Below are 71,384 nucleotides of genomic sequence, written 5' to 3'. Positions count from 1 at the left end.
TGATTTTTAGCTGGAGAGGATTGCAAACAGCATCCCTGTGGTTACTCTGATGTGCTGGAGGAGCCTATAACACTTGTCTGGTGTTTGGGGTGGAAGGGGTTTGCCATACAGGGTCACCTGTGGTGTGTGTGAGTGAAAGCCATGCCTCACACCTCCTTTTCTCAGTTTCGTGTCTCTGGGGTCAGCCCAAAGGCAGCTTTCTCTCTGCCCTGCAGTGCTAACACAGCCCAGCTCCGCAGCACTGCCTGGAAATCCCGTCCTGCCCTCCCTGCTCTTCCCGCCCGCCGGGGTCGGTGCTGTAATGTGGTGAAACTCCCTTGTGTGCTCCACTAGACACTGAAACAAGCAAACAATAAATCTCTTATAAACCAACGAGTAACTTGTTTTGGTTACCAGGGAGATTGCCAAGTGCAAATTCAACCTGAAATAGCGATGAGCTCATCCTTGGAGCAGCGTCGGTGCCTGAGCCGGAGCAGCCGGATGGAAAGGGAGCCAGCGCCAGGAATGCTGTCTGCTCCACCGGCATTTGGATGCTCTGTGAGCTGTTTTGCCAAACAGCTTTTGCCTTGTAAATGAGGTCGTGCAGGGGATGGTGCGTGAGGCTGGCTGCTGAGCCAGGGCTTTTACAATTCCTGGAAGTATGGCAATGACGTTCCTTGTGGGACAGTGGGCTGGAGAGCCCTGGTGATGGGTTAAAATGCTGCAAAGGTGGCCTCTGCCATCTCCCTCATCCTGGAAACCTCTCCCTGTGAAAGGACTGTAGGGAAAACTGAAATGCTTGACTTGTAGATAAGGGCTGGGTCTGAACAGCTGGTTATGCAGGTGTAGTGACAGGCAGAGCCTCTGCTCTGCTGCTGCTCCAGGTGCTGGAACAAGGACTTGGAAAACCTCACCCTCTTCTGCAACATACCTGGGGTAGGAGCTTGTGAATTCATCTCTGCCATTATTTCACCTTTAAGTGTCCCCAGTTTATGTAGATCAGGACTGGACTTTGGGAGTCACCTCCTGCCCAAGCACAGCAGGCACTGTGGGAGCAGCTGCTGCAAGCAGAGATGTCTTTCCTGCTCTCTCCTGCAGAGCTGAGACCGGGGTGATTGAGGTTGGGATTGGAGGGGGCTCTTGCTGTGCCAATGGGAAAGGCAGGACAAGGAGGCTGTGCTGCACTTGATCTCTTTGGCAGCCCAGGCAGGGCTCCCATAGCATCCTGCACCTTTCTCTGCTAAGGCAGAGATGTTTCCAGATGTACTTGCATGCAATTTTCTGAACTAATACAATTTTTAACTAAAAAGATCTGTCTGTAGGAGGAAGCACTGCCTGTCTCTCTATACTAGGGTGCTGCAATGGGGAGCTGACAAAGGGGTGGCAGTGGTCTCTGCTGCTCCTTTTTCTTGGGTGTTGTTCCCCATTGCTGAATTATCAATACTTGAGATTATGTAGAAATACATCAGAACATCACCTGGCAGCTGTCTTGATGAAGCAATGCACGAGCCCCTTACCAGGGGCCCACTGATGGATTTCACCAAATCTTTTAAGATGTAGTTACCGGTGACTGAAACAGGTATCAATTACCAACAGCACAGATGCAAACAAGAGCTGAGCCCCTGAAATGTAATCCGTGAACCTCGTCACATGATGCAAAAACATAATCCTTTTTTAAATTAATCTCGTGGCTTTCTGGACCAAGGGAAGAAGGTTGCATCTATAAAAGAGATCAGTTTCAGCAGGAGTATTTTGGAAGTCTTTTATTATAATTTTACAAGCATGGAGTGATCTGTAAAATTATGTCTTTTTGCAAGTCCCTGTCAGGATTGTGGGTGGATTTTTTCCAACTCTTTTCTGGAGCTATGTGGGAAATGCTTTGTGGCATGTCCAAGTCCCTCAGCATCATGGGCAGCTCTGTCAGAGCCACCACTGCATTCAGCCATCAGCTTTAGGGAAAGGTTTCATGAAAGTATAGAGGCCTTTTATAGCTGGCAGAGTGGGCAGTGCTCTCAGTGGTGTGCCTGGGTTTGACTCTGTGTGACTCTGCTGCGTAGCACAGACTTGTGCCCTGGTCACTGTGCCCTCTAAACAACCCATCACTGAGCTGGACATGATGCTAAACAACTAACAAACCTACAAATGCCACTGCAGCATTTTATCTTCTGCTTTCAGCAGCTCCTTGAAGACAAGACATCATTTGTCTAAATGTGAATTGTTTGCATGAAGTGTTTGATGCTCCTTTGTGTCACCTCTTTCCTGGGGGTGCAGCAGTGAACATTAACATCTGGGAGCAGGACAGGCATCCCTGCAGGTCTGCAGGTCTTCCCCATGTCCTCTCCCCGTGTTTCACCTCCTTGGTATTGAGGAGTGTTTGCTTTTTGACTGTCTGTGGACAAGTAAACATATTGCTGTGCTTTGCAGATGCTGGACTTGGCCAGGACTGAGCCTAACCTTGCTCAACACTGGCACAAAGCAGGCAAGGCTTGCTACCAGGCTTGCTCTAGCACAGCTGAGAAGAGAATTTGGCTCAAGAGGTGTAACTTTATCAGAGGGACAGCAGAGTCCTTGCTATTGCAGGAAAAGTCCTTGATGATTTGGAAACCTCACCCTTCCCCCATTGTTCTGCCATGTTCCCAGAGGGACATGGGTGCTTGTGGGCTCTCATGCAATGTAGTTGCACAAGCTGGTTTTAAAAGAAAGCAAACCACTGTTTCACATCTGCTTTAGCTTTTTGACAGTTTTGTTTGGCATTTGTGTGCAATTAGCACTGCTTTTCTGTCACACAGAGTCCATCCTCTAATAGCTGGATTTGGACAGCAGTTGGACAGCTTGCAGTGGTTGTACAGAGAAGGGCTGTTTCTCTTTGCAGACTGTGTTACTTGTTGTCTCTGAATTTATTGTCTCATTGCTACTTGAAAAAGAAAGCAAAATCATTTTTTAGGCTTGGATCCAGCCACAGAGCAGGGGAAGGCTTAATCAAACACATAAGTGCTTCCACCAACTCCAGTTGGTTTATTTCTGTGTTTAAAAGCAAGCACTCTTCTAAGTATCCCACTTTTCTTATTCCAAAGTTTGTGTTCAATGACTGTACCAACCCAGAGATTTTGCCCATCCTTCCAGGAGTCAGCACTGATAGAAATGTTGTAACGTGCAGTGCTGCTATGAGAGCCTTGGAGGAGCACAGGAGAGGAGAGAAAACCTTCTCTTGCCTCTGAATGCCTTGGCCTGGCCCTGGGGAGGTGGGGGATGAAGGATTTTGCTGTTTCAGCAAATGAGAGGCAAATTGAATTTAGCAGTTTAAGTAACCTCTCCTCTCCACCCTGCTTTGCCCCTGACTGTCTTACTAAGTATTAGTCTACTGAACTTAACATTTCCAAGACATTAAAGGAACTCAAATTTTGCCAGATTACCCCAAAACTAGAATGGGAGTGTGCTGGGGAAGGAGAATCCGCCTGCCTCCCTCTCTAAAACAGTCTCCATCCTGCAGATAATGACAACAGGGATGCCACAAACCAGGGCAGGGCTCTGAAAGCCATTCTGGGCTGGGACTCTGGTTTTGGCTGAAGTTGAACCCTAACCCTGATGAGAGACTTTAAGATATTTGTTCCTTTTTTTACATTTGAAGATCTGTTTTCTAAGCGGCCCCACAGAGAATGCTTTCCAGGGTAGTCCTTACCCAGCTCTGATCTGACATGATTTCCAGGGAGACTCGGGATCCTTATCACTTTATGAAATTTACATTGCCTTACAGGCACTTTGAAAATATTATCCTTGACTCCAGAGAACTGGCTCATACATTTTAATGCCGTTATTAGAAATTGAATTGACAACACTTATCCTCAGTAGAAATTGCTGTGCAGCTCAGGGGGAAAAATGTACAGAAGGCATTGTTAGAGACTTTGGAGAGCTCTTGTCATCCTGAGATGTGTGTGCTTCTGGTGCAGTGTATCTGCTGAATGAGAAAATCAGGGGTTGATATACACCAGAGGAAGGGAAAAGAAGAAGTGTGTGGGTCAGCAGCATGGGATGAGACAACAGTGGGACTCAAAGCATCCTAAACAGCTTCTGGACTGAAAGGGAGAGCACAGTGGTGGGGAAACATGGGCTGCTCTGGCTTCTGTGTCCCGGGATGCTGTGGAGGTGCTGCACACCAAAGATGAGACTGAGGGGTCACTGCATTGCAGTCTACAACTTCTTCAGGAGGGGAAGAGAAGGGACAGGTACTGATCTCTTCTCTCTAGTGACCAGTGACAGGACCCAAGAGAGTGACCTGAAGCTGTGCCAGGGTGATTCAGATATTAGGAAAATATTTTCCACCGAGAGGGTGATTTGGCACTGGAACAGGATCCCCAGGGCAGTGGTCACAACACCAAGCCTGAAAGAGCTCGAGGAGCTTTTGGATGACACTCTCAGGCACAGGGTGTGGTTCTTGGGGCTGTCCTGTTCAGAGATAGACTTGGACTTGATGATCTTGTGAGTCCCTTCCAACTCAGGATATTCTATGATTCTTTATTTGCTGTTTTAGTACTGTAGAGAAAATGAGCTGGGTGAGTGCTGGCTTAAACTGGCATGTGAGTGGAGTGCTGCTGAGGTGCTCAGATTGGTGAAAGGTGCCCTTCACAGGAGAAGCAGCAAGGTACTGCAACAAAGAAACACACTGAAAACAGGTTGCTTTTAGTATAAATTCTTCTCTTTTTGGTGTAAATGAACTTATAAGAACCAGCTGACCATGGTATGTGGTCTCTGAGGAGCACTTCACACTGGGCTGCAGGGCATTGAGGCTCTGGAGCTGCTGAGCTGGAAGTTCTTGCTATTGAATGTGGAGGGAGGAAGAGGAACACAGCTGGTAAAATACTCCCTTATCAGGGCTTCAGGCTTTTCCGGATGTCTGGCTGACTTCTCTGGTTTTGCCTGAGTCTCTTGGAGGTCAGTTTGGGAAAGACCAGCCATGGCAAGTTCAGTAGGATCAGTGCAAGTGGTCTCCCAGTCTGTCATGGGCTCCAGCTTCCCTGTGGAAGGAGAGAGGCAAAGAGCCTGGCTGAGCAGTGTGATGCGTGGCCACTGAATGAACAGGGCTGTAACAGGAGGCTTGATGAGCTGATCTGCAAGATGTTAATGTGAATGAATGGACGTTAAAATCAACCAGCTAAGTCTGGGCAAAGGGGAAAGTTAAACGGCATTGGTTTTGGAAGAGGAAAAGTGTGAAAACGCAGGACCCGAGTGAGGTGACTTAGAAGGTGTGCCAGGCTCCATCTTACAAGTGAGCAGGTGCCTCCTCACCTGCCCTACTGGGTGACTTGGAGCACGTCCCCAGACTGTCCTGAGCATGTCCCTGGATCGTCCTGGAGCATGTGCTCTGGCATGGCCAGCGAAGTCCCCGTGTGATGTGGTGCCAAAGAAGCAGTTGTGAATCTGAAGCCACTCCAAGGTGAAGGGTTTCCACTTCTCCTGCCCATGTTGGTGCAGGGCTGGACATGGCCCAGCCTGCCAGCCTGGCTGAGCCCTCATTGTGAGTGTTGGGGTACAAGGATGTTGACTCCTCTCATTTTAAAACACACTTATCTGAAGCTGGAAATTAAATCAAACATTCTCAAAGCAGAGGTTTATGAAAATAGCTCTTGTGACTAATCTGGCCCCTTAGGCCTCACTGGAGGAGACCTTGCAGCTTTGTTTTTCCTTGTAAAGAATGCTCAGCATATGTCCTGACAATTAGTCAGACTGCCCAAAAATACCCGTCAGCCCTGCAAGCTGATCTCCTTCAGCTCTTGGAGCTGAGACAGACACAGGGTTATGCACTGTGGGGATTTGGGAAAGGTTATTTTTAAAATGGCCACATAACAAGGGGGATTTGGTCCTTTCAGCCACTGGTTCTGGCTAATAACTGAAGGTGCAGGCAGCCAAATGCTAATCTTGCTCGAGTTGACTGCCCAGGCTAATGGGCTGGTTCTCCTGCTAAACCTATGGGCAGGGCTGGCTCTGTCAGCTCTAAATCAGTGCTGAGGGCATGGCCTAGGGCCTGTGCCAAGTTCGGGCAGTGCTTTGATGGTGTGCTGGATGCCAGGGTGTCTTCCCAACTGACATGCCAATGCTTGGAAAGGCACGTCCTCACTGAAGCGATGGCCTTTCCTCACCTTTAGCCAGGAAATGTGCTTCTGCCCAGCCCTTTTCTGAGGGCTTTGCTTTAGCCTTCTCTGAACACCTGAGCTGAAGTTTTCTATCCTCAGTGTCTCACGTGCTGAATTTCTGGAGGATGTTTTGCCAGCATCACAGTCCATCCACAAACAGCCCTGTTTTCTCCCCTGACAGTCAAGCTCTGAAACAGGTGACACCAAGGCTCCTCAGTTCTGCAGAGCCCTGCTGGTGTGGCGTTTTGGCTTGGCCACTGTCCTGTGGGGGCAGAGGACGGAGGTCTGCAGAACTATCTGCCCAGCAGCTTCCCGGGAACATGATGTTGTGCTAGGACACATCACGCAGAAAGCATTCCTAGCCTTCAGAGGCAGAGTTTGGGCATTGCCTGCAGAACTATCCTTGCAAGTTTTCCTTGCTGCCAGGTTCTGTTGACCAAGGTGTCTGGGGAGGGTGTCAGAGCTACTGCAAACCCATGGGGGGATGCTGGAGAGCATGTGTGTTGTAACTGATGTCTGGGTAGCTGCTAATTTCTGACTCCTAGTGGGTAGGTTTCCAGGGAATGACCCAGCTTTCAAGGAGTGATGCAAACTAACAGCTGAACTTCCTTCCACAGTGAGCTGTTTAACTTCACTGGAGCAGAGCATCGCTCAGCCAGGCTGCCCATGAGAAGTAATTGAGAGCAATTAGAAGTGCAGAGAACAGAATGGAGGCTGTGAAATATTATTTCAGTGATGGCCCAGTAACTGCTCAGTGAAGTCCTGACATGAGCACTTATTGTGTGGGTATGGTAGGATTATATTGCTGTGCCTGTTCATCACACCTCATCTGTCCTGGAAAGACTGCCATGCTGCCTGGCTGAGATCAGTGTGGTATTTATTTGATGGGGACTTAAGTTACTTTTCTCTGCTCTGAAGCCAGGGCTAAGCCATGAGGGGAAAGCTGAGACTGGCAAATGTTTGCCTCACTTTTGACTCCACTGGTCGTTCCTCCTGCATGTGAGCGTGTCTAAATGTGAAAAAAGACAGACCCAAAGTTGGCCAAGATTGCCCTAAGGAGCTTCTCTGTCCTAAGTGTGAAGTTTTGGGGCAATAAATTAGGGAATAACCAAGTTGTGGTGCAGCCTGTTTGCCCCAGGGCTCTTCCCAGGACCACATCACCTGGTGGAAGTGCTGTTGGTGATAAAGAAGCATCACAGCCTGGGCACAGCACTGCTGGGTGGGTCTGTGCAGGAGCCAGCTCCAGGGTTGCTGGGGGGGAAGATGCAAATGCAGTATTTGAAACTTTTTAGCTTAGTTTTGGGCTTGATACTCTTAAAGGCAGATGAATCAGACCAGTCTTGGCAGTATATGTGGATCTTTCTCCTGAGAGGAACGAAGGAAATCGTGTCCCCTTAGGGTTGGCTGATATTCATGGGCACATTCAGACCTGCTGTTTTCACCTTGCAGTTCGTCAAGGGGGCTGTGGGCAGCCTGCTGAGCCTCCCAGTCTGCTGTCTGCACACTCACAGCTCCCCTCTGCAGCGTGAGTTGAGGCAGAAAGACATGGGAGACAGAGCCGGGAAGAGAAACACAGCTCAGGTTTAACTGAGTGCATTTAAGACTAATACATTTAGCTTTCTAAGAGATTTTAAAAAAATCTTCAGCCTTTTGGGACTATCCCTTTCTGAGCTTGTACTGAATGTCTAAATCCTAACTGTTGGGACTACATCAGGCACTCAGCGTCCTTGCTGCTGGAAGATACAGTCTTGGCATTTTATCTGTAACATATGAAAGAGGCTCAGGGAGGAGGGAGCAGGGACAGGGGAAATGAACTTTCTTGTGCAGCCAATTCAAAGCCAGCCCTGCACAGCACCTAAAACTTCTGTAGCCTCTCCTCACCCCAATCCTCTCTGGAGCCTGTGTGTCCTGGTGCTGCTGCCATGGGGTTGTTTGGTACCTGAGTCCCACTGCACTGTGGCTTCTGTTCTCCAATCCTGCAATAGCCAGGACAGGGAACAGGAGCTGAACAAAGCTTCGGGACTACAAAGCAGCTCCTGATTTATGTGCAGACACTCCCCCCAGGCCTCAGTCACTTGGCTTTCAGCAGCACTGAGAGGTCTGCCATGTCAGCAACAGGTGATGGGAAGAAGTGCCAGTCAGGAGCATGTGTGTAGGGGAGCCACAGAGCAGATGGCAGCAGAGAAATAAATTTGGAGCTGCCACGGGAATAGTCCTGGAAACAGTCCAGCCTGTGGATGGAGGCAGATGGAAAAAAACTTGGTTTATATCTCCTCCTGGTTTTGCTTTTTTTTCAGATGCTTTTATTTCTAGTTCCATTATCTCTTAAGCATTATTTCCTGTCTGTTGCTTCACTCTCGTTCCTATTTTTTTATCTCATCTTGTCTTCTTTTCCCCCTTTTGTTTCTACCCTCACTATATCTGAGTTCATTAAGGGTTGCCCAGCCTGTGTCCGCTTCCTTATAAATCTATTCCCAGATCCTCTATGCCTGCCTCCAGAGCTGATCCTAAAAGCTTCCCTTGGCACTGAAAGGCTCAGCACACTGGTCTGACCCAGCTGTGAGCTGGAGTTCAGCATGAAAGAATGAAAACCACTCTGTGTTCCTTTGCCACGTGTTGCCCCTTTTCCTTCTCTACTGTCCCCTCTGGAGCTGGTTCCCTGAGGGCACAGGGCTCACCTGGTGGCTGGTGTGTTCATCCCTTCTGTCACTGCAGTGATTTCCTTGCTGGTTTAGCTCTGGATGTGGGTACAGCCTGTGTGGACCCGGGTGTCTCTGCCTTGTGTTCCTGTGAGTGCCTGTGGGAAGCTTCAGGGGTGCGGAGGCACATCCTTGTACATGGAACAGGGGAACTGAGCTGTGTTTGAGAGTTCTGTATTTTTGTGATACTTCTAAGAAAAACTGCCCAGTTTTGATCTGGACTGGCTGTTTGAAAGGAAACTAGGTGGAAACTCCTCATTTTGTTTCAGGTGTAATCCTGGTTGGGGCAGACCAGGGGCCATCCCCTGACTGCTCTGCAATGCCTTCTGCCAGTGCTGGGAGAAGAAAGCATGTTGGATACTGAGTGCTTGGAGAGCTGGATCAGTCCCAGGTGGCAGTCCTGGTCCCAAACTTGCCCAGAATTTCTGTGGTACTGAGGGCTGCTGCCTGTTCTGTGAGAGAACACATGCATGCAATCTGAGAGATTTAAAATGGAAAAAAAAAAATCTGCTGTGCTGTTACTTGCAAAGAAAGAAGTGTTTGTACAAACCTGGATGTGGGGTGCCAACCCTCATCTGCCTGGTGCAGTCCTGGCTGATGGGACTGTGCTGGTCCTGTGCTATTCCTGCACAGCCTCCAGCTGGAGAGAGTCCAGGGTAAGGGTAGGGACAGGAAGGGTAAGGAGCAATGTGGGACTCTCATTTTATGGGGAGCCTGGTGAAGGGCCAGTGTGCTTTTCTGTGCAGGTGTGCTGTGCACTGCTAGCAGCGTGTGTGGAAGGAGAAGGTACAGCATTATCTTAAGGGGTGGACAGGTGCTCTGCTGCTGGTATTTACTGCTGCTTTCTTTGATGATGGTGACTAAATAGTTCACCAATGCCTGGGTTATAACGGCTCTATTTAGGACTTTCTGCCTGTTGAGTGACAGCAGGATGTGTGTGAGCAAGCTGAGAGGCTCAGACCTTTTCTGGCAGGATTCTTAGGGCAAGAAAATACTCTGGAAATCACAATGTGAATCATTTGTTTATCTGAGTGGATGACATTATGCCCCAGCCATGCTGCTTTGCAGTCGGACCCATGTGGTGGGATCAGGGTATCCAGGGCAGCTCCCTGGAAAGCCTACAGAACAGTTTTAATGTTAAAAACATGACATCCCAAGCCTACATGCCCTGCTGTGTACTCACTGATGTATTTGTACCACTCTTCTCTCAGGGTGGGTGCATGTGCCTGGCTCACAGAGAAGGGCTCAGACAGGGCTGGCACACCTTGTTCTGAGACACCCTCTCCTTCCTGGAGATATCTGCTCTCTGTCATGTTTCAGAGGACAACAATGTCCCTCCTTGGCACCTCTGCTATACACTGCACCACTGGTGTGTTTATTCACTTGTGGAGGAAGAGGGGCCTGGGAGGAGCTGGGAATTGTCCAAGGTCATATGGCTTAGACCAGCCAAGAAACCAAGAGCAGCTGTAGGAGTTGATCCCCAGTCTATTCCTGCTGTGTTGGACCAGGAGGCCACAAATTCAAACAAAGTGGCCTTTTTGTCATAGACTGCTCTGAAGAACCACCAGAGGCTTGGCAGAGTGAGCTGTGCCAGACAGTTTCATGGTGAAGCTTCATGGGCATCAGCAGGGCTGTGTCTTCCTCCTGTTTTCTGGCCAAGCTTTCTCCATCCCACCTCCTCTAGCCCAAACCTGTTGTGGTACTGCAAACTCACGTGTGTTTGTGCACATGAAACACTGTGATCGCCAAGTGTCCACCCCTGTCCTCCACACCCCTCTGCAGTGCTGCCAAACCACTGCTGATTGCAGCTGCCTCTGGGTGGGTGTGGCAGCTGCTGGCATCACACAGCAATGCTGTTCCATCTTTTAGGATGGAGAGCAAAGGTTTCTAATTGAAATGCCAGGGTATTCTGGGGGAAGTAGGAAATGACTGCCTGGTGAGAGGGTGCCAGAGCTTTGTGTAGGGAACTAGAAAGGAATGAGAATAGTTAATGGAGTAAACTCTACGTGCATTGCCAAAAATGAACTCATGTCTGTAAATATTACACTGCACGCAGCAAGATTAGCACAGGAAAATACCAGTTGTTAGGGTTCCTGTTACCATCTGAATTATGCAAACAATTTGCTGGAGTTTATAGATGAGCTGGGGCAGAATAACATTGGGTTTTTCTCTGCCAAAGTGTTTCAGTACATTAGTATCTTAGTGTGTTTCCCAGCCTCAATCTGCTACATGAGTGGATCCATGCTGTGCTCTTTTGGGATGGCAGGCTGTCAAGTGTGGCCTTTTCCAGGCCATGTTGGAAACTTGGAGATGTTGGGATGCTGGTGAGGTGCTGACCTTGTGCATGTGCTACATGGGGGCCCTAAGATGGGTGTGAAGGCCCAGGTGACATGCACGGCTGAGGAGCTCTTGGGACCTCTGCAAGTGGGAAGCAGAGATGCTCCTGGCTGTAGCAGGGTTGCTGTTCAGAGGCCAGACACCACCACGATGGGCTCCCTGGAAGGAATGATAAACACTGGCTTTTCCCAGTGGCTGTCAGGGAGGTTGACTGACTTTCCCACGGCCATGCAGTGCGTCAGGGGCGAGGCAGGATTAGCAGCTGGGCGGCCCTGGCCCCCGGCCCTGAGCGTGCGCCGACATCAATTGCATAACCCGGAGTGAGTTAGGGGCTGTGGAGCTGCTGCTGCCTGGGTGTCCCCATGGGAGTGAACCCCGAGCCAGAGCTGCCTCCACCCTGCCATTACTTGGGTGGAAATAGGTTGGTTGGAGCCATGGAGCTGGGATTTTCTAGGGAGCTTTGTGGGCACCTAATGGAGAGGACAGAGACATGAACCGGTGCCCTCTAAAGTCACGTTAGATGCTAGAGAAGCCCCACATCATGAAAGCCAGCTTTCTAAGTGCTGCTGTTCAGGGACTCACTCACTTTGAAGAGTTAATGCCTTGAGCTTCCTCAGGGTGAAAGCTGGGGAGGACCAAGCACGGTAGTTTTACTGGCAGTAAAACTTCATCATGATCTTCATGTTGAAAGCAAGTCCAACCCACCATGAATTTATCTGCTGGTACTTCTGTGGGCTGTCAGCTCAGTTCCCAGGGCTACAACCCACATCCTTCCATGGTCCTACATCCAAAGGACAGTCTCTTGCTGGTTCCTGGGACTGCAGCCCCTTCAGCCCCCACGGGACTGAAATCCACCTCTTCCCTTCAGCAATGGCACAGCAGCATTAACATTGGGTCTGTAATTTAGCTTGGGACTGTTGAGACACAATCTCACTCTAAAGCCAAGGCCAAATAGTACTAGCATGGGGTCAAGTTCCTGAGGCACACTCTGCCTTTGGGACTAATTTGGGTGCTGAGTAGCTGGGCAGGTATTTGAATGTTGCCTACAGAGACCTAGAGGTCTCAGGATCCTATTCTTCTCCCTCGGATCACCTAAAATGGTAAGAATTTTCCAGGGGGATTAAGGTTGTGATCTCTGGGGAGGGGAGTGGACATCTGGTAGGAGTCCCGTCCGTATTAATAGCCTCCGTTTAAATGTATGTTATCAAATGGGGCAGCTCCTTATCAGCCAAGAGACTGTGAACTCCATTACCTGAGGGGCTGCTGCTGACTTTGGGCTGCTTAGTCATGGCTTTCCACAGGCACACAGGTAAAGTGGACGTGCTGCCAGGTGTTGTGGGAATATACCTGGCAGATGGGGAGGAAGGTTTTGCTGACAGTCTCCTGCACCAGAGAAATAACTCTTTTGAATTCAGTCTGAAGCCTCAGCAATCTGCAGCTGTAACTCCTGATGGCGAATAGGCTGATAACTAGCGTGGGGGGACTGGTCCTGGGAGCAGGGGGGTGATGGTGACCTCATTTATTTTGTAAAATGCATTGGATGGTAAGTGGTATTGTATTTGCTCCTGGTAAGTGCTGCTTTGGGAAGGCTGGGGCTCAGTTGCTATTTGAATAAGACTTGGTGACAATGGGAACAGTGCTCCTTCCTACAGCAAGCTTATTGAGGTGAGCAGGGAACCCAGAGCTGAGGGGACCCCATGTGTAAACCCCAGAGGGTTTGCTCTGCTCTGGTGCTTTTGTGGTTACTCCCCCTTCTCTGTGTTTGTCTTGTACATCAGATGGACTGACTCGCCAGTGATAGGAAAATGTGAACTTCTCCTTCCCATTAACACTGACAGGAACCCTGAGATCATGTTTTGCATGTCCCCATGACATGCAGATGTGTGGTGTCTTCCCATCCCAACTAATCTCCTCTAGCCCTCCAGTTGAAGACAATCGGAAGCTCTTTGGGATTTTTAAAAGTCTATCTGACTCTTAGAAGCTGTTTTTGTGTGTGTCCAACATGCATTTACAGCCCTACACTGTAATGACGATGGCAGTGCCATTGCATCTCTTGATGAGATCAAAGGGTGGACGTGCTTGGGGAGAGATTTGGGGTGCAGCTGCCATGGGCACCAAAGTGAACTCCTGCCCACCGGGGGCCAGGAGTGCTTGTGAGACTTGGGAACATAGAGCCTCCTCAGAACTGGGGAGGAAAGGCACAGCACTGCTCAACTTTGTGCTCAGCCTCCCAGGACAGGGCATAAGCACGAGGCTGCTTGCACAGCCTGTAACTGCTTCGGATTTGCTTGTGTGATGAAGGTGTACATTATGCAAGGTGCCTTTCTGAGTAAAATTTGACTTCTGTGTTATAATTTGATGTAAGACAACACTTATTTTTTAACTTCAGTCCACAAGACTGTCTAATGTAGCATCCTTTCAATATCTTCCCAGCTAGACCTTTGTTTTCTTTCTCACCTTCCTCGGGGTGTTCCCTTGGGCAAGGACTTGTATTACAGCACAACAGACTTGATGTTGTGCTGTAATACAAAATGCTGAAGTGTCTTCTGAGCAGAAGCTGTGGTTGGAGGACAGCGACCACTCTGGCACTCCAGAGGGAGCCCCAGTCCTGGGGACAGTTGCAGGGGTACCATAGTACCTGCTCTGGGGGTGAGGTGACTCCTCCATAGCAGGAGGAAGCTCACATTTGGCTCCCAAGGGCACCTGGGCATGAGAAGGGCATCCAGCTGCTGAGGTGGGGGCAGATCTCTGCATAGCTGGGAACACAGTTGAAGAATCTCAAAGGCTTAGTGCAGCCACAGAGTTAGTTACTGAACAGGATTCTTGTGTTAGCTGATTTGGTTACTTTTGAAAGGTTTGGACTTCGCTGCTTAAACTCTGCCTAAGTACTCAGCCTTACTTGAGGCAGCTGTTCCTTGTTAGCCTCAGCTGAGCCCTGTATTGAGTGCCAAAGCAATCCCTGGGGGAAGTGTTTGCAGGGCTGGAGCAGTGGTTTTTAATAAATGGCACATCCTTACTTCCCTGGGGAACTGTGAAGATTTAATAATGATTGGGATGTGCTCAGACATGGTGGCAATAGGACCGTAGGGAATGTTTTTGGCCACCGCCTGAGGAACTTGGAGCTGTTCTTGTTCTAAATAAAGAAGCTTCCATTTTATCAGCGGGTTAATTTTTGAATTATAGAGTACGAGAGTCGCACGTGCCCCAGCCTGGCAGTGGGAGAGCAGAGTTCTCCACTCAGTGCTGCCAGCCCTCCCAGCAAAAATAACCTGCAAGAGTTTTCTTTCCTTCTTTCTTTCCTTTGGCTTTGCAAACGCTTGCTGTCCAAGGCAGTGTGCCAGTCCTGAGTGTCACTTTGCATTTCGGATTAACAGGACCCTTTCTTTAAGGGTTTCCCTGGTATTTATAGCAAACCATGCAACATTGCACAGAGGAATGCTGAGAATGGTAACTCAGGTGACAGAGCAGGGGATGCCAGGACTGAGCTGGAACAGGCGGGTGTAGCCAATCCTGGCAGTGTGGGGGCTGTGTACTCAATCTGCTGAGAAAAATAAAACTAATGGAGAGTCAAAAAGCAATTGCTCTTTTTCTTCTGTATGCAGCTGTGGGTAGGGCACAGGGTTAACAACTTCAACCTCATCTTCTTCCTTAAGAGGAATACAGAATAATCTGTAAAGTATAAGTACAGTTTATATTGTTGTTTTTAGAGACCACACTTCAAGTTCTTCCTGAGTAGTTTATCACATTTAAACATACTCCCCAGAGACATTAACACATATCCTGTGCTAAGTGCTTTGCTTATCAGCTGCGCTTCAGCTCCCTTTGCTGAATGCTTTGGTTTTGTTAGCTGTGCAAACCGCTGCAATGTTGCTCTGGGTATATAATGAACTGGGATGAACCGACGGGAGACAAACCCAGGGAGAGGCAGGGGGTTGTATGAATGCAGTAGCTTTTGTAGCATGGCACTTCTTGGGTCTGTACCCTCTCCATCCCAACCTCACCATGTTGCAGAGTGCAGACAGCCCTGACACTGAGCCTGACACAGCCCTGAGAGAGCTCCACCGCACAGTGTCAGGATGACTTGAGGTGTGTGGCAGCCAACGGGCCCCAGATGTTTGAGATCTCTGGAGGGTGGAAGTCATGGTTGTCCAAGGGCTGAGGAGCTGCTTTTGAAAAGCAGAAGATACTCCCAGGGGACAAGTGGCTAACTGGCACCTCTGTGGTCAGGTAAATGTTAGGGTTGTGTTCCAGTGGATCTTTGTGCCAAATACCCTGATACTCGAGAAGGCCACTGGCCTGGCCATCTGCCCTCGAACTGTAGCCAAATCCATCAGGGAGCTACATTTAGACAGCACTCTGCCAGAGCTGGTAGGACAGGGACACCTTGCTTAGAGGGGGATTAGTTTCTGGAAGTATTGCTATGTTTTTCTTTATCTCTTATTCTTAATGGGGGTCCTCTAGGCTATTTAAGGATGGGCATGTACCCCTCTCCCCTGCCACCTGTGCTGTCTCTTTTCACCTGTTCCTCTCCAGCAGAACATTCTCCAGTCTGTCCACACTTTTCTTATGTTTTCTAAATCCCATTCTGTGGCCTCAGTGACAAGCTGAAATGGGGTTTGGATTAGTAGATGTCCTCAGGGTACATTATTCTCCTGGAACCAAACAAGAGACACTTGACCAGGCTGTCAGCTTGGAGTTGCTGTAATTTGGTGTAAAAGTACGGACAAAGAAACTGCATTCCAATAACTCCCAAGCTCAACCAGCTGCATTTACTGATCTTACTTGAAGCACAGCACTGTGAAAAGAAGCACAAGGGTTCAGTGCTTTGGGGTCTAGTGGTTAGTTCGATGACTGCTTACGCTGAGCCCTGAATTTTGTGTTGCTGTAGCATAGTTGTTAATCCACAGTTGTGAATCTCCACTGTGTGCTCAACAGCTGCTGCACCACTTACATGGGGAAGCAAGACAGTGGGCACTAACATAAAGGCTCCAAGGAAGTAATGATTTTTCCATATACCCAGCGTGTCCTTAGTTTCATGACTTGCCTATTTTTCAGACAGTGAAGACAGGCCAGGGTTAATATACCTGGAAACTCTGGAAAGTTAAGGCTGTGGGGACCGGGTGCGGTTGGAGGGTGAACAGGTTATTAAGTAGATAAACAACTCCAAAAGCATGACTTGCTGCCAACGAGGCTTTAGAAGATGTAATTATTTTTATACAGAGCACAAGAAATATCTGTTCTGTTTACCTTCTGTGAGAGGGGATAAGAGGTCTGAGGGGAGCAGCTGTAGGATACGAAATGAAGCTGAGCTCTGAAGAATCCACTAATGTTTGCTCCACTTTGGGAGAACGACCTGGTGGTCCCAGCACATCTGAACTTGCCTGGGGCCCTGTTCTGCCACACACTGGTGGCTTTTGGGGCTCTTGTGCACCAGCCCCTGGATGGGCTGCTCCTGTGGGAGGGTTGTAGGAGGTGGTCTGGCTGACATGGGCTCTGGACATAAGCCCGGGTGAGCAGAGCCCATGAGCAGGCAGCATGTTTGCTGTGGGAATGTGCTCAGTGCATCCTCACTGCAGGCAAGGGGACAGAGGTGCCTTTCCTGGGTCTAGATCAGGAATGATACTGCTCAGGGCAGAAAGCTCCTGGAAAAACTGGAAGTAAATGCCTGTGTATGAGTGGGGCTTTCTGGTCGGTGAGGTGGCACGAGGCAGGCAGATGCTGGTCTGGCTGTATGCACAGCCCAGCTCCAGGAGCCAGGCCAGGCCCAGTGTGAATTTGTCTGTAACTCCAAAGCTGCTGTGATAAATGTGCCTCACATTAGCGCGTGATGCATTACATGGGAGCACAGGATTACGTTACTCCCTGAGCCATACTTTTAAGATTATGTCTTCTGGTAGAAAGCAACCCTAAACCTGAGATGGGGAATGTTTGCTGTGGACTCCATGCAGTTGCATTTCTTCCGAGTTAAACCCACCTGCTTGCTAAAGCTCTGCAGAGCTGGCAGTGGCTCACATAGTTTCCATATTTCCCAGCTGTTTATTTGTTTCATTTGCTTGAACTATCTTGGGGTAGTTGTCAGCAGGACATGGACATCCCCTGGCCTTGGCAAGGCGGCATTTCCAGACCTTGGTTCCCCCACAGAGTGCAGTTCCTACCAGCTCAGCCTCCAGCCTGCCTCTGTAAGTTTTAGGGGAAGGAAAAGGGTGTGAACTCAGCCTTTAGCTCTGCTGCAGCCTCCCCATGTCTCCAGGACTCATGGGCCAGGCTGGGCCCTGGTTGGGACCTGGTGGGTTGGATATGTGCCCAGTCGGTGAGGTTGGGCCCTGCAGTCGGTGGTGAATCTGGAATTACTGGAGTAGGCAAGTGTCCATGAAAATCTGTGTGAACAGGTCCTGAAGGCGTAACAGGGCAGACCCAACAGCATCCTGGGCTGAGGATGAGCCCGACAGGGTCCCGCTGACCCTTCCTTGCTGTGAGGGCACAGCTAGGAGTGACACACCCTCTCTATGCCCCAAAACCCCCAAACCCTATTTCAGTTTACAGACTGCTGAGGCTTGGAGTAGCATGGCTGAAATGAGCACCAGTTATATCAATGAGCTCTGTAGGAACAGGCACCAAAGCAGCCCCCAAAACTCCAGGGCTGAGTGGATGTTCTGAGGTGAGGCCACGCAATGGAGGCAGCAGCAGTTTGTATGGCCCGAACATGTTCTCTCCTTCCTTGCTCTGTGCTGGCACTGCTGCTCCATCAGGAAAAGAGGACGTTTCCTCTTGGCAGCCCCCGTTGCCAGACCATGGCCATAACTCCCATCTGGTTGCTGATGGTGCAGAAAGTTCAGGGCTGTGTCCCAGGGTGTTGGCCATGAAGGGAAACAGGGCTCTGCAGGGCTGGGGCTGTGGGAGAACAAGCCACAGTGCCTTTCCTGCTGCTCCACAGGCTTGTGTAACCCTTACGCCCCACCCATGGAATTGTTCCAGGCCAGCTTGGATGGGGCTTTGAGCAACCTGACCTAGTGAGTGGCATTCCCGCCCATGGAAATTGGTGATCTTTAAGGTCCCTTCAAACCCAAACCACTCCAGGATTCTCTGAACCCTGCCAGAGCCCTTGCAGTCCCCTCATACAAGTGATGATGACTTCTGCTGAGGAAGAGTGTATGGAAATGGAGGGAGCTTTTAGCAGGAGTGGTTTGGGAGGCTGAGGCTGGGCGTGCAGGATGAAATGGGTGTCTGGGGAGGAAGCATGAGTATGCACCTCTGGCCAAAGTGGAAAATCCTCTGGTCGAGAGCCCCCACACCCGTGGATGTGCTGGATCTCTGGCCATGGGCCTTGGCAGAGGCCCATGAACTGAAGAAGCATCTTTCCATGCAGGGAGATATTTTTCTGTTTGTTTTTTTTCCCTTATGCTTTTATATCTGAAAGCCTGGTGAAAAGAGGCAGCTGGAAGCTGCACAACTATCCAGCACAAAAGGCCTTGGAGGGCTGCAGCTGGCTGAGGGTTCAGGCTGGAAACATGGAAACTATTCCGCTCTGCTCGTTTGGTGGTGATTTCTGCACACAACTGATGTAGTGCCTCAGCCAGGACCTCGCTGAGGCCTGCAGTAATGAACTAAGGGACTCTTGGGGAGTGATTAGGTGCCATTACCCTTGCTTGATGTGAAATATGTAAATACAACAGTCTAGCATCCTTCCTGTTAAGAATGTGATGGGGAAAGGCTGGTGTGGGACTCAACAGCAGCTGTGCTCCCTGAGTGAGCAGCCTGTTTCTGAAGGACTGCACCCTGTGGAAGGGACACATGCTGGAGCAGTTTGTGAGGAACTGCAGCCCATGGGAATGATTCATGTTGGAGAAGTTCATGGAAAATTGTCTCCTGCTGGAGGGACTCCACGCAGGAGCAGGGAGAGTGAGGAGGAAGGAGGGGCAGACAAACTGTGATGAACTGATCATTGTCCCCCTTCCCCATCCCTCTGAGCTGCTGGAGGGAGATAGTAGAGGAATCAGGATTTAAGTTGAGCTTGGGAAGAAGGGAAGTGGCAGGGGGAAGGTGTTTTGAAGATTGATTAAGCTGCTTTCCCCAACTCAATTCTGTTTTGCCCATGACAGTAATTGCTGCGTGATCTCTCCCTCTCCTTATCCCGACCCAGGAGCCTTTTGTATTTTCTCTCTCCTGCCCAGCTGAGGAAGGCACTCAGCCTCCCTGAGAATGATGGTTCATTAGCCTAACCTAGACCCTGGAGACACTGGGAAAATGCCAGCGCAGGTGGTAGAGAGGTGTCGTGTTTTCTAACTGCCTGAGCTGCATCATAGAAAAATTGCCTTAACAGTGCTGCCACTGGGGCTGCTTTCTCTACCAGCAAGCCCTCAAGGAGTGTGACACCACCACATGCTCATTGCTGAGCCATCCTCCTCCTGATTTGCACAGCCCCAAGAAGCTGGAGCAGTTCCATTCCCTCACCCCGTGTCCCCTTGCAGGGCCTGGCAGCAGTTACACCGTGGGCACCATGTCGGAGCGCTTTGACTGCCACTACTGCCGGGACCCCCTGCACGGGAAGAAGTATGTGCAGAAGGAGGGCAGGCACTGCTGTGTCAAGTGCTTCGAGAAGTTCTGTGCCAACACCTGCACTGAGTGCAAGAAACCCATTGGAGCTGACTCCAAGGTGAGTGCTGATGGATGATGAGAACAGGCAGATGCTGATGAACCCTCCTGCTTGTCTTGCTGGCTCTGGTCTTGTTTGTGAGCTACCGTGTGAAAACAAGTTCTTTGTGGGTCCTGTGGCTGGTGGGCCATGTGCTCCTTGGGCAAAGAGCAAGTGACACTGGGAAGTGCAGAGGGGATGCTCATGGTGGGCTGCTGTGGCACAGCAGCTAATTTCAGGTTCTAGATGCAACATGGACTGCTGCAAATGCTGAGTTGCCCTGAAGAGAGAACTGCAGGTAACCTGCACAGGACCTACAAAAACTAATCTGGGCAAAGCACTGGGGAACTCAGGGTCTGATGTTGTCAGTTTGTCAGATGTTTATTACTTCGTGTTTATGGCAGTAATTATGTACACCTGGACTAGAGGGAGTGTGACAACCTGAGAAGCACACACTTGCAGAACTTCAAATCTCAAAGCTGTTGGTTTGAAGCAACCTCTGCCACCCTCAAAAGTGATTGCGATTGTGTCAGTGAGTCTGATTAAATGTCCTTCCCTTGACTGCTTGCAGAGGAGCTGCAGCTCCACCCACGGAATCAGACAGCGTTTAGGAACAAGGAATCTATCCTTGACTGCCCAGGCTGATGAGCCAGATGCTTGGCTTTAGGGCTGCTCAGTGACAAAGAAAAGCTTATCGCTCCCTTTCTGTTTGTTCCAGGAGCTGCATTTCAAGAACCGTTACTGGCACGATAATTGCTTCCGCTGCTTCAAGTGCTACACGTCCCTGGTCAACGAGCCCTTCATGCTCCGGGAGAACAACAAGGTCTGGTGCAGCAACTGCACTGCTACTGAGGATGCACCCAGGTGTAAGGGCTGCTTTAAGCCCATTATTGCAGGTACTGGTGCCAGTGAGAGGGGTACAAGGGCCACATTCTGCTCCAGGGCATAACCAGGGGGGGTTATGAAGCTGTGAGGCTGCAGTTGTGGGTATGGGCATCACAGTGGAAGACAGAATCACAACAAGTTTTGACTGTTGCTCTCACCTGTCCATTTTATTCAAGTACTGAAAGGCTTCTTTGCAGTTAACCCTCATGTGATAATTAATAGTTAGTCTTAAACCATTTCTACCAAAAGCTTTGCTCTCTAAATCAAGCTATTCAGAGGCTCGGGCACCTCTGAAAATATTTTAAGAAAATCTAGCAGCCCCTGGCTAAAATCAGATACAGAAATTAACAGCTTTTCTCTTGCTTACATTCCAACTGAATCGTGAGTGTAAGTATGGACAGTTCTTGCCCACAGATAAGTTACACTGCACAGGGTGAGGGTTTGCCACAGGCCCGAAATCCCACATAACAAGTTATTTCTATCTGTTGCAGGAGACCAAAATGTTGAGTACAAGAAGATGGTCTGGCATAAGGACTGCTTCACCTGCAGCCAGTGCAGGCAAGTGATTGGATCCGGGAGCTTCTTCCCCAAGGGTGATGAATTCTACTGTGTCTCCTGCCATGAGCACAAGTTTGCCAAGACCTGCGCTAAATGCAAGAACGTAAGTCCTTCCCCTTTGCAAAGGGAGCTGCCACAACCAGCTCTTGTGTGTCTTTTGGAAGCTGGGAGAGTAAGCCAGAGACAGACCATGCTGAAGCTATACCAAGGCTCATGTTATGTCCTTCAGATACTGGTGCCAGCAGCTGGTGGAATAACAGAAGAGCTGATGGTTCCTGCACAATATGGGACCTGGGCAGGGTCTGCCGGGTTATCTGACAGCAACAGTGCAGAAACCAAGTGGCCACCAGTCTTGCACTTGCTTTGAGGATAATTTAAGCTCTCTAGTAGATCCTGTGTATTCAAGAAGTGAATGTTTTACAACTTTTGCAACTGGTCAGTGTAGAATTGCAGTTACTGCAGGTAAAAGAAACTATTGTGAAAGTGCCAGGTACACAGGACTTCAGGCTAGAGAAACTCAAGTGAGCTGCACAATTTAATTTTGATGCAAACTTCTGATGAGTTCCTCTCCATGACAAAGGCTTCCTTCCCTCCACCCCCTGTCTGTGTCGCCTCTCTTTTTCCCTACTGCTTCTAAACCACACCTCTGCTCTTTGCCTCCCAGCCCATCACTTCTGGAGGCCTCACTTACCAGGAAAAACCTTGGCATTCCGAGTGTTTCATTTGCTCCAACTGCAAGAAGCCACTGGGCGGGAAGCGCTTCACACCTGTGGAGGATGACTTTTACTGCGTTGAATGCTACAAGGAGTGCGTGGCCAAGAAGTGTGCTGGCTGCAAGAATCCTATTACAGGTATGTTGGGTTAAATGCAGCTCGAGGGCAGTGGGTGCTTAAGGTCAGAACAGTGATCCCCCCGAGGCGGGTAACATCAGAGCAGGTCTAGTAACCCAAGCTCAACTCCAGCAATTTACAAGTGATCTGACTCCAAGACACATGTTCTTGCTGGATGGAGTTCGAGCCAGTAACTGAGCTCTTCACCCTTTGCATGCCTCAAATTTACCTCCTTCAAAACTCCCCCAGCTACAAGTGTTCCCACCTGTATCCTAGTTTGGGACCCTTAAGTCTAAAACATTCTACTGTCTCAAAGTGACATTTGCTTCGCTTCTGACGTATTTTACATTTAATAGTTACTGGATCACAGAGCTCAGCCTTGAAAAGTGGACACTGTCCTGCCAGTCCTATGAGACTCATATTCCATTCTGCATTTTAGAGCCAGGATCTGAGACCATAAGTCCTGTCCTTGCTCTACATCTTTCCTTCAGCTTGACTGCTTCTTGGAGCAAGGATCCAAGGGAAAAAGCTTATTGCAGAGACAAGCCATGCAAGCCTTATGCTAAGCTACCTGTTTCTACAAGAAACATCAAAAGATGCATCAAAAAACGTGCTTCATTTGCTACTTTGACTAGTATTTGAGGCACACCCTGTGGCCTGCTAGCCTAGAGAAGCACAGGAGGGAATAAGAAGGGAATCTGCTGCTTGGTGGGCTGACCCAGCCAAGGCAAAGCTACTATCGCCGTCCTATAATTGTGTTCTCTCCTAGCAGGATTTGGAAGAGGAACCAGTGTGGTTAACTACGAGGATGAATCCTGGCACGATTATTGTTTCAAATGCACAAAGTGTGCCCGTGGTCTGGCCAACAAGCGCTTTGTTTGCCATAATGGAAAAATTTACTGTGCTGAGTGTCCCAAACGACTGTAATGAGCAGACAGCAAGTGCTGTAAGATGGATTTTAAAGCCCTGCTTTCCCAAACAGTCCTGGTAAAGGAGCAGGTTTTTGCATGTTGAGAATTTTATCTGTTTCCATTTTAGTGTTAAGAACTAAATTAGCCTCGATATACTGGGTTTGACTTTTGAAGCTCCTGCAGTACAAGAGCATGTAGCCTTGCAAAAATCTAACCTTGTTTCCAAGTAACTCTTAGTGTAAAGGCTTGAAATGCTGTTGTTAGATTTAGCATTAGAGATCCACACGCTACATCATCTGTGTGTGGCTTAACTAAAACAAATCTAGTTTTAAACTTGTCTGGTATATGTTTAAGCTTGGCACTTAAGTGAAGTGGGTTTGACAAGGCATGAACCTGGGATACAGAGATGCAAAGATTGCACCTGGGATCAGAGGGATTCATTATTATGCTTTTACAAGTACAGGTACACAACATGCACTACACCATTAATAAATAATCATTAAATACCTTAGCTTACCCTTCCACACCAAATTGCAGCACATGTACGGAATGGCTTCATCTTACTTACAACAATGTTTTGGCAGTGCAATTTAGCTTGGTTAAGGTTCCATAAACTTGTTTTAGTCTTGATTTCCGCATGATTTGTCCAAAAGTTTTGCTCATCAGCTTTTTTTATATCATTGTTTAAACAAGGCTGTCTATGTACAATTATTAATCCATTAACAAGTAGTAAATCTTTCACCTAAAATATGCACATGCATTTACAAGTGCCTTAAAAATAGCTCAGACAACGATAGCTCTCCTATCCTATCAGTGTATGTTTTGTGATTGAATAAAAGTACGACTAGTGCCTGCTTGGAGTCCTACAGTGTGCAAAAGTTTTTTCTTTTTCATTTTGCCATCTTACATGATTGACGCATCTTAAGGCTGAGCTACTGAAACCAAGTCTCATACACTGATACTGGCAATGTAAAGAGTCAGCTGTGCTGTCACTGCACCCTTAAATATCTGAGGACCAAAGCAACAATTTCCATAAACTAATTGATTTTTTTAATATATTACTGACACCAGACCATCTGCCAGGAACAGCCTGTGTGAAAAAGCCCTTTGGAGAACATATGTACAGCCACTGTTCGTGCACAGATCCACAACCCTTCAGCAACCTTAACACTGGTTTAAGGTTGGTGGGGTTTTTTTCCACAGTACTGAAATACAGAAATATTTTATCAATTGGATGCTGCTCCAGCCATTCCTTTTCACCTACGAACAAAGAACCCTTGCCTTGCAAGAAAAAGAAAAGGCAGCATCTTGCTGTATTCTTGCTGGGCACTGCCCCACTGTGGCCACAGAGCACTGCTGGACTCACCCTTCGAACACAGAGATGCTGGTGCTGCAAGGGAAAAGCAAAGGCTGACAGGGAAAAGCAGGTTAAAGAATTCAAGAGTTACAAACACGCCATCATAGGTATGAGCATGTACAAACACAGCAAGAGCTGAAGGTGTTAGTGCAAATACCCTCCCACCCACACAGATGCAACTGCCAAAGAGGCCTCTAGTTTGGGAATGTGCACTTGGGAGTAGTTAGAGCAGCACCAGGGTGCATCTCAAGGCAGGTCAGCAGGGCAAGGGGTTGGAGAGGCCTAGTAAGGTCATGTCTAGCATTACAAAATAAAGCATTGTTCAACTGCAAAGTTTATTTAACAGTGCACACATATTTACACAGAGCTGTATCAGACCATTCAACAATATCAGCACAGAAGAAAATACTGGCATCTTTGTTAGAATGATTGTCTCTGCCAGAACGAAACAGCTATCATACAAAAATACAGTTTTCCTTTTACCTAAGGCACTGCTCTAAAAGTCTAAAACAGTTCTATGGCATTTCTGAACAGCAAGAGGGAGAGGGCTGAGGGCTTCTGTTGCAACTGTGGTGTTGAGGAAAGAACACGTGTAGTTCCAGCAAAACCATTTGCATTTACCCACTGCAAACAGCTGCCATTTGGATGAATCGCTGGAATTGGAGGATCAGCCAGTGGTTTGTAGAAATTTGAGACAGCTATTCTTTAAAGTAACCACCTATCCAGTCTCTCTTTACAGGAGACATCAGAACAAGGCTGCATTATTACTTTTAGTAGCAATTTTCAGAAGATGCTTCATTAATCTCTTCATGCTGTAAAAAGCAGGCAAGTTCAGGTTAAATAGATTATTTAATGCAGGCTTTAGGGGAGGGAAAATATATATGCAACTTGCAGCCATTGTTACAAAGCTGGAACTGATACACACAGAATAATGAACATGAACAAAACATGACTTCAATGGTCTAATACTGTTATGTACACAATAAAATAATACTTCCATAAGTGTAGATAAATAAGTAAATCAAAAGGAAAACATTTTTTAAAAGCATGACACATTAAACTGCACCGACAGACATATCTAGGGACTTGACATATTTGCAATATATTAGTGCACATGCTGTAAAATGTTTTGATGTTTGCCAATAGATTAAAACATATTAGTGATGGTACAACACCAGATTTTGAAACTGTCAAAATTTTCATGTTAGATAAGGAATTTTTCTTCTCCATTCAAAACTGAAGATAGTCAATTCTGCATTTTTAAATAGCACATGAACTAACAAGCAACAACATTTTTCTAGACATTACAAAGGGAGTTCAGCTTTAACACACACTGAATGAGTCTTTTATTTAATCAAGGGCCATTTTAGAAATATGCAAAGTCTGCAGCTAAGAGGGGAGCCTCCAGTAGCCTGCTGCTGTACATGATACTGATATGGAAAAAAAAAACCCAAAAGACTCAAACAGGTTACTGTAAAGTCTGTAAAAGGGAAACAAGGGATATTTGAACTAGGAAACCTTATCTAACAATAAGCTAAACGAATGGAAAAAGAACATCAGCACAACAGTTTCCCTGAAATGTTTCAAGGTGCAAATTAGAACTTTTTCATCCCTCCCCTCGTGTTTTTTGCAAAGTTGAAGATGGATAAAGGTAAACAAGCAGCTTTTCAAAACAAGGCCTTCGGTACTTGAGAAAACACTGGATTACTGAAGTGCAATCAGATTATTTCCAGGTCTCTAGTGTTCACAGTTCTGTCCAAAGAGCAAAGAGAAGAAAACATGTAACCATCATAACTGTGTGTATGCCACATGCATCCATCATCACTGTCAGAGTCTACATCCAGGAGTGAGCACAGAACCACTCAGACACTTATGGTCCAAAACCAGCACAGTAGGGTTTCCTTTCTTTTTACAGGAATGTTAGTTTTCAAAGTCATATACAGAATTCTTAAAACATATTAAGTTTAAACATTTTCAAGGTCAAAATTAGAAGGCAACACTTTCTTTGCTAAAAAGTTAATGATTTTGCTCACAACAAAATGTGATCAGCAGAATCACATTAAATCTGTCTATTCCCATGGCCCAGTTAGTTTTGGCCATGAGAGAGGCCTCGATCAGGTTGTGCCCACGGGACTAAAATTCACAAGACGCAGAGTGACAGAGGAGACTCAGGAAACAGTTCAGTCTAGAAAAGTGCTACACTTTAATCAAACAAAGTGCTACACATCACTGAAAGAAAATGTGGATAGCAAGGCTCATTTCTTCCACTACCATTCATTTCACTGATCACACAGTCATTTATCTCCTGGAAAGAGATCTCCTGCTGTGAATATGACCATTTGGGGTTTATAGCTCCAACACCAGGGAAGTCTAGTCTGTGTTACATAAACTACCTTCCTGAAGCCTCTCTGACACACTAGGCTGTACTGCATGAAGGTTTGCCTTCCCAAGTACATGTGGCTTGAGGTGCAGCCCTGCTTCTTTCAGGAAATTCAGAGAATTCTGTGTGTGTACAGCTTTATTACTCCTCTCAAAATGTAACACAACTGTCTGTGGAACTTCAGGTTGGTGCTACCTGCCTCAGTGAAGTGAAACACTATTCTACAGCTAATACCTTGCTAGAGTTTGAGGACACCTTGGAAGACCACGCAGGTCAGCATCAAAAAGTTACAGAACATGCCTAGGAGTGGAAAGGTCTTGCCTGTAGAGTTACATCAGACACCTTTTAAACTGTTAGTATCTTCAAAAGTAACATGTGCCATTTAAGATATCTCAGAAGAAGCTTAAAGTACAACAGATGAGCTTCAGTGCTGGTAGGAGATACTGGAGCTTCACAAGGGCTCAGCTGTGTCTTTGGAAGAGCCTTAATGTGGGGCCTTAGCAAGTCCCTAAAAAGGCATTGATTGGTGACTCCTTTTGACAGAATTCAAGTTACCAGCACTAAAGAAAGAGCTTTCCCTCTGGTCTACACATTGGAAAAAGTGCCTTGAAAATAAGAAGCTGTAGTTAAGGCAAAGAGAGCAAAATGCAAGGAAGTTAATTGCCTAGGCAGAGGAAGAGATAGACAGGGAAGTCAGCTTGGATTACCTGATGAAGCATCTATAGGTTTGGTCAATGAATTCACTGCACCATCTTCCTCAAAAGCCAATTTGGGACTAGGAGGTATTGTAGCAGCATCATTCAAGTTTTGATTACAGTTACCAGCAGAGATGCTGTCCGAGCTCAGTTTGGTTGACTTGGAATGTACTCCAACGTCAATGAACTCCTCAAAAGTCCATGAACCAGATTTTCCATTAAGATTCTGAATAAGTCCAATTGTATGATCAGCTTCATTAACACCCGATTTCACTGAGTCATCGATAACCACTTCTTTTGCAGGATGGCTAGGAAAAAAAAAAAAAGGACACTTGTATTACAATTTCTGCACATTTAACCTTTAGATTTATTCCAGGCCAAACAATTAGCAGACTGAAAACTCTGCAAAGCACTGAATGTCCTGAAGGGCATTTCCAGACAAGCTCCTCCAGCTGCCACACAGGATGTCCCCTCCAAGAGCCAATGGGGAAGAACAACTCACCAACACATACCAACTTTTTACTGTACTAACAACTCTCAGGTAAGGTCTGGCTGCAGAAATTTGATATAAGAAAGCAACAAGTTTAAAGCCCTGAACCATTAAATCCCAATTTTAGTAGTGTGCATTTCTCCTTTTTTTCTCCAGCTGTGACTTTTCAGGCACAAAACTAAGCCTCAGAAGACCAGAAATATTTAAAAGATTCAAAATCTAAATCCAAATCATTGATTAATTTTCATTCATTCTTTGAAGAATCACAAAAATGTCTTTATACTCCATCACTGGAGGAATGAGATTAATTTATCATCACTTTAAAACAGCGTTCACAATGTCATTTCTAAATCATTAGCATTTAGACGAGCAAATGGAACAAGCGTCAGAGGACAGATTTTCCAGTAGCTAACAGAAATGCTTTATGTTCAAAAAGATAAAATCTGAAATACCACAAAAAACATTCCCCACCAAGGGAGGCTTTTGTGTTCTATCTTGGTGTTTCAGCATAACGTTGTTCTAGAGCTTTCCTGTAGGTTATTCTTCCTTTTCAGTGTTATCTCCCCTCCCTCTTGTTTAATGTTTTGTTAATGAGAAGAACCACAAGCCATTTCAAGGGAGAAGATTTCAAGCCAATGCCACTCTTTACAAGTAACACTGCCACTTTGTAGCACTGGCTGCGTCTCACTTCTCAGCAAAGCCAGTACTGTTAGCATGGTGCCATCTAAACAAACAATTATCCTGAGCTAACTGTTCTGTGTGAGGCACTGAACTGACAGCACACACACACCACATGTCTGGAGCAAGGCACAGACACACCACAAAGCCAGCGGGGTGCAAGATTTGAGGCAAAGCTACAGACAGCACTAAATTTATTTTAAATGCAGAGAGAGATTTTTTTGTGTGAGGGATAACTGCTCTGACAGTAAAGCAGCTGCCTACACAAACTCACCTGGAATCCTTTAGTTCACTAACAGACAGAGACCCCTCATCACTTTTCAAGTCGCTTCCATTCATGAACACTTCACTGGCCTTCAACTCTGACTCATCTTGTTCCTCAGATTCTGCAGAGATCAAGCTCTGTGCAGTCTCTAAACAACCCTCTGCTTCCCTCTTGACTTCCTGGAGCAAGTCAATGCCATTTAGCTTTCCTGCAAATGGGGGAAAAAACAAGAAATAAATTAAAAAGGAGAGCTTCAGTAACAGAATGGTTAGAAGAGTCAAAATGACCTTTCCTAGCTAAAACTCAGGGCACTGGGCTTCAATCGGTTCATTTCTCTATAGATAAGCTGTCCATAACAACATGAAACTCGTTTTTCATCTTTAAAAATCCACTTGTAAAATGAAAGTTGCCTCCATTTCATTCTCAAATCATTTTGACTGTTTCTCTGTCCAAGCAGAGAGTCTCCCTGGCATTTCTGGGATTGGTGTCTCAGACCACCACAGTGCTGTAATGTGAGTGACCTTTTCAACAAAGCTTAAACATCACTGAGAGACTCATTGCTACTCAGACCTGACTCATCCACAGTTTCCTTACCTGGCTGATCAGTCTTCTCAAGACCCAACTCTTCCTCTTCTTCAATATCCTCTCCCTCCATCACCTCTGAGGCAGATTTCCCTTCATTCTGCAACTGAATTGCCGGAGTGTTACTTGGAATAGCTCCCTACCCTCCAGCATTTCACAAATGGTTCAATCACAGTTCCCACACAGGACAATTCTGTGCCCAGCACTGAGGCCACACAAGTCCAAAGGCTCACAAGACAACCAGCTCACCCAGCAATAAATGTTCTACTGAGCCAGAGCCTGTGGGACCCACTTCCACCTCATACCTATTATTCCTGAGTTCCTTTCCCCCTCATTTCTCCAAGGCGTGTGCTAAATTTTTATTGATTTTCAGCTATATGAAGACTTAGATCTTTGAATATTCAGACAGGAACAACTATTCCCCCCAATAAGCACAAGTGACCACAAACCTCACTGCATTAACAAAAATACATCCAGCAATCCAAGGGGCATCCAAGATTTGCTTTAAGCAAACAGATGATGCCAGGAATGTAAATTTTCTAGGGAAAAACAATGCTGGTAGAATGTATACAATTAAAAAAAAAAGCCCTACTAACCAGTGGGGTTTTTTTAAACCAATCTGCAAGTGATAATAACAGATCACATTGTAGGCCTTGAACAAAAATACATCCAAGACTTCTTGTTAGAACAAGCAGAGCAGAAGAGCGTGTACAATGGGAAGCTATTGGAAATTATTCTGGTGCACCAGAACTTTGTACTTCACACAGAAGCCAGTCTGTGTAAGGATAACAGAGAAAGACAGGATACAAGGCAAAGCCTTCTCAAGGAAAGGTCTATTCTGCTATTATATGGATCCAAACAAAAAAGTACCTTGGATTCACTTTGATCCGATTTTCGTGTTCTTTTCATTATTTCTTCAATTCTCTGTTAAAACATGGAAAATATTTGCAGAGCTTTATATTTCAGCATTCTGGTTTAAATTTTCAATCATATTTTCATATTTCATTAATTTAATACTTTATTCATTGTTTTTAAAGGCCAGAAGCCAGAGTTTGCTTTTTTAAAAAAAATCACACTATTTCTATTTAAATGCATCAGAAACTGTTTGTCTGTTCAGTTTAACATTCCAACCACTGTTTTAGGCTGAGAATTCAAAACAGTCTACCTTTTTTCTTTCAAGCCTTTCCTGCATATTTTGCTGCATAATTCTCTCTCTTTCCAGTCGCTGTCTTTCAGCCTCTTCTTGAGCTTTTGCTTCAGCTTCTTCTCTCTGAAAATAAAACAAAAAGAGGAGAGCACCCAGTGCACAGGTCATTCCCAAGAGTCAAAAGCAGAGCTGTTACAGAGATTCTGGTTCAACACAGACAGGTACATCAGACAATCACTACTTAATATGACCACACATTGTAGCTAAATGCCATTATCCAGCTACTGACATGAAATATATACTACTATGACATTCAGAAACTGAACGTCAACTATATTGATATAATGCAAATGTTCTGAATGTTGAGCTACTCAGAGCTCAAACTATATTTCAGGACGAACATTTGTCTAAGAAGGATAATTTATAAAGTAACAAGACAGCAATTAAATTCTGAATGTGTCAAGATTAACTCAAAAATCTTGGCAGTCAGGTATTGCTACCAAGACACTTGGTGCAGAACATCTTCTGTTCCTTTTACACTGTAAAATCTTTTCCAGTATGACTGGAAAGAAGACAGAAACATAGTTAACACTCTGAATAATTGTCATAAACTTAAACAAGCTTATAGAGAAATGTTCAGACACATTGCAATGCTATCCATATGATATAGCACTTTAAATACAAAATTTCATTGTAAAACTGCCTTAGCTTTCAGAATTAATCTAATTTAAGGAAAGTCCACTTTTTGCAGAACAGCTCCCTTCAGTTCAAAGGATGCCTTTGTAATGGTACATGGATACTTGCTGTGGAAGACTATTTAGCAACAGGAAAAGCAGACTTGGAAATACTACCAATCTTTCTTTTAAAGGAATCAGAGCAAGCCAGATGACTTTCCAGACAGACCAGCTCCTTGTAACTCATAGCAGTAAGCTGGTAAAGTGGGCTCAGTACAGATATTTTATGTATGCAAAATGATGCCTCCTTGATGGCCAAAAAAAATTTCCAGAATAGCTGCTCCTGCCCACACTTGAATTTACCAAACGCTGGGGAAAAAAATTTTAAAAAAATCACACAGACCAGGGGAAGGAATGAACCTGCAGACACTCTCAAATCCATCTCAGACAGGATGAACTCTGCTTTATGTCATTCCTAACAGAGACCTGTCAAAACCGTTACGTGAAAGAAACAAAAAAACCACGAAAAACACGGCGGCAGCTTGTACCAGGAACACAGTTGGAGCCCACAGACCTGGTGCTGAAGCTCTGCGAGTTTTTCCTGCTCTTCCTGTTCCCGGCGGATCCTCTCCTCCTCAGCCTGTCTTTGCTGTTCTTCATGGAACAGTCTCTTCTCTTCCTCCTGCTTCTGGAGCTCCTCTTCCCGTCGTGCTTTTTCCTCAGTTGCTCTCTTGGCCATCTCCTCCTCTCTGATTCTGGTGTTTCCAAGATACAGGTTACTGACTGGGTATTTATTTCTTTAAAAGTGTGCATGCACATGAGACAGAGCAGGAAAGTATGGAAGTTCTAAATAATCCAGTCACAAAATTACTGCATAAAGGCACTTTCTGGTGGGGATTTGTCACCATCCAGACTAGTCAAAGAAAAAATCAGAATAACTTGGAAGAAACTATCTGTGAGTTTGTGTTCCTTGCTGATTAAGTCAAGGCCAAGGCAGGTTGTTCCAATAATGGAATGTTTGATTGAGAATGGGATTAAGCAACAACCATTTAATAAACACCATCTGCAACCATAACATGAATGAAGATTTTAATCACAGTCAAACATAAATTTAGTGGGATTTCCTAAAAAACTCTTTCTTCTATAGCCTGAATCCCAGAGGTACACTGGAGATGTACACTGCCAGCTCATGCAGACACACACAGCAGATCTGATGACATATTTCTGATAAAACACCTAAAACAGATTATATTAAAGTTTCTAACAGCTTTACATCCATGACCAGAAAACAGACAAAATCTGATATTCCACCACGTTCATAGAAGCACAGACAGGTGACCCTGACCTGGAATAAAGTTATTCAGCATTAACTTAACAATTTATTTTTAACAACTTCTATGTGGTGAACCAAATGCACACTGGTTTAACACTTTGAATTACTTGCCTGCCACATTACTGATCTAGATTTCAGATCACTAACATGAGATTTAATGTACCATCAGACCACTGCCTGAGGAAAAATTTAATACAGAGAGGTTTGACTATTTCAAACCAAATACAAACAAACCAAACATAAGTGATGTAAAAAGCACATTCTGGTTTTGAATTAAAAGCCCCACTAGTGACTGTAAGGAAAAAGAAGCAGTGATTTCACATGGACTATGCATTATAAATATACTGAGATATAAACTGATGTTACACACAGCAACCTGTCCCATCTCAAATGTGCTAGTGCCTCCTTGCTTCAGGAACTGCATTAAAATTTGCAGGAACTTAAATTAAGACTTGGAAAACATAAACAGCTGGAATGTCCATTCCAACCACACCCCACCACTGAAAGCATCCCTTCCCTGTCTCAATTGTTACCTTTCTTCTTCTTGTCTCTGAATTCTCTCTTGGTCTTCGCGCTCTCTTTGCTCTCGTGCCAGACGTCGCTTCTCTGCCAAGATTTTAGCAGCTTCTTCAGCTGTGGTGGTCCCTGCTACTGTTTTGCTACCTGATTCTGCAAAGGTTAAAAGAAACTGCCGTTAAAAAGCGCCAGTAACTTAAAATTAAGAAAGATGTTCTCACTGTCAGATGAGATCTTTCTCATGCCATCTGATCCACTATCTGTTCAAGCAGCGCTCATTGCTCACTGAGTGCACCCTTATCTAAGGGCCTGCCAGAGCTGAAGAGGAGCCCTCAAGAGATGCAGAGCCACAATATTTCACTGACAATGAAACAATAACAACTCATTTCAATACTGATCCAGCCATATTCCAGATGATACACTTAAAGATACTCTCCAATTATCATAGCACTCAAAAACATGTTTCTGAAAAGACATGTTTTTCAGAATATATAACTCTTGAACACTGAAAAGAAAACTGAAATTAAATACTACTTCAGGAAATATACTTCACATTCTTCTAATAAAACTGAATGCACATGACCCTAAAGAGGAAATATTAATTTTTGTATTTTTCATAATATTAAAATTCATGCCTTTATATTTATAGAGTACCTTAGAGTGCAAACAATCACCGTTTTATCTGGCCCTGAAGGCACATACTAATGACTTCAGTAATTCGGTATTTCTACACATTAGCAACAAATCAATTTCCAATTTACATGGAGATCAAAACAGCTTCAACCACCAAGCTAATAAATATTTGCAGGGTCCTACAGTTTATGTTTCCTCATGTCCTGCCTGGTGTTATGGTGTCTGAACATCAGTCTGAACTATTATAAATTAACATTAGGAAAAACACCCAGAACCATGCTGCCATCCAGCCACTCTCAATATACATATTGAAAGAACTCTGATTTTTACCAGTTACTAATCTGGAGAAATATTTAGGACCTCATCATCTGAATATTCAGAGAATTAGCTCTTGATGTCAGGAAAGCAGTAAGATCATAATGTTGGTGAGGACCTGCCTTTCTTCTTTTTAATATTTTACAAACCAGCACAGATACGTTTGCTTAACACAAGCCTTCAAGTCAAGGTAATTTTAATGAACAATGACATCAGGGTTTGACCAGCTATTTTGCTTCTGACCTAAAGACAAATCACTCAAAACACAATGTCATCATTAGGAACTTTAATACCTGAAAAGCTGCTTAAGCCCCATGGGCTAGTACTCACTACCTGCAACTGCAGGGCATAATTACACACAGTAAACCCTCAGCAGCTGAATCATGGCTGTGTTTTGTGCATAGAAATTGGTTCTGGCAGCCCTAGGTAAAGCATTTCAGCACTGATGGAGTACAGGCACAGAGAGTTTTCTAATATTTAGATTTATTCAATGCTGAAAAAATACTACTTCCCCAGAACACACATTGCTTCTGATTTGGGGAAAAAACTGCAGTCATGTTGGTACAAATGAAAATCAGCCATGACTGAAAGCTGAACACGGTCCAAGGAGTCCTCCTCCTCCTACACAAGAAAGACCATTCCCCTGCAGTTATAAAAAGCATTAGCTGATCTGCCTATTCAAGACATACAAGTGCTTTTTTCCTATATTCTGTAGCTTTACTTTCTACTTAAAGAAAAGGAGGGAGAACAATGAAGAAATCAAAATGTCTCTCTTTTCCTCTGCCATATCAGTGTCTTGCCAGTTCAGACTAGTCACTTTTTACAGCAGAGGCTGTTTTTTGTTGTGCACTTGCACAGCAACCAACACAGTAATCCTGTTTTAACACCTCTGGAATCTCTCTCAGTTGTATCAAATCTGGCTGATACTTAATGTGAGGTTTAACCTATTTTCCCTCCTCAAAACTGAACCTAAATAAGAAAATCAAATGCTCAGCAAGAAACCGAAAGGTTTTAGACTTTTAGGTTCTAGGGTCACAACATGATAATGACAGCTTGAAATATGATGAATGTCTGGTATTGATAGAAGAAAATTAGTCACAACAGTTCAGAACACTTGTGGATATGGAAAGAACGGGGAAAACAACCAAAAAAAAGGCTTGGAGACCTCAAGCCTATAGGGGACCTTCCCATTACATTTTCACTTCTGAAGCTTTACTGATGCTTTCCACATGGTTACTTCAGTACTGTTTTCATCTCCATGCACCTCTTGTACAGTCTGTTTCCATAGGGCAGGACATAAAACTTCCCAACATGACTGACAGCAGGCTGTAAGAAGATTCTTCCAGTGTTTCACACTCAGCTTTTTCTTCCTTGTACTCCCAGTCATTCCTGGTAAGAACTGTCTTTCTCAAAGAGCATCTTTTTGTGATGGGAGGGGAAAGAGGGAAACATGCAAGAGAACATCTCAGAACACTCACAAAGTGTAGTATTAGTTGGATGGAGGGAGGATTCCAACACATTTCAAGGCAAGTCATCTACTCACAATCTAGGAATCATATTCCAAAGCCTTCAATACCCAGAAACAAAAAGTGGGGCTCCATGATAGTTTATTACCTATCAACACGCATAAGGTGAGAGCTCAAGAAGGAGCACTTCTTATGCTTAAAGTTGAACAAGCCTTTTAATTCTCAGAGAAGCTGCGAAAGGCTGCTGCCAGAAATGACAACTGCTCCAAGTCACTGAAAAATAAAAAGTGTTTTACTGTGGAACAGTGTATTTTAGTAGGAAGACACAAAAAACAAGACAAAAACTGACAAAAACTTGATTGCTGTCAGCAACAGGCAAACAAGTTCAGTTTGAAGGAGAAGAGATGGGATGAAGATACAAGTGCACAAAGCTGAAATTAGGCTGAACCTGGAAGACCTGGAGACTGATTTGCCACATGCCATTCACTGGTGGGCTCTGACTTCAGAAGCTGTCAGGGATATGGAATTGCACCAACCCAGAAGGTGAACTGTTGACACAGAAGTGTTAAAAGGCAAATTGCCTTGGAAATTGAAAGCAACTTTTTAAGAAAAAAGATTTCGGCTCACTTAGCAATATTGCAGTGTACCAAAACATTCAAAGAGATACATGAAATCATCTCTATGTTGAAGAACATGCCCACTATTTCCTTATCTTCTACATGTCAAAGAAAAAGAGCTTCATCCAGCCCCAGTGTGAGTCACTACAAAGATGGCTAGAGCTTCCAGATTGGCAATAAACTAAAATGGAAACAGATAAATTGGGTTAATATAGTTTCAGAAGTCAGTGTAGAGAGGAGACAGGTGGGGCATCCAAGAAACAAGGATGGGTGCTCTTGTTCCAGAATAACTGGAAGTCGCAGGACTAGGACAAATTGTTATGGAGGTGTCAACCAACTGATGACACTGATCACAAGTGATTGTGCCCCCTCTGAGGCTTGTGAGACACTTATCACAGTAATGCAGCACATCAAGGGATGGGCATTCTGACTGCAAAGACAAAGGATGTGACACTGAAGATGGATGTGCAACTTCACAGGAACATCCACCTCTGACTGACGTCCAGGCTTCCTTCTACAGGAACACATGCTCAGAGAACTGCATCATGAGTGAGTTCTTCAGCTGACTGACACTGCTGCACATCCAGCACTGGGCAGTGTCAGGAAGAGCCTCAGCAATGACAAAGAACTGCAGTAGCCAAGGAATGCACACAGGAACCACACATGCACTAACGTGCAGCAAGCACACATTCCCACTTACCTGGTGTCTGAAGGACTCACCCCTGGTACTGCCACTGGTTGTAACTTAAATTCCAGAGAGTCCTCCTTTTCCTGTCAAGTGACCCCTAAGTCCTTCCCCACAGAGAATTGCCTGCCAGACCTCATCAGAAGGCTCTCCCAGATTCTGTTCTGGAGATGGCAGCTGGCATTTTTTCTGGTAGGAGGGCCAGGGGCTGTGTTCACTTGGCACAGTGAAGAGGACCAGGACACTAACTGCTTATCTGGTGTATGGTTCTCCTTAATCTACCAGGATAATTTCTCAGTGTGATCTGTGAACTGATCCCTTTTCCTTAGGCAACAATGATTATACACTCACTGGAACTGAGGTTGAGGCAGCCTTTAAGCATTGTGAAAACTGTCTCTCAGCCTGTGATGCACCAGGAGCTGATTTCTTCCTCCAAGCAGGTCTCTACAGGAGCATTTCAAGAACTACCAACTGGACCGAAAGACCTCTGTGTAGTTTAACTACTGACTTTATAAAACCTAAGCTAGCAGATCCCTCAGCTAGTACAGCTGAAGCCCAAAAGGCAAAGAGAATTTCTGCTTTTCTTAAAATTACAGTACAAGCAGCAATATTGAAAGCTCCTGACTTTAATCTCCAAGTCCAATAAACCAATACTGCACAAAAATCCCCAGCCCAAAGTCATACCACATAACATTATTGTATACTGAGCAATTAACAGCCTCTGCCTTTAAGCATCCTACCCTTTAAGTGCTCTGCCTCACAAACCTGTTGTTTCACCAGTCCTAGTACACACTGGAGAGGCCTCTAATTAGAGTCAGAGACTGAGAAATACCCACCTTCTTTGGTCTTTGTGCTAGCTGCTGCCACGTCCCTGTCCAAGGCTGGGGAAGCACCTTGCTCTTGTCCTGTTCCTTCTGTGCTCTTATCCTTTGGTTTGCTCTCTGCTTCAGTCTTCTTTTTGGTAATGTTTATAACACCTGGTGTGAGAGGAGGACGCTGGATGGGTGCTGGTTTAGAGACTGGAGTAGGAGATGGTGGCCTTTGTTTTGACACACCAGGTGAAGGTGGACGAGTCTTTTGCCTGTTGAAATAAAGAGTATTTTCAGGATTAACAATGAAAACCTCAAACACGCATCTGAGGACAGCAGTCTCCTTCGTTTAGTTTACATTACATATCTCACTTTTTAAAACAAATCCACCCAAAAACTACAGTTGCCTTTCTCATAAAACTTAAATACAGGATTTCAAAATGCCCTGAGCACCCGGACTCCCTACTTCTGGGCTAAACATCAAAACAGGTATGCTAGCCCAGACCTCCATTTACTCCACATCAAGGATGAACCCTGTGATTCCAATCCAAGAAACTTCCTACACTAATACAGGTAGATCAGCTTATTCAAAAGCTTGCAGGCTTCCCTGCTGGTTTTGGTGCACAGACTGTACAGAAAACCAGGGTGTACTTTTGTCTGCACAACAGAGACAAAGGTTGAAGTAAGAGCTGCATCTCTACTGCAGGAAAGGGAAACTGCACCCGAAATTAAATCCTTTTCTGTACAAACAAGGCATAGTGTAGGTCATCCAAATTCTAACAGCACAGCTGTCTTGAGACAGGAAGCATCCTTCATTTTGTTCTGAATGAAAGAAGGTATTTAACCTGGACACGTACCGAACTGCAGAAGGTGACGGAGGACGCTTCACCAAATTAGCAGGAGAGGGGGATCTTCTATGGGCAGACACAGATGGTGAGGGAGGGCGCCTTAAACCAGATCCTGGGGATGGCTTTTCTGTCTCTGATTTCTAGAAGATACATAAAACCAAAATACTGCTGACTCTCTAGAATACTTACAGTCAGAGGAGCTGCTATTCCAACAAACATACAACTTCTCAACAAGATGTACTTCACATTTCCTTTATGTTCCAAAACACAGACCTGGTCTGTGTTTGATTTCTATATACATTAAACTTTGGGAATCATAAACAGCAAACAGTATGCCTTTAAGATACAAGAGAGATCAAAGACCATAAAATTCCAATTTGATTTTAATACTGTGTCTTTTTTAAGCAAATGCTATTTAATGTTTCAATAATGCTTACTGAAAGCAACAGCGAACCTGACAAAACAGGATCCCATCCTGAGCTGTTCCAACACCCCCCCCCCCCAATTAACAGAAACCTGGTTGCTGTGGCTTTTCAACAAACCTGGGTTGAATCAGGTGAACTTGCATCAGATGAAGACAGAGAGGACTTCAACCTGTCGATGCTACGACTGCGCACGGGCACTTTAGGAGCTGGGACTGAGGAACTGATGGAACTGGCTGAAGCTGAACGAGGACAGAGGTGAGATTCTATAAAAGTTAGGAATTTGACAAGACAAAACGAGAGCCAAGTGCACAGTATAAGAACAAGAGAAAAGGAAGAGGGAGAAAAAGAGAAAGAAAGATTGTGTGTGTTAGAAACCATACAGGGAAACACCACAGGCAGTGCACATTGCAATGGATCATGGACACAGACACCATCACCACACAATTAGTACTTTGGAAGCAACAGCACCAAGAACAAAACCATTCTGAAAGCAGCAGTCTGAAGTAGATAAAAATAAAATGCTTTTCCAAAAATTGACTAAATTTGCAGTACTTTAATTTTAGCCAAGCTGCATCTGATCACAAGCACTTCAGTTTTAATGCCTCAGCATCTTTCTTGACAAGTTCTTCACGACAGGTTCAGACTTTAAGCATGTTTCCTCCATACTCAAGGAAGAAATAGTCCTTTTCAAAGTGTATTTATAAAGCAGCATTACATCAGGACTCTCAATATTACTATACAAACTTTTCTTATGAAATATGCATTGTGCACCATTATTTTATTCTACTTTCCCTCTCTAACCCCTTTAATACTACATATGTGTGCCCTTTGTTCACATTAACAAATCAAAATAGGTGGTGAAAAAGAAATCTATCAAGAGAAAAAGGTCAATGGCTAAACTAAAATACCTTACCTATCTGAAGTGTCAATCTCTTCACATATAAGATATCAAAAGAAATTTTATCTTAATTCTTTTTCCACTAACATCATCATAGATAGAAAAGCACACATAGATGCAAAAATCTACTTCTGAAACCAGATATTGGATTTTCTGTAATCCAAATAAATTGTGACAGATGCCAGCACTTAATTTTGTAATTTTAAGGAAAATACATTTTATTTTTATACTTGCAGCATTTGCGCAAGGAAACCTGCATTCTGTTGGTGCACAGGTTGTGCTAAAGCACAGGTACTTTTCTACTGAAATGAAGAAAGTACCTCTAAGTAAACTTATAAAAATATATCTTTAATTCAGCAATAGTAAGTCACATGCTAAAAGTAAAAGTGAAAAAGATGGTATTTCCCCACATGAGATGAACTGAGATATTCATGGCAAAACAAAAGCAGCACATACATAGGTGTGCAAAAATATGACCATTGACTACACCCCAGAAAAGTAAGAACTGATTATTGCACAAGGGGAGCAGTGTAGAAATGTCACCATTACCAACAAGGACCAAGTGAAGTGGTGTAAGATAAAAAACAAAGATGGGATAACATACTTAACAGGAAACAAGCAGAACTGGGAACACAAATTGTAAGGTAAAAGAGGAGAAAAGACTCCACATTGGTTCCAGAGATGCATTTACTGGGGCATTATTACAACCAATAACAATTCCAAGACCCGTGGGATGCAGCTACGGCTTGTCCACAATGCAGATTCCTATGCTAGTACTAAACTGAGCTCCAGTCTGGGCTTATCAGATCAGTCTGGACTGATATAAAATTGCTTGAGTCAGCCAGGGTTTCCCTCTGCTCCTTCTAGGATGCCTTGACTTCTACAAACAGCCTGAACGAAGCCAGCTCAGGCTCCCTGTACTTAACATAACCCCATAGTCACGTTCCTACATGAGTTTCTCCCCCTAAAGAAATTTAGGTTTTGCAGTTCGAAATTACAGGTTTGAGTTTTGTGCCTTTAATTTCCTAGTACTGTTCTGACTGGTATATCTCAGATTCATTTGAGAGTACAAATGCAGATCTCTGTCAGTTAAACCCTCCCCCCCCCAAAAAAACCCAGAACTAACACCAGCATCTGCTTCTCTGCAGAGCAAGTAAACTGGCACTGGAGTTTAAAATCCAGTATCATTCTAAGGTTTTGTAAAGTAAACACGCAACACAGCATGTGAATTGGTTACTACTGACCACAAAAAATACCGGATAAGTAATATAACCATGTATTAAGTGATTCACACTGAAGTGTAGCACGGTTAGCAACTACCATCTAAGTTCTTGCTTGAAGAGCAACTGCACAAAACTTTGAGGCTTTGCTGCCCTCCTGTTACCTGAGGGATCCTGTCCATCAGCCGATAGGGTAGCAGCACTTTTACTCCTAGCTAGGGAGGCCTGTGTGGGGGCGAGGAGGCGACTGATTACGCTACTGTCCAGAGGACTGAGCTGGGAGCGACGAGCTGAATGACAGGAACAAATGAAAAAGGATCCAACATGAAATCATATAATGGAAAAGACAAGCAGTACACCAAGCAAAGGAACACTGAGCATTTTGTTGCAAATTGTAACAGTTTTGGAAGAACAGCACTGAAGTCATGGAGAGGGAAATCCAAACCAAAAGTACGGAAGGGTTAAACACTGCAATCTCTTATGTTGCACGTCTCGTTCTTGGCTTGCTTAATAGCAGTAATTTTAACGTGCAGAAACTGGCACATGTACAACAGAAGTGAATGCTGAATTCAGTCAAAGTATGAGAAGTTTTTGACTGAGCTCTTCAGAGCTACATTCTCTGGATTGCAGGAAAGGCTGTTCTGACACAATGAACAGAAGACTTGCAAGTCAAAGCGAGCAGTTATCATCAGGCATCATCTGCACACACAAATCCACATGGACAGCACCCATCCTTCTCCCATACAGGAAAGGTTCTGAATCAGAGTGTAATTTCCACTGTTGGCAACAGCTGCTAAAAAGGAAAGTTTCAGAACTGTTAACTCAAAGGGAAAAGGTGTCAGAGAAGGTGCTAGTCTTCAGCTTTAGGAAGAGTTCCTAAGGAAGAGGTTATTTGTAACCTAGTGGGGAATACACAGACCAAAAGAGATTGAAGTGAGAACAGGTTTCTTCCTTCATTTGCATGCACAAGGTTTAGGCCAGCAGCAGGAACAGAGAAGTTGCTTTTAAACTGAGGAATGAAAGAGAGCTTAGAAAGCAAAGGTAAGATTTGACTAAGAAGTGAACAGATCAGTGACATTTTTACCATTTCTTACATTTAAACCTACCAGCGTTCAAATACATCGCTCTCTTAAGTGGAGAGATGTGTTGTTATATGCTTGCAGTGCCATTTAACAAAGGCCTCCTTAGAGGATTTCTTTTTTGTCTTAAGGGAAAAATTTAACCTTTACCATTTACAATTTTAACACTGGGTAACTAAAAAGCCATTAAAAAGTTTCACCAGAAAACTAGTGAAAATAAGCCTATATAAACTTTACTATGAATGGCTTAAAAAAAAAATAATTCAGTTTTATGAAACAACCACCTGGTTTTTCTTCCTTTTTCACTTTTTCTAGTTCTGCAGAGGATTGGGGTTTACTACTCATCCTACTCAAAGATGTGCTCCTCTTCTTTTCTGTTCCTCCTAGAGACCAAGCGTAAGGAAAATTATTTTTAAAAAGATACATAAATATGTGATTTCCTAAATTGCCATCCCATGCTTTGCTTCTGCCAATCAGCTAAAAACATCAATCTATCATTATGAAGCACTGTTTTCTCATGAGCTAAATGATTTGGCTACCACTTGTCTACTCTCCCCCCACCCTTCCACTTTTCAGAGGAATAAGGCTGGTTTACAGAGACAGTTACCCAACATCTGGCACTGCAATGAGCATAACAATATCTATGCCACAGTGCACAGACCACATGAATGCCTGAATGAAAACAGTCACAATGAAACTGGGACATGGTTTAAAGTCAACTTCAAATATCCCATTTGCTGCCTCCCAATTCTCAAAACAAACTGGTTTCTAGCACCTTTCTGTTCCCCCTGCGAACCTTTGAGTGCTGACTGTTGGGAATGTAGAGGAACTTTGTTATTCAGTCTGTTTAATGAGGCACTTCTCTTTGTGGTACCTGGAAGTGAAAGTGTATGGATTAATTATGTTGAAAAGCCCAGAGGTCCCCTCCAACACCTGCCCCACTTCCTTAAGATAGAGAAGAATGATTAAGTTACTTTATGATACTGAATTCTTCAGAAGCAGCAAAACTGGATCAGGGAAGAATCACTTTATATAAAGCATTATTTCTTATATTCCAGCATATTACTGATCACAGCAGCAGGATGTCAGTCACAACAGATTCTTGTTTGACCTATTGAGGTCATCCTTATACACCTTTTAAAATAAATGAGAATTTTAAAAGGCCATTGCTCACATTCTGTATGAGTGAGCTCAGAATTAACACAGAACACAACTGATGAAATACTCCACTGATCCATGGACAAGCATCTTCCTCTCATTTCTACATTCTTCTCCTCTGCCTTCCCAAGCACACATACACACAACAGAAGCAATCTGGTTAATTCTGAGACTGTATTTTCTGTCCCCTGAATTTACCCATCCTGTTACCAAACAGCCATTTCTCCCTGAGCAACAGATCAGGAGCACAGGATTGCTCTAAGTCAACCTCTACATCCTGACCACATAGATCACTTGGAGTCCTGTCCAAATCTGTTGTATTTAGGCCACCTAAGAATTTTTCCTCCAAAGTGATTAAGGATTCACAAAGGATTTCAGGGTATGACAGTAAGTTTGAAAGCAATCCCAATTAGTTGATAATTAGTGACTTCCTTTGTTAGTAGCTTAATTTGTACTTTACAGACCTGCTTCTGACTCATACTCAGAGCTGAACCCTCCAGACACATCATATATAAATATAATTTAAAGTCACAAGCAGCCTCCAGTGACTCAGAGCCCCTGCCAGTACAGATATAGTCACTGATTTCCCTACCAGGCACACAGAGTATGAGCACAAGTTATAATGCTGCATCACCTTCCAACATGAACCAGCGAAAGTTCCTTTAGCTCTGTGTCTGTGTCAGGAATTCTTCTGGCATAGCTTGTTTGATCAAAGGCTGCAGATTAGCAGAACACTGCAGCACAGACCTAGTTGAATCTGGTTTTGTATTAAACAGCTTTTAGTTTTTTCATGTTTTTCATCGTTTTGTAAAAAGAAAAAAAAATCAAAATCAACCCCCCCCACATTTGGAATACAGGCAGGCTCCTATGAAACTCTGGGAAGATTCCCCACAAGGAAATCTCAGGCTAAAACAAGCTGATATGTGCTCATATGAATGATTTTTATTTATCTTAACAAGTAGATTAGGACAATTTCTTGTGTTTCATAATTATTTTTTTCAATTTCCAGCAGGCTGATTGCCCTCTGCCCCATCCCAATACATTCTGTAAATCATGGTAGAGAGGAGACTCACATGCACAGGTTTAGCAGAATGGAAAAAACCAGAGAACTCTCTCATTCTCTACATGCCTGCTAAAACTAGTTGTGTGATACACATTTTAAACATGACATGCTGCAGTCAGGAGTTTCATCCACCCCAAAGATGCAATTCAAAGTGAGACTGGAGGCCACAGAAATTGGTAAATGATCCATCTCTAGAGTGCAAACACTTTCAGAAACCGTTAAAAAAAAATAAGAAAACAGAAATGGCCTGGAAGCAACTATTCCCTGGTAGTCACTGGAACAGAAAATAACCCAGAATGCTTGCAAGCAGTGGTGTGCACTAACAGCTTAAGAAATACATAATTTGAGTATCAGTATCAAGATTACACTAAATTATTGGGCTAGGAAGCTGTGTCAGAGCTGCACACTATGGCTACAATCATGATAGAACTCCAGGTCAAAGCAATACCATCTCCAAAAAGAACTCCCACAGGTGACATTATTTTTCATGCATCCTTCTCTATTTAGTTAAAGCAGAATTCTAATAGTAAAAAGAAAGTGTGTCTACAGAGTACAGGCACACTAGAACTATGTCAAAACTAAGTTGATTTTTTCCTTTCCACAGGCAATCAAAAGACTGAAGCTGTCTAACAGAACAAGGCAAAGTTTATTTATGTACTATTTCTACTTTGCTGAAATTTTAGGGTGGGAATTAAGGCATGCAAACCTGTAAAGATGATGGGAAGTGATTTGTGAATCAATCATTTACGAAGATTTGACTTTAGTAGCACAATTACAGAAATGAAAAAATAAAAAACCAGCAATTTTTACCGTTACTCTTCTCCTCTAAGAGAGGTCACATCAACTGGGTCAAAGCCCTCAACAGTCAAGCTGGATTAACAAATTGCACGAAATGCATTTGAGATCAAAATATGAAGTGAGTCACACAGCAAGGGAGGAGGGAGGACATCATTCCACCTCCTGTCTCCTCCCCAGCCCCAGTTCAGCAGTACCACACAAACACACTTACTTCGATCAGAGGCGTTTAAAAGCGCCGCAGACGACGACAACCGTTTGTTGACGGCACCTTCTGCCTGTTTGAGGTTGGCTGTGGACGTGGAGCGTTTGCTGCCTGTGGAGAGAAGTGCTGACTTTAGAACTCACCTTCATACCTGAGGGAGAACCTTTCACATATTGCTGAGAGCTCACTCTGGAAGCATTGTATCCTGAAAGCTACTTTCACTTCTGCTCAGTGAGAAACAGAAATGATTTTGTTTTCCTTTGAACAGACTTGATACCATTAGCACCAGTTGGAACATGCACAGAAAAGGCAGAGTTTAGTGGAGTTGTGCCAAGATTTCATGCACATGTGCATACAAGGGATTTTTAAACCCTGTGCTCCTAATGTGTAAAGACAAAAGCTACTGAGGCTGTGTGTCGTTACTAGACTGGTAAGAAACAGAGAATAACAATAAAACCTGAAATGCAATAATTTCTTTCTTCATTCTTTCCACACAGGTATGTCAAAACAGTTTTTCAATCGCTAGTTAATAAACCAAACCAAACCAAATTATTTTGGAGGGATAAAATCAAGTCCTAAGGAAAGGCAAGAAAGCATTCCCGATTACTTCCCAAGGGTTTCTGTAAGTATTTTAGAAATTTCCAATTTTTCTCTAGAAGCTATCCCTTAAGTTCATGTTTCCCATCTATTTTGCAGCTCTTCTGAAAATGCCACAAGAAGCATTCTTTTCTGTATGTGTATATACACAGACAGATATATACACATAAATCACATCTCGCGTGGCAGAATTGCAAGTTTATTCCAAGTCAGATAAATAACGGTTTTTTAATTTCAAATAATGTGCTTTCAGGATGAACACTATTCCAGAGTATAAAAGCCTTGGAAAAGCACGTACCTGTTGCTATAGAAACTCACTAAGCAGAAAACATTAATGCACACAAAGCAGTGCAGATCAGGTTAACAAACACACAGAATTCTATACATCAAACACAAATAATCGATTTCACTGTCATATTGGACAGCAAAGATGATTAATCTGAACTCATTAGGGCAGAAGCACCAAAGGACAAAGTAGCACTACTCACCACAGAGGCAGCATCTTTTCCCTTTGCCAGCAAGCTACAACAGCCCCTTACAGCCAGAGTCAGCAAATAAGGATTGCTATGGACAGCCCTGTGGGAAGCTCTTGGGACAGTGAACAAGAGCAAAGTCTACACAGGACAAGAGGGAGAAAGGGAAATCTACTGAATCTAGTTAAGAAATGAAGAGCTGAGCTTAGTGGATATTTTCCCAACATAACAAGAAGAAAAAAAAAGGGTAGTTCATGAATGAAGCCTGAGAGCTGGGATAACTAAACAGTCTTAAGAGGTTTTATATACGAAAATCAGGAAACACATAATTCACGTATTTGGGCGTTTTGGAAGGCAAAGGTTTCCCCCTAGTGTCTGCTCTTAAAAGGAAATCCAGTCTCCTGCTTGAACTCAAGAGAGTCCAGGGCCTGCAAACATCATGAACACTTCACACAAATTTCCGTTGGTTCAAACTAGGACTTCAGGACTTGCGTGACATCTGAGATTTGGTCTATCACCTACTGAGACCCAGATGGCAAAACGAGAACTTTGTCTTAAGAAAAATTATATTGAACAAAGTTAATTCTTTTCCACCAAGGTTGCAAGTTCTGGAGGCAGGCTGTGCTGTTTTATAAAGATATAAGAGACGACACTTCTACTAGAGAACTCAAAAGAAGAAAAGTACTGGCTAAATATGACTGTTCGGACAAGGAAAAAAAAATCAGTCTATATTTTAGGGGAACAGAGGACAGTGGTGACAGCATGAGCTACTATCTCAATTGATGCCTTGACAGAAAGAAATCTAGTTGGTAAAAGGTGCTCATACAGATATTTGAGTTTTCTTTTTCCAGAAAATTTGAGTTTGCATTAATTGCTTAAGATATTATGAGGTCAGTGCTTTTTCGATCAATACATCTGCAAATATATGATCAGACAGCCTCAACTTTTTCCCTACCTCACCCACAGGACAGCTCCTACAGACTTTAAAGATTTGGATGATTCACTAGAAAAAAAGTTTTAGAACACAGACAGGATATTCTCAAGTCAGTCAATCTGGTTATGTAGCTATTTACAAAATAACTTTCGAAAAAGTATCTCAAATATCTTTCTTTGGGGAAAGTTAGAAAACTGCCCTCATGGGATTTGAAATGGAAGTAGCAAACAGCACTCAGCCCACATGATACCAGACTTCTGTATTTTCCTAATGGAAGAGGGAAAGTGCAGCAGCAGAGCCAAAGAAGCACAGGGCTGCCATGCAGGAAGGCTTGAAACTGGGTAAGGAGCTTGGACACATGGTGTCTTAATAAAATCACTATGAGAGTGAGCAGCTTTCAATCCTGGCTTTTCACAGAGTTTCACTGAGAGAGGGAGCTGCAGCACAGCCTATTTGAGCTTGGATGAAATTAGGCTACATAAAATAAGATTAGCTGTCTCTCACTTCCCTCCAAATTTCTACTAGGATGAGGAAGCTCTTTATTTAGAAAGGAGAGGCTCTGGCAGCCCCATTTCTATTCTAATAGCACATCTCCACTCCTGAAGCACCTGAATGTCCAGTTCTCCTCAGCAGTCACCACTAAACTGCCTCATTTACCAGGGCTCTGTCATCAAGGATGCTTTATTACACAGCCTGGCCATTTCTCTTGGCAGACCCACACCCTGCCTGTTTCATCTGAGCACTGACAGCAATGTCATCAATGTAACATTTGACTCTGGGGCTTTCATCAATTTTTAAATTTCAGGCCATCAGCAGGATCCTTGCTGTGGTCTCAGTGAATCACACTCTGTACATCCTATAGAACGATGGCTGGGGAAATGTTCAAATTACATGGGTTTCACTTTTCAGAGCACACTGTATGACCCAAAAGCTCTGCTCTACCAGTCAGTATTCCTAAATATTACTGTTGACACAGCCAGTTCATGGAAAACATGTCTGATTCTGTATTTTTTTTGCACAGAAATACAACAGACAAGAAAGCCTTTTGTCCTAAGATGAATATTTGAAATCTGTTTCCCCAATGGCTCTCATTTCAAGAAATGGGGCTTAAATCCCAAATCCCACAGAAACTGATGTGGAAAAATACTATTGTATTGAAATTTGCTCCAGACATGCTGCTAAAGACAGTGCACTACTCGGCCCCAATGATGTAATGCAGCAGAGCTTATATAGTGTCATTTTTCAGAGTAAAACAAAAGGTAATTGTCTTTCCTGCAATTACATAAATATAAGGTGAAATGGACCAAATAGGGATTTTTTTTAGAAAGTCAGCTGGACTTAAGTATCCTACATGGCTTGGGTAGATTTTTCATAATAATTACCTGATGGGCTCTCAGAAAGTTAAAAAGAATTACCCTGAAACAGGAATAAATATGAGAAGTGTAAAACCAACCAGGGTTCCACATTATCCACCTCAGGTATGAGGACTGCATGCTTGAAACAGTAACATAAAATGAAATACAAATTTAAAACAATGTGAAAGCTACAAGGGTTTGACTAAGACACTAGATTATCTGTTTATCTCCATAGCAATTTTTTTTCCAAATTGGTGCCAAGTTATCCAAATTGATCTATTGTAGCTGAACAATCTGCTCCTCCTCTTGCTACTTTATGATGCGTAAGTTCCAGCTTAAGCACCTATTATTATATCAGGAGTGTTTGTGTTTGAAGACATTTTATCTTAAATGTGCTTCAGCAGCACTGAAGACCTTCCTTCACAATAAAAAGGACAGACAAGGCTCATTTCCTTACATCAATTAGAAGAGAGCAAAGAACGTTATTTTATGTTTTTTACTAAGTTTAGATCTAAAATAAGGTAGGAAAAACCAGTGATTTCTTAAACATGTAAGGCAAATGTGATTTCCCAGTTTCAAGGTTAAATGATAAATGGTAACGTGGGATACAGCAACTGGATCTAAATATATATCCAAGGAACACATGTAAAACAGGTAAGCCAATCCAGCCAAACTGGCTAATTTTGGAGAAAATTAGCGATTTGTGCTGTGCAGAATAAGAGAATAGAGAAGTTAAGAAAACAGACATGCTTCTACTGTGTTGCCAGAATAAGCCAGAGTAGTTAAATCATACTCAGTCAGACTTTCATTGCATTTTGGAGTCTCACTTGTCTCTGTTACAGAACAGCTGCATTGCATTAGTAATGCTGTGGGCATGCACAGACTGTCAGGACTCAGATTCAGCTGGGTCTCAGCTGAGAGTTATCATCATCTCCAATCAGCTACAAGAAATAATTTTGCTTATTAAACATATAGCCTTGACAAATATATCAGTGATTCAAAGCATTTCTATGAATGGCTCAGTCTCTGCTCTGGAAAGTGCCAGAAATCCAATGAAAACACATTTAATGTATACAATTATCTTTAGATAATTGGACAGATCTGATTTTGCAAAACCCTTCATGGAAAAAGTATCAAAATGCACAAAGGATTCATTCCCTTTCAGCAAAATACCATTTGATTTTGCAAATGTTACTTCAATTGCTGGTAAAACAAAGCAAGAAAACAAACCAAGCCCTACCATGTACTTTTTGCAAATTAGGCAGCAATGAAAGGATTTGAAATTGCCTTTTAAAAACCCAGACTAGTGAACTAATTTTTATTCAAATACTTGCCCCTAAGAATTTCTCTTCTCCTACCCACACTGTATTCAGCAATCTTAAAAAACCCAAATGCACAGATCCTGTCCCTGAAAATTCCCTCAGAATGCCATGACTTAAGCTGTAGTTGAATTAGCTGGGAGGGATAGTTAAAACAAGGAGGGCTGCCTTCTGCTTAGGGATCACATTTGTTGCATAGCTGGCCAAGATCCAGGAAAAGATCTACAAGAAGCTAGTTTTCCTTAGTTTCAGGGAAAGAAGAACTCAAGTTTAAAAGGTTAGTAGTAAGTGTAAAACAACAGAAAAAGAACATTTTAGAAATCAATACCACCAGTTCCACCTTCATCTGTGCTCTGTTGTTCTGTAGAAGAAGAAGGTTTGTAAACTAAGTCACGAGGTCAAATAGTAAAAAATGCAAGTTAATCAAAAAATAACAATAACATGTCAAAGTACTTTCAAATGTTGTAAACACACACTCAAGTTGACAGAAGATGACAGTACTAAAACAAACTCAGTACAGTTCCATCAATACAGAAGATCTGCTGAATTGAAGCATTTTTTCTTTTATTTTATTCCTTGACAATAACTTAAGTTACTTATTGGGAGGGTCTTCCAGTCAGGTAGTGAGTGAAAAGATCTCTTCCAATGCAATCCTGATTTGCTAGTCTGATTTTAGAATGTTTACAAGCAGAAACACAGTTAATTGTGTGGAACAGGAAATGATCTGAGCTCAGACTGAAGAGTGCTAAAACACATCACTTAATCCAGAATAGAACTCATGCTCTGAGAAGCTTGGGCAGTGCCCACTGAACCTCATTACCCATGACTGGGCATTCAAGTAATCAGTAAGCATGCTGTAGCTCTAAGGGTGTGTTTAAAACATGTTAGATGTGATATTACAATACAACTAGGTTTGTTTGTTTGTTTGTTTTTATCACTAGTCTTAATACTCCATTACGTGTACTGTATTTGAAGGACTCAGAATTATTTTAACATTATACATTACAATTCCCCCTATCTGAGGGTTGGGGGCTGGCAATACAATTCTGCCAGGTCTTGTATTTGCCACGGGGCTTCTCTCTAGCTCTTCTCAAGGTCAAAACCAGCTCTAAGTCTGAGCAGCATTTCAGGGCAAGCACAGATATGATTCTTTCCCCATTAGCTACCCGTAGATCCTGCTTTAAGATCCAAGACAGTAAAGGATGCCCAGATCCCTACGAATAGTGCTGCATTTGCCAGTGTTCACATATAATATTCTGTGATTTTAGGCCTACTAGAAAATGTGCTGCTTACCTGGTTTACTTTCTGAATCTGGAGTTACAGATCCTCCCCATGACCATCTCTTCTGCCGTGTTTCCAGCCGCTGATTCCGCTCCAAGGTACGATGCATAACTGCTTCATATCTCTCCTATCAAACAACATCTCTATGAAGCTGTAACCATGAAGCACAGCTACAGCAGAGAACAAAACACGGACCCACCTCCCCCGTATGATTTATAATGTTTTACCTACGCTGCCTGATTAACAAGCTTTTGTTAAAGAAACTATCGTGTAAAGAATGTTGAGGGCAATTAATGGCTTCAAAACACTGCAAACATGATTAGGCTGAGCTAAACCACAGATAATCTATTCTACTCTTTACTTAAAATAGCCACCAAACAGATTTCCTATTCAGTAAACAGCACTACTTATTTTCTAAATAGGGATGAACCCCAAACTGAACAAGAGTAATTGCTTACCCTTTAAACTATTTATATTCTGATGTTATTTCTAAAAGGTGATAAGAATTCTCATTATAGAATAACAAATAGAAGTTATTTGTATTTTCAAAGAACTATACAAACACTGACCCAAGTCTTAACAGACATTAGGAGACATATGATGAAACCAGAAACATCAAGACAAAGGCAAAACTGCAAAAAAAAGACCGATCAACTCCAGAATCAACTCAGCAACCACTGCTGACAGGACAAAGGGGGCTGAAAGAAGCTTTTGCTCCTGTCTCACAACTAGTAACTGCTAACAGAGGAGCTTCAGCTCTTGTGCATAACGATGAACTGTAAGACAGTTTCTTGCCAGCCAGGTTTCCACACGTGTCAACAACAGATTTCTCTTCTGAAATAGTTATATCCCAAGTGATCTTTTGAAGCAGTATTTACTGCTGATACACTGCAGGGAGATGCCAAGGGAACTCATTATCCAGCCACTTCTCCCTCTTGAAGACACAACTTTCACCTTCTTTCTACACCATTTCACAACACAAACTAAAACAGTCACAGTGAAAAACAGACAACATAAACTTGGAAGGAAAGGAGGAGGATTCTGCTCCCTGACAAAAGATAAAACTAGAAGTTTTTGTTTGAAATACAAAGTTATGCTTCCCCTCTGTTAGAGAAACCTGAACTAGAGTGCTAAAGGTGCCAAAGTACCCAGACATTATGTAATCTGTATTGTATTTCCAAGGAGGTACCTGCAGCGCAGTAATTCTTCAGTCATAGTTAAAGACAGAGGCTTCACTTTACTAACAGAAACAAATTCAAGACATCAATACAGTAAAGTTGCACAGATGTACAGAATAACTGAGTAGCTGTGACAAGACAGGTATCTCAATCATAGACGTGGCTAGTGGTCTTCAAGACTCTTAGGCAGAGAACCACTTTGTGCTGCTGCTTCTGCTCTTAAGAAAGATGATTAACTAAATGAGACTTGGCTGAATGTAAACAATAATGCTGAAGACTATGCATTTTTTATATATTCCTATCTACTAAATTTACAATTGTAGATGGTATCTTGCTGGCAAAATTGACCTAAGATAGCTTAGTTTCTTTAAAAGTGATTTCTTTCTGCAAAGTAAAGATCTGTTTTCACTTTCTGCCTGAAGGCACAGTTTACAGGTCAAATCCACACTGTTTTCTCACCTGCCAGATTCTTCATGCATAAATCTCTACGTAGAAGGTCATCTCCAGGGACTTAGTAAAAGACAAGGTTAACAACAATCAAACTCATCAGCTAGTTCTTGCCTTTCTTGATTATTCACCCAGGTGGCCACTTAAAACATATCCACCATCCTCAAGATAACATGACTAAATGTAATAAATGTAAAGGTGACGCCTCTTGACGTAGAAGGGATGCTTTTTGCATAAAGTAGTTGCTTAAAGAGATGATGCAGCACTGGACTGCAGTCACAGCCCACTCAAACATTTCTGTTCTCCAGCAATGTAAACTATTCCATGAAGTTCAAATGGAATATCAATCTGATCACACCCAGGAGCTGATTACAGAAAACCAAATACCATTGTACTGCAAGTCAAAAAGGGTAAAGATGGACTGCTAGAACAATGTAACAACAGCTGGACTCCAAAGAAGCAGCCAGCCAGGCTTACAGGCTCTTCCCCAGTGACCCACAGCAAGTTCTTACACCCAGCTTACAAAAGCGTGGATGTGTGATGCTGACACCCTGGAAATGAACCCTCTCAGAACTCCCATCACATTTCAAATGCACTAGCAGAGCTCCTCATCGAAAGGGATGGAATAACTTCATGTATTTATTCCTGCTTTCAGCTTCTGTCCATTTGCAATGAGCCCCAGAAATCAAATACTGCTTTGCTGGTCCGTGTGCAGTCAGAGCAAAGGCAAAGAGCCCAGTGACAACAGTCACCACACAGTTCAAAGCAGCAAATGGTAACTACACAGATAACATCAGCAACTGCTCATCATATAGTAATGAGCTCTAATTTAGAAGAACTGAAAGAATGGGAGACTCTCAGGCCACATCAGGGCTCCCAGGAAGCAAGACAGAAATAAGAGAAGTCTAAGACCTGTCACCCACACTGATTAACAAACAGACTCTACAAAGTGCACTGAAGGAATGTAGAAATCTGGGAATACAAGGTAGGGTTTTTGGTTGTGTGAAAAATAACCAGTGGCCAAAGAGCAACCACAGCTCCTGAAGTCCCAAGTGCTTCGAGTACAGCTAAAGCTGTATGGGGAAGGAGGGCATATGTCTACACAGCCCATTATACTGATGTGGAAAACACTTTCATGTTCTGATACATTCACCACTTCCACAGTTTTCGATTTCCCACCACTTCAGACCATGATAATGTAGGAAAATAATGAAAGAGTTTCTTAAAAAGTATAGAACTTTGACATGTTGTACCTTTTCCTCCTCTATTTTTTGTTTCCTCTTTTCTTCTACTGCTGCTCTCCGTTGTTCCTCTTTCTGCTTCATTTCTTTTAGCTTTCTCTGCCTTTCTTCTAACTGTTTTTCATACTGGAGTTTTGCTTTTCTCTCCTTTTCAAGGATTTGTGTCTCTTTGGCAGCTGTAAATTTTTAAGAAAAAATGAAAATCAAATTTAACCATTCACTGATGCTGCAATGCAAGCTATAGGTAAAAGACTACCCAGGCAGAATTATTACCACTTAAAATGAAAACACACAGCAAGATGAGCTCGCAGAGCTGGATGACAATGCACGATGACATTCTGTCCCCAGGTTAGGGTGGAATCAGAACCTTGCCTTACACTAGACCTTACTGTCTAGACAGGACTATCAGGATAGGCATATTCCCTATGTTAAGCACATACTTTTCTTGTTAACATAATAGTGCAGTCTTTGCAAGAAAGGAGTAAGTTGAGAATCAATAGCCTGAATTTTCCGTGTTGCAATCTTCCTTTTTTTTTTTTTAGAACAAAATATAATGAAAAGATTTAAAGCACTGAGTGACAAGATGGGAAAACCCCAAGTTCCTGCATCTGAATTCAAAATAGTTCTCTCACTATTCTCTGCAGCCTCCACCAAGGAATAGCTGTGTGCAGTTTAACAGGAAGCTCCAGGTTCTGTGACACAAAGCTAGTGGCTGAATGCAAAGTGTATTTTCCATGGCTAGACAGATGAAATGAACCAAGAGACCAGATAATTACACCAACAATGCACAGGCAGTATCTACATACAGAGCCCCCAAAATATTTCTGGATTGATATGTGTTTTAGTCCCACCCGCTCCCCATGTTAGGATAACACAATCGCTCCTGTTGTTGTGGGTCTTTATGTTAACAAACAAACACACAGGTCTGAGAGACACCACTCCCCTCAAGCTGGGAGCTCAAGACCCAGGACTGCAGGGCACACTGTGACCCTTTCATCTCTGACTGCACACACATGCACTGATCCACATCACAAACAGCATAAAGCTGGGCAAGACTTTTCTGCTGTTCTCTGGGTCTCAGATTCCCTGCTAAGACAAAGTGTATACTGCTGACACTTCAATCCAGGAGTCATTTCAGTGTGCTGGGAAACAAGGGAACCAGTGTTCAAGGCAAGCAAGCCATTCAACTACCTAAATCCTTTTTGGTTTTCTCTGAATTGGCATTACCTAAACCTCAGTCTTCAGGGCTACAGGAAGCAGTTTTAAGCTAAAAGTTTTATTTTCAAAAGTGTTTTTGTTGAGGATTTCAATAAGAAATTGGCTAAATTTTCTTGGTGGTCACTAAGAAACGGAAGGTCAGAAGTGACACAGAGCTTCAAGAAGCTAAAACTCTCTGCAGCATTTTCCTCTCAAATCAAATACTTCTTCATTCACGTTCACGGATGGTCAGTGATATAAGACCAGAAGTAGACCTTGTTTCTTGTCCCCAGCAAGCTGGAAAAAAGTGACTGAACAAGGAATAAGTTATTCCTTTATCACAAACATTTCAGAAAACTGTATTTTAAATGAAACATGAAAATACCATGTTGCTTTTCCCGCTCTTCTCTACGCTCCCTGGCCAGTCTTTGCCTTTCTTCTGTTCTTAGAGTGGAGCCATCTATCACTGTCATAACAAAAATTGAAGACATACAATTGTTAGTCATTCTGAACATTCAAATTTAAATAAAAAGTCAAAAGCCTTTACTATCAAAAGGAGAATGAAACTTCCTGAGAGATGCATGTACCACAAAATCACTGCACACTTCATACAGAGATTAAAGTTGTCATCTGAAAAATTCATAGGAAGCTAAACACCCTCCTTTTCCCCACTTTCCATTCTCTCACAACAACCAACCCACTGTTTTTAATAGGTGCAGGAGAAAGCAGACACCATATTAAAGGCTCAATGAGTACAGTCAAAGGAAAGACTAAGCAGTAGCCAGATATATGTGAGAACATACCCTTATTCCAAATTCAGCTCTGATCTTCACTCCTGTACATGCTAAATTCCATGAACAAGAGTTACAGGAATCTAGGAAAATTTAATCTCAGAACAAATTGTTCACCTGTCACAACCAATTCAGAGCACTGCAGGACAGCTCGTTTCCAGGCTAAGCAGAACCAAGACTGCTTAGATCTTTTCAGGTATAAAAACTTGAATTTCAGCAAGAAGTGAACTAGTAGGTGTTGCCCAGCGCTCAAAACAGTAATTTAATTTTGCTGTTATGCTCTGTCTACAAGACAGGCACCTTCAACTGAACTCTGAGCCAGTCAAGAGCAGAAATCTGCCATGAAAACCAGACCTTTAATGAATCTACCAACCATCTACCAGGTGGCTCTGGCCTCTGATGCCTCCTGAAGAAAGAGCACCAAACTCCTTTTTAAAATATGTTCTCTTTGTTGCCTACTAACTCTCCCTTGTGAACCCAGCACTTCATGAAGGGCAATGACCAATAATTGTACCTGGTTTAGTTGCTGTCTTTATTGAGGTCTGGACTGCAAGAGGGCTAATGCCACTTTGGCTTCTTCTTTCTTCTGCTATGGCTTGGGCTGCAGCAACTGTGAGAAAGAATCATTCCATATTAAGAAAAGCTCCACAACTGAAACTCAATAAGAAAATATCTAAAATACATAAAATTCCATTTGAGGTTGCCGATCTTTTTATTAAATAACTAACTGGGGGCTGCTTAACTTGTAAGGAAAAACTTGTCAAGTGAGACCTCAGACTTGGCATAGCTTTTCTTTTTAAAAACCACAGTTACAAAACCTATGTTTTAAAATGTGCAGCCAAGGACTATAGTTTCAAAAAGATCAAACTTATTATATAACTCTTCTAAGACAAAACCAAGTATTTAGCACAGTTACAAGTCTGACTTACACTTACTAATAAAAACTCTTTGCTACCACATCTGCTTTTTTGGGCTGGATATACTTATGTAATAGTCCATTAGCACTGGCAGAATCTGATGAGACCTGAGCAGGGAAAGGTTTATGAAGACCTGTCATTACTTGATCACATGAAACAGAAAGTGGATAAGCTGCATAAAGTGAACCATTATGGGATGCTTACACTGTACTTCTAAAACTGGATCTTCAAAAATAAATTTTAATTGTAAATTAGACTCCAAAACTGTAATTTGAGCATTTGTGCAGGGACCCATTCACCTTATTCAGGTTTCAGCAAGGTGAGCACGGTGGCTATGACTCGCAGTTAGTAATACAGAAAGGAAATGCTACCAACATTAATGCTGCTAAAATAATGAAACCCATTAAGAAGTCAGAGAGACTAATTTACTGTATCACTTTCCACAGAGTTTCTTTATTTTAGTGTCAACTTTCACTAATCATCTTGCAGGGTGTGAAGTGGTATAGGGAGAGCAGGCAGGGCGACCCGTAAGACAGCATTACCCCACTTTCCTGCACAGCTCAAATGGGAATGTTCTCACACAGTGACACCTTGTTCTCACCTTGGCTGACAGACACCGGGAGCTCAGCTTTGCTCCTAAGAGGAGCCCAACTTCAGGGGACGCAAGAGAACACATCACACAACCAACCAACCAGAGAAAGTCAAGGCCTGTTTTACACAGAAAAGGCAATCCACAAAAGGAACGTGTAACTCCTGTGAACGTGAAGGACCAACAGCAGAATTTGGCATTATATTTTAAAAAAGAAGACAACAGCTTTGCCAATGATCTCAGACTTCCCTTTAATATGAGTAGTGTAGAATGCAAAGGAGGAAGGAAGAGTCTCCCTCTTCTCCATGCATTGCCATGACAACTAGTTGTGTCATGGTAATAACCCTCCCTAAGGCTGTGCCCAAGAACAATCACTTCAAAGTGTTTAATCCCATGTGATGTCAGTGATAAATGCTGATTACAATACTTATTCAGCAACTCTAAATTGTCACCCGCAGCTGTTGCCATGTCTTGAATTAATTTTCACTATAGCAGCAAACAAAAGTCTTCCTCAGTTCCATCCTATACATCTCTGAGGCTTTTTTCAAACAACCCAGAGACCAGATATATCACGACATGGTGAGATAACCCATGGGCAAAGAGAACAGCTAAAAAAGGGACTCACTGTAATTTCACCATCTAGATTAAAAGTCAGATAAAAATCTGATTTTTGTACACTTTTGCACGCCACATGGATGGGAATCTAGTCCAAAAAAATACCAGGTGGAGAACAACAAAATTATCTATTCTAACACAATTAAAAGTGAAAATGGCCAGAGGAAAAGCAGCCCACTGCAGGTGTGCTGAGAACAGAAATATACACACAGGGCATTAGTATCCAATGGCACCCTTGTACATCACAAAGGCTGAAGGAGCATAAGGTTCCTCAAATACCATTTAGATTTCAGAAACAGAAATCCAAGTACATCTTCCCTTCAGTCTCCATCAGCAAGGGAGGAGACAGGAGGTGCCCAGGCAGCCTGAGCCAACTCAGCCCAGCTGGGAAAAGAGCCCAACAGAAGAAACTCACTCCTCTCCTACACCAGGTTTAGTTAAGATCACTACTGGAATTTTGCCTCAACTCTCAAAGTTTAAACATCTGAACTTCTGTAACAAAGTTACAGTAAGAAGCAAGCTGCAATTAAACAGGTACAATAGTCATCTTACTTTATTTGCAGAAATATTTTACTATTAGAAATCCTGCTGAACAAACCAGTCATAATGGATGTGGGAGATTGTTTATTTTCAAATGAATACATAAATACATAAACAGCTGAATAATGTTCATGATTAGAAGGCATTCATTTAAAACGATTTAAAAATCTGCAAAGCAATTAGTCCATCTTAATTATTTAAGGTTGCAAAAGATTATTTGAGGTTCTACAGAACAGGAAAGTGGGTTACAGAAACAGTTCAGCTTGCAAAGGACACAGAGGTGAAAAAAGCCTAGAAATAGTCAGCCAAAGGATTTTGTATGTCAGGGGTTTAATATGGCAGTTAAAATATTTTGTGTTTGCTGCTTCAATGCTTCATTACTTGCATAGAAACAATGTCTTCACAAATTTGAAAGCAGCACATTTAAGGCACCATGAGTGCACCTTCGTGTCACACGGATGTGATCCATTCAACCAACAGAAATCCAGAATGAAACGTGAACTGGGGATTGGAACAAAAGACCATTAAAAGGGAAACAGCCATCACATTAGATATGTCCCTGAGATGTGCAAGCTCAGTGTCACTAAATCTCTGGTCAACAGACAGGTTTTATGTTCCTTGCAAATTTTATGGTAAATTTGCAATATCAAACTGATTTTCAAAATCCCCTTTTTACTACTAGGAGAAAATGAGTTGCATATTGTTGCACCCTGCAACCTTTAAAAAAATACAAATTTATTTTGTTTTAATATGATAAAAGAAATCTAAATTATTAATAACTTTAAATGTTCTTTGACACAGATACCTATAATGTCTTTGCCTATTTTTCCATAATGAATGTAGCAGTCTGCTATGGAGCAAAGCTTCGTGGAAAAGAATTTTCCACAAAACCTATCTCTGTAAAAGAAGCCTAATACTTCTGTAATGAATCAGGATACCCCAGAACAGGAAACCAGTTAACAACCATTTCACTATAACTTGTGTCACATGCTGCATTAGTGGGGGGTGCCTTCATGGACATATTCAGCAAACTTCCTGGAGAAGAAAAATTCTCTTAGAGGCAAATTAAATCTCATTTCTATTCTGAGCTTCCCCTCCCACAGTAGTCACCAAAGGCTTTCACAACTATAATTTGTGATCACTATAATGTATGTGTTTATTTTACAGTAGTCTACCTTTAAATGCTCCAGGTAAAATTAATAAAAGTATAAGCCACACATGTGGCCAATAATAATACTATCTGCATTCAGGCATAATAAAGTAGGGCTATTTGGAACATGAAATAGTTATGGGATTTGGGAAGCAGTTTTCCTTCTGTGTCCTCATCACCATTTAGCACCATGTGTCTGGCCAAGGGCATCATAGATAAACCAAACCCACAGAAGCACCAGGAACCAGCCACTGTGGAAGACAACATTCCAGATAAATCCTGCTCTCCCAGTTTCACCTCCAGCTCAGGATCACAGAGTCTGTGCAGGTGCTGTGGTGCCTCCCTTGCACTGAGCACGACAGGGCTTCCTTCGCTGGTCAGGTTTCCAATATGCCCTGAGAAGACCAGTGCTAAAAATAAACCTTGATTTCTATTTCAACCCTTGCACAGAGCTAATACCCTTGGCCCCTGCCAAGACTGGCAAAGGACCCACTGCTGTTCTTAGCAAACCTCATTAGGGACTGGAGAGGCTCCGTCCCCTTGCCCAGCGAGGTTTAGGGATTCCATCCCATTGCCTCTCCTGGTATCCGTGACCCAGCCGGACGCTGCCCCACTCGCTTTCCCAACCCGTGCAGAACCAGAAAGGAGAGCAGAATATGCCAACTTTCACAGCAATTCTTCTGCTTCTTATGATTTAATGACAAAGCAAACAAACAAAAAAATCCCAGACTAAGCCTTTGAAACAGGAGGTGTCAGAAGATGTCCTGAATGGAAGGCATTGTTAGAAACCTAAATTTTCTGCAAAAGTTTAAAGCAGGTAACAAGAAGCCAATACTCAATCCATGAACCAAAAGTGAATGGCCCAGCAAAATACCTCTAATTTTATAACAAACTGTGCCAACTCTGCAAGATGCCATTTTTGTCTTGCTCCACTACAGGGAGCTACTGTTTGTCAGCAAGGGTTCTGATCCTTTTTCTTTCAATAACAGTTGCACATGCCTCCAGGAAAGACAAGGGAAGTTAGCATTTAGGTTTGAGATTTCTGCACACTGCCTTTTAAGCTGATTTCCACTCATTAATTAATACAGGTTAAGACAAATGGATGCAAGATCATATGCTTGATGCTTTAAGAAAAACTGGATATTAGTTTTACACCATTACCTCACACAAACAGGTGGACAACACAGAAAGTTGAACCGTGAAAAGAAAGCCCTCTCTGCATGCATTCCTCTTTTCCCTGCTTTCCCCCTTCTTTCTGTCTTTCCCTGCTGATTCTCACATCCCATCTTTGGGCTGCAAGGACTGACAGGCTCCACAACCAAACACGTGAGCCTCCCGTAGGCACCTTCTGATGGACCAGCTGGAAGGCAGATGGTTCTCCTGTTTTGTCTGGGCAGTCAGCAGATGGAAAGCACACATATCTCAAGAAAGCAGTGCATGCTGTCTCTCAGCTTCAGCAGGCCAGGAGAGCTTCCTATTGTCTTATCCTTATCCCAGACTGTATTTGCACTCTTCGTCCTACATTCATTCCCTATGTGGGATACCTATTTTATTACTTTTGTGTGTTTTCCTCCCTTTAAGACCATTTCTGCAGGTAATTCTGTACAATAATCTTGTTGTACAATCTGTTTTTCCTCCCAGTCAATGCTTAAGGAAGTTTAGGATGATTTCTTCAGTTCACTACAAGTATTCATCCCACTGGAAAACTCTTAACATAAACATTCCTTTGCAGTATATGAAATTAGCATCTCCCCAAGTAAGTATTTGAGAATATATTTCAAGAATGTACGATTTTATTTATCCTTAAGCATCCACACTCAGACTAAGAGCTAGAAACATTTTAAAAAATATCACATAATTAACAAAACCTTATTTCTTATAAGGAGACCTGCAAAGATACAGCTGAAGTAATCTCAAGGACAGGTTGTTCAGCCCAGGGCATGATGAGAGAGGCACCAGGAAGGTTGCCGGTTAATTTGTGGGTTGATCTCTGTACACTTTACCCTCGGGGAAACACATAATCTAAACCAAACTTGAATGTAATACAAGCACAAACCAAAGAAGCAAAATTCATCCTTAAAAGAACTGGCAGCCACCTCCAAAAACTTTCTACAGAGATGCTACACCATTGTGTGACAGCCACATCAGAAGTGTACTATCCTTAGCCTGAACCCTACTGAGAATGTATCTGCTATGGAGTCTCATTGATTCCTGCTGCCACTTGTATTCTCTTATTTTAACCTTGCTCCCATTGCTCAGCCACAAATTATGCTTCCCTCTACTTAATGGGAAAAGCAACTGCCAGTACAATGCTTAAAGACAACAAAGAGATGTCACCACCTCTTGCAGAAGCCGTCATGAGGTTGGTAAGAAGCACTGTCTGTACTGCACACAAAGGGCTGACAAGCTAAATCCACCCTCTTCTCTGGAAAAGACACCTGGCTTCACAATTTGGGGTTGTTAGTAAGGTATGTTATTATTCACCTCTTGAAAGAAATTAAAGTGAACCACAGCAGATACTGACTTCCTGCTCCTTTCACTATCCCTTTTGCCACATTCTTCTTCGCCATAGTTCTTCCTCACCTTCCAAAAAAAACATGAAAAAGATTAGCATTCTGCACAATCCACCTTATTTTTTTAAAAACATAATCTTTCGCTATCTCTTTTGATATGATAACATGGTTTGTACAAAAAGGCCCTCCAAAGGGGATACTTCTCCAATTCACACATCCCCAACTCTCTGCAAGCTCTAATGCAACTCAGATATAGTGACTAATGCCGGGTAGAACACAGAAATTAATCTGTTTATTGCACTGTGCATACCAAGCTGATCTGCCCAGTAACTTCTCTCCAGAGGTGATGCTTCCTGCATAAAAGATACACAGGTCTTACAGCCCCAACCATGTTCTTCAGCAAATGGCCATGCCTTGCTGTCTTGTCTTTGCTGTGTGGAAGCACTGTCTTACTGTCTTACTACACTCAGAGAAGCCAGAGCTTTGGAAAGGCTGGACTGCTCATTATGTTTTTCAGTGAAGGAATAAGGTACTAAGGTATTTGTACTCACTGAAAAATTCTCCACCAGAATACAATAAGGCTGCATTTCAGATGTAAAGAGAGTGTTTCTGCACCGTTTCTGTAGATTGGCAACTGTAAACTTTTCTTGCCAACTGCAAAACAAATTGCTTTCATCTACCTTGACTGTTTATATTAGAGATATATTAGACACTGACTGCAATGTTGATGCAATAAACTATGGCAAAGAGTCCCTTGTGAACCTTCTCAAGTGTAACAGAAATCAATATTTACCTGTTTCTGCATACTGAAAATTCCAAAGTACCCAAATACACTGGACTAAAACGAAAGCAGTCTATGTAATAAATATGCCCTTACATAGTTTCATGTAAATTCATTGTGAAATTTAGTAGTGACATAAATGCTTACAGGTAGGTGTATACATACAGATTAAACACGCCAAACTGCACAGAATTAGGCACAGCTTTAACAGCTACAGAAGGACCAAAAAAGTAAAACAGCAGAGTTTTAAACATAGAGTACAAGATTATTAATAACTGCTCTGTTTATCTTACAGATAATTCTCTTTCATTAATAACACCTTCCAATGCCTCAGGAGTATATGTGTTGTTCCTCACACTGGACTGGCTTCAGAGATGCCAGAGCAGTCCCATTGTAACCTGCTCTAAGCAGTTTAGTTCCCTCTGGAATTCTAGCTCAAGCGTGGGCAAGAGGCACAGAAATCAGCTCTCTCTGCTTTACTCCTCCAGTTCTGGAGGCTGCCTAAAACTGACTCCTCTTCACACTCCTGCACAGCCACAGTAAAAAGTAACTTCAAGACAAACTTCTGCTCTCTTCTCTTATTTCACATCTGTTTTTCTCATTGTGCTATTTCTTTCTTTTACAGTGCACTATCCCCAACACTGGCAATAGCTATCTTCTATCCGCTACTCCCCCCTTTCCTGAGCAGTCTGGTTTCTTTTGCTCGCTGGAAGCACGTCCTTGCAAACGCTTTTGTCCTCGTTTGCAGGCTGTGGCCATTGTTTAATAAACCCAGCCAAACAATGCCAGCAAAGAACACAGCCTAGCACTGCGAGTCACAACTAACTTGAGACAAACCCTGTGAAAACACCATTTTAAGCTTTCTTAAGGTGGAAGGATAACAGCTTCTTTACATGACAGCAAGGAAAACTACTGCTTTTTCCTTTTACACCTGATGAATTTCTTATGGCAACTTCAGAGCTCATTCAGTGTGCTTCAGAAGAAGAGAGACTGTGTTGGCATTTACTCCCACGAGAGCAGCCTCTGGCCTCAAATCAAGTCACTCAATACAGAACAGTGCTCTAGGACAGTGACAGGCCTACAGTGTGTTTAACACAGCAAATCCACTACACACTGCTGTACATCTACAGCAGAACAAGGTGGTGTAAAATGTAAAAGGAAATAAACTGTAAATTTTCTTAAAGCTGTACAGTTCACTCAACTAATTAGAAATGAAAGCCCTGAGACATTCCACTACACCTAATGTAAGATCCCAACAAAGTAACCATGAATCAGTCTCTGCCCCAAAGAACTTGAAGAATAGATAAGTGAAAAGTAACAAATGGCTGTAAAAAACCCAAGCAGGACAAAAGGGCAAAAGAGACCAAGAAAGAGACTACGTATTTTTTTAATTCATGGCAGAAAATCTTCTAGAGAAATCTGAAAGTGAGTAAGGTGCCACTCACTGTTCTAGTCTGGAGATGACTATCCTTGGTTTTCAATGTCCAGAACACAATTCACATATTATTGATCAACACTGTGCTGCAAAAACATGTTCCTTTAAGAAATTCTCTTGGCAAAAGTAAACAGGGGATAAGCTTTCAAATTAATAAATGTGTTCTATTAAATTATATTAAGTATAGAGATCTCTACAGGATTTCTCTATTCTTGTAGCCAATCCCTCTTGGACTTGGGGGAGGAATTTTAACACTCAGGAGGTTTATAAAATACTTGCCCAGAGAACAAGCCACTACAGTATCTTTGCTCCCTCTCAAGATTCAGGTCAGTGCACTTAAACAACAGAGAGTGTCTGTAAATTAAGAGTCAGTTAAGTACTCATAAAAGAGTATTTTAAAAACTCCCTGTGAATTATGGGAGGGGAAAACACACTATGAGGAAAGACAGAGGTATTCTGAGCACAACTAATGGTAATTGTTTTCTTCAAAGGCAGCTCCAGTTGTGGATCCTTCACCTAGAAAGAGGAAGTTCCAAACTGACTGGAATATAAAAATCATTTAGATGAAAACAAATGTCAAGCAACTAGGTCAGCCTTCCTTAAAAGCAAAGACTTGTTTCCACTTATGCACTCTGTGAACACCACAGATCCAGGGGGGGTGGCTGAGGTTTCTGTCTCTTTCAAACAAAAACACTTCGAGCAACATTTGATTTCTCTTCCACGAACCCCATGCACCAAACAACTCAATCACCACCATCTAGAACAGTTTTAATTATTGGACAGGCATATGAAAACACACTGAAAGCATATCATCAATGAAGAACTACCTGGTTGTAAAGTGCATAACTGGAAGCTAAATGGCACTAATTTATTAGTGGCAGACCAGGAATTTGAAGGCCCCACTTTGTTTTTAAAATATCACAAGTCATCTGATAAGTCATACTAACAGAAGTCATTAAAATTGCATGCTCAGAATTTTATTTGTCAGAGTATCCTTTTACAAGAGGAGTGCAAGAATCTCCAATTATCAAGTTTAAAGACAACCAGCAGCATTTGATACCCCTAAGATTATGACTAACCTACATTATTTCTTACATTTATCTCACAGCAACCTACAGTAACCTTTCTTTACCCTCTTATCACTTTTAAGAACTGACAATTAATAACAGTGTACCAGTACTTTAAATATTCCTATCTGTTTTCTTTTTGAAAATCACAAGTGTATGAAGAAGCAGTAGTCCTTAATTCCAGTCACATTTTAAGGCTGTGCACAGCTAGAGACAGTGTAAGCCACAGTTTCTCTGCTCTCACCATCAGTTATGACCCTTGCAAGTCATTACTGGCAAACTACTTGCATCTGAATTGAAGCATGGAATCCAAATTTATCTTTTGTAATTTTAACACATGAAGAAATACGTAAAGAATGGAACATCCTGTATAAGAAACTGAAAAAAAAATTTGCTGTATATGCACATGGTTTGGTTGGGTTTTTTCCTTGTTTCTTTTTTTCTCCTTACAGCAAGGAGGATCTCAAATGCATTTTCAGAAGTCTCAAGAATTTGAAGTTTTAAATTAGAGTAAAACCTTTATATAAACCACTTACAACTGGAGGTAATCTTTAGAATGTTAAGCACCTAATATGTACCATTCATCTTTATGAATCAGCATGAAATTATCCTGTATGATTGTATTTCCATGAACAAGAAGAAAATGAAATTAAGGCTCACAGTCATCACAATTACATCAAGTTCTCAGCCTGACTTGGAAATATTCTCTCTCACCACTGGGATCTATGTGAAATCCAATTTCTGTGCAGTTCTTTGCATTTATCACCCTGGCGCTCTGCAAAGCAGTGTTACTACTTTGATGCAGGGAAAAAAAGATGAAGTACAAAAAAACCTTAAAACTTTCTCCAAAGTTATGAGGAGTCTGACAGAACAAGAACCTGGAGGCAGCCCTAGTGATCATCAGCTGAATGCCCCAGTCACTGGGCTGCCTTTGCTCCACACGTGGAGTAAGCACGAGTCATTCATTTGAACACCACCGAGTAAGACAACAACTGAATGCCTGGATTTTGCCAAGACTGTACACAAGAGCAGTACTTCCACAGGTATTGGTACAAACCTGTGTTCTTAAATTATGTTTTATAACTATTACCCAGAGACCAGACAAATCTCCAAGTGTTCCTGACTAATTGCTTGAGCACTTTAGTTTCACTATTAGTTATCCATCCATCCTTCTTTTCATGCAAATCCTGTGTATGTGCACTTGGTAAAGCTGTTACCAGTAACTGTGCTCCAGGCAAGAAGGAGAAAGCCAGACAGTGTCACTTACACAGGCAGAAAAAACCTGATTAGATGGAATGAAGCTGTTATTTTATCAGACAACTTCCGACCAAGCTCGGCTCAGCCACGCAGGTCATGGGAATTATGCCTGCAGCTAGACTGGTTGAAAAAGGCACTTCATTTTTGTCCCATGTCCTGAGACAAGTTTCCCAAAAAATCACGTAGATCTTGGAAAGGAAAATACATACAAACAGCATTTTAATATACTGTTTTGAACAACCTTCACAGCAGCGATTCAGTACAAGTGGAAATCCTGGCAACAGCACAGCCAAGCTCTGGTAAAAACAAACAAATATTCTCTACCACCCATACTACAAAACACAGGAGATTTTAGTATTTCAGTGAAAATGAAAATAAAATAATAACTGTGGGATACAACAGCTTAAATTATAGGTATTTTACATGAATCCAGGAAAACCTCATTTACTGGGTAAACCACAAGTAACTGATTATTCCCCTCTTCTCAAATCTTAACAAGCTCAGCAGTGCTTATGGTATTAGAATAGGAGCAAAAATTCCTCTTCATCCCTGAAGGATGACAGCAGCAAGCATGGATCACAAGAACGGGGTAAGCAGCTGCCATCTATGCACTGTTGTTTCACAGTGTACAACCACAATTCACTTCTAATATTAAAGGATGTTCATGCATCACTGATAGAAATATTAACTGCCTTCTAGTTGTAGTAGCAAATTCTGCTCTTTGTCATCCACCTAAAGGAGATAAGATTGGACAGGAATGTCAGGGCAGAAAATTATTACAAAAGAACTGCAGAACTGACACTGCAGGCATGATTTGGCCTGCAGAACCTTAACTACCGTTGATACTCTAAGAAAGAGAAACAACTTTTCCTCACCTCAATACTAGCCTGAATTAAAGAGAATATTTTTTTGCCCAACTTAGCACATTGATACCGAAGTTAGTTACAAATGGCACTGTGGGATTCTACACTTTAAAGGCTTAAAATAATTAACCAGCACCAACCAGCCACAGATGAAACCAATATTAAGAGATTGGTAACAGAAAACAAGAACCCAGCAGTCTTGTCCCCAAAAAGGAACCCATGTAACTACAGAAAAGGTATACATACAGCTCCTAGCCAGGCAGCCAGAAAGACCTGTAGTTTCTCAGCAAGATGCTTCTGATTCTTACTTATTGTCTTTAAAACGTGAGATTCCCAACCAACTAAAGATGCACAGCACTGTATTTATTTTGTCTATAACTTTGTCCTCAATTGCCCACAGAGAGGCAGAAACTGGGCCCAAGTACTCTAGTTAGCAGGTATTTTGGAACTGATGAGTCCCCCCACGCAGCCAACTGAGCTTAGAAAAGCAGGAAGTTATATCCCTTGCCAAATCTGCCCAAGGGTAGTATATGGGACTAAACAAGGTTCTTTCTGGTGTCTCTTTTTCCCCTCCTACATCCTCTCCAAACAGATGCGATATCAGACTTGGTTGCTGCTCACAACTTCTCCAAACAGCAGCAAATACTGTGGCAATTATCGTGCCAATTCCACTGTTAACCACGGGATTGCACGGATGATTTCTAAACATCATCTGCTTTCTCCAGGGAGTGCTACTGACAAGAAGTCAGGAGCAGAGCTGCAGTGGCCTGTACACTCAGACAGCATTGATTCTATACACACTAGCAATGAGTTTATCTTCAAGCACACAAGTGCTAGAAATACATTCTATGTACAGTGAAGTTTAGATTCTGGTTCAGTGACTTCTACCCCCTCAGGGAAAAAACTTTCAAGGTCTAGTCTTTCCGGGACCTAGTGAGGGGGTTTGTTTTTTTAACACCATGAGCATATTAGAACATGTGCATATCTTAAGGGAGATGGAGCTGCCTGGCTCAAGGAGCATTTCCCCTCTGGTTTTGGGACTAAATCTAGGTCATGACAGCTACCAGAAAATGTAGGTGCCCGTCTGTAGAAGAACTTAGGAGCCACCGTAGAAGTGCATCCAATGTGCAAAATAAAGTGCAGCAGTTCCAGCAGGAAGCTTAAGGATCAAACAGACACCGCCTGTGCAGGTGAGAAGTGCTATGTTTCGGCAGATCGTTATCCTTCTGGAGCACTAAACTGTCTTGATTTTGAAACAGAAACGAAAAGTAATTAAGTAATATTTCTGACACTCAACACACTGAAAAAGAATGCCAGAAGAGAGCTGTGCATTCAGGACCCTTTGCCAGCTCTCTTCTTTGTGTAATTACACAGACACACTGAAAACAATCAAGCGAGAGGCTCTCAGAGTAGTTTTTGTACCAAGTCCAAGTTAGTTAGCTTAGATCAAGCCACAATTATCTTTCCTTATCTTTTTGTGCCTGGGATAAGAAAATGTTTATCTTTTCTAATGGATCACCCACAAAGCTTTTGCGTGGAGATGTGCCATGAAATTGTGCTGCAAACACACACCATGCACGCACAACGCTGGTTTCAGAATATATTATTAAGGACCGTAAGTATTAATAGGCACGTAAACACAGCCAAGGACAAACCCAAAGCAGAGCTTCTTTAGCCCTCTGAGAACACTAGTTAAAAAAAAAAAAAAAAAGAATAAAATGAAATGAAATGAAATTAAATAAACGGGGCTTTAGCCAGTCTTTGATTAGGAATCAACGCCAGGGACTTCCCTGCCTTCTTCACTCGGGACCGGACACATCGCCGGGGCAAGAGCCGCCGCAGCGACACCGACAAGTTCAGACCGTGGAAAAACGGTGAAAAATGGGCGGTTCGCGTAACGCCGCCCTCCCGCAGCCTCCTCTGCCGCTGCCCAGTGGCTGCGGGAGGTCCCGAGCCAGCAATTCCCGCCCGGGGCTGCGGGAAAGGACGGACCCGGCCGGGCGGCCTCCACTCGCCGTGCCCCTTCCACGCCCCGGGACGGGGGCCGGGGATGGGGGACACCCCCCCCCCCCAGCCGCACCCTCTGTCCGCCGGATCCCCCACACCGCCGCGCTTCCCCCTCGCTGCCCGCTCTCACCCATCTGCTCCCGCAGCCCCTTCAGGGAGGAGGAGGAGGAGGCAGCGCAGGACGGGGTCGCCGCGCCGCCCTCCGCCATCTTCAGCGCGGGACGCGGCAGTGCCGGCGGCGCCGGGGCCGGGCCGCGCACTGCGCACGCTCCGCCCGCCCCGCGCCCGCCCCGGCGGGAGCTGCCGGTGACCCCCGAGCGCTGCCCTCAGGCCCCGCTGCGCCCGATGGGCATAACCGGGGGTGCATCGAGGGCTGAGCATCCAACCGGTATAAGTAAAGCCATGTAAGTGATACCGTTAAAACTGAAGAAAAATTACAGTTATGATTAAACTATAGGATCAATAAAGAGTGCTGTGTTGGTGAGATACAGAATACGGGGTCGTTCAGAATGCTGTGTTTTGTGTATACGGCCATAGCTACCACTTTTCCAACAGAGGTCCATCAAAGGGGAAGTAGGCAAAAATTTCAGACAGTACACCAAGTTATAGTCTCAACTTGTCTGGGTGGAAGTTGGAGATGGTTTGGTGGATATTGTGCAGTTCTGGCCTGAAGCTGCGGAAAGCACACCCCGCTGGATGGGCTCGCACAGGCTGTGCTGATGATGCTGCTGGTGCTGCAGGCAATTTGCTGGACCTCAGTGGACCATGGTCCAAAGGTGAAGCACATCCCATGGTTATTGGTACTGCGGAAATTTAGGTGCACTGGGTTCAGAAGAAAGCAGCACACAAAAATCTGTCAGCTGAGTTGCACCCACTGCACTAACCAAGCGCTCACTGGTTTGTGACAGGGCTGGGAGCAAAGTCCTGTCTCTCAAGTACCCTTGGTTTTGTATGTGTTTCCAAAAGAAGAGTGGGATAAGGGTGAATGGGTCCAGCCAGTCAGGGAAAAAAAATTATTGAAACCCTATTGAATGAATTCCTAGACATTGTTCTATGTTAACTTGAATTTGTCGCTTGTTTCTTATTTTGCTGCCTAGTCGGTTATTGATAAATTCAGGAATAATCTTTTCTCATTTTGCTTCAGGGTTTACACCATGAGAAGAGTGAGGACAAAGCAGCATCCATGGTCATATTGAAGGGCAAGCTCTTTGGGCCTTGTGAAGAAAATTCCCTTTGCAATCATAAACAGAAAGTTTGCTTGTCAGTGGGCCAAAGAATCATCCCATGAATGTGATGAATGCCAAAAAAGCAGCAGTAAAATCATGTAGTATTTCGAGGGAGTAAAAAAAGGAACCTTACAAATGTTCTGAGCAGGGCTCCATTTTAACTTGAATATTCAAACCACAGACTTGCCCTGTTCTATGTTTCTTTTTTTTTTTTTTTGTTATATTGGCTATATGTGTGTGCAGAGAATCCTTTGTTGTTTCCGTGTTATTAGAATGTCAATTATTAATATTTAAAACAACAGGGCAGCTAAAGGGGAAA

The 71,384-nt window shown here is 43.2% G+C and overlaps 2 protein-coding genes across 6 annotated transcripts; one reads left to right on the top strand and one right to left on the bottom strand.

Annotated features, from left to right (window-relative positions):
* The first annotated feature begins 12,317 nt into the window (after nt 1-12,317).
* On the top strand, nt 12,318-23,819 carry FHL1 (four and a half LIM domains 1). Of its 2 annotated transcripts, none has more exons than XM_032701675.1 (6): nt 12,318-12,452; nt 19,612-19,796; nt 20,494-20,671; nt 21,152-21,321; nt 21,883-22,069; nt 22,818-23,819. In XM_032701675.1, the coding sequence occupies exons 1-6, from the start codon at nt 12,431-12,433 to the stop codon at nt 22,973-22,975; spliced, it is 900 nt and encodes a 299-aa protein (XP_032557566.1). In that variant the 5' UTR covers nt 12,318-12,430; the 3' UTR covers nt 22,976-23,819. The 2 variants fall into 2 exon arrangements, with proteins under 2 accessions (XP_032557566.1, XP_032557567.1); XM_032701676.1 differs by having other exon boundaries at nt 12,320-12,452; nt 22,821-23,819.
* An 813-nt stretch (nt 23,820-24,632) lies between these two features.
* On the bottom strand, nt 24,633-70,082 carry MAP7D3 (MAP7 domain containing 3). 4 transcript variants are annotated; one of them, XM_032701672.1, is made up of 21 exons: nt 69,970-70,082; nt 56,620-56,715; nt 55,700-55,780; nt 54,130-54,293; nt 51,264-51,378; nt 50,299-50,331; nt 45,302-45,403; nt 42,847-42,945; nt 42,356-42,454; nt 41,157-41,282; nt 38,992-39,137; nt 38,459-38,589; nt 37,629-37,873; nt 33,094-33,229; nt 31,802-31,982; nt 30,572-30,676; nt 30,277-30,330; nt 29,419-29,512; nt 28,834-29,032; nt 27,404-27,699; nt 24,633-26,068 (listed from the first exon to the last, which is right to left on the bottom strand). In XM_032701672.1, the coding sequence occupies exons 1-21, from the start codon at nt 70,046-70,048 to the stop codon at nt 26,061-26,063; spliced, it is 2,589 nt and encodes an 862-aa protein (XP_032557563.1). In that variant the 5' UTR covers nt 70,049-70,082; the 3' UTR covers nt 24,633-26,060. The 4 variants fall into 4 exon arrangements, with proteins under 4 accessions (XP_032557563.1, XP_032557564.1, XP_032557562.1 ...); XM_032701673.1 differs by having other exon boundaries at nt 24,633-25,128; XM_032701671.1 differs by having other exon boundaries at nt 24,633-27,699.
* Between the last annotated feature and the right edge of the window lie 1,302 nt (nt 70,083-71,384).

The sequence above is a fragment of the Chiroxiphia lanceolata genome, chromosome 14 (assembly GCF_009829145.1).
Source record: "Chiroxiphia lanceolata isolate bChiLan1 chromosome 14, bChiLan1.pri, whole genome shotgun sequence".
Lineage (NCBI taxonomy): Eukaryota > Metazoa > Chordata > Aves > Passeriformes > Pipridae > Chiroxiphia > Chiroxiphia lanceolata.
The sequence above is the reverse complement of the archived record's forward strand: the minus strand, read 5'-3'. Positions and strand labels throughout refer to the sequence as shown.

Excerpts from the sequence above, each read along its gene's own strand:
- MAP7D3 (XM_032701671.1), bottom strand. The coding sequence starts at position 70,048 with ATGGCGGAGGGCGGCGCGGCGACCCCGTCCTGCGCTGCCTCCTCCTCC. Across the intron at positions 42,946-45,301 it reads TTTAAACGCCTCTGATCGAA|GTACCACAAAGAGAAGTGCC; the intron begins GTAAGTGTGTTT and ends TTTCACTTCCAG. Across the intron at positions 31,983-33,093 it reads CAGAGACAAGAAGAAGAAAG|AATCAGAGAGGAGGAGATGG; the intron begins GTAACAATTGAG and ends TGGAAACACCAG.
- FHL1 (XM_032701675.1), top strand. The coding sequence starts at position 12,431 with ATGGCTTTCCACAGGCACACAG. Across the intron at positions 19,797-20,493 it reads CCATTGGAGCTGACTCCAAG|GAGCTGCATTTCAAGAACCG; the intron begins GTGAGTGCTGAT and ends TGTTTGTTCCAG. Across the intron at positions 21,322-21,882 it reads CCTGCGCTAAATGCAAGAAC|CCCATCACTTCTGGAGGCCT; the intron begins GTAAGTCCTTCC and ends TTTGCCTCCCAG.